We start from the raw sequence: 72089 nt of genomic DNA, 5'->3' as shown, positions 1-72089 counted from the left end.
ACAATAGTCACTTTCAATATTTTCCCTCTTTTTCTTTGTGATATATTTCTCCATATATCTAAGTGACATACATTTCTATTATTTAACTTTTCTATTTTAGACCTTATCTATTAATCTTCTATATGAAATATTAGAATTAATTTTGTTTATACCACACATCCTTTCATTTCTCACTCCACATTTCTTCTGATATATAATTCCAATGTAATTGTGTTTCAAATTTTGTCAAAATAGCACTTGGTGCTTAACTTAATGTGTTTTCTTCTTTTCTGCTGCACAGAATATACTATGGTTATATTGCTTTTGTTGCACAACTTTTTCTGCTTTTATTTGAATTATCAGTTACTTTTTTGTCCATATGTTTTATTTTCTATATACCATTTTGTCAAGGTTTAAAAAAATTTAGTCCTATATTTTTCCATTTTTTGTTCTTTGTGATTTCCCACTGAAACCCTCAATTTCCCTGCTTCAACCCATACTGTCTTTTCTCTGGGATGATCCTGCATCATCCTGGGATGCATGTCTGTTTCCCTCCTACATCAGATCCTGTTTCCTTAATCCTGGCCTTCTGTCTTCTTGACTTATATAAGTTTTATTAGTGTATGTACTCTATGCAGCTTCTGAAGAAGGAGTGCATATGAGTAATATGCTGAGGTCTCAAATTTCTGAAAAGGCCTTTATTTCTTCTTCACCATTGGTTAGTACAGCTACTACAGCTGGGTATAGAATTCTTAATAAGGAAGCACTGCACTCAGACCCTCCTTATTCATGCTCATCCTCAGTCCCCAAGAATTATTTTCAATCCTTTCCTCCCATCCTGGAATATTTTAGAATTTTCTCCTTATTTCCAGTGTCCTGAAATTTTAAAACAATGTGCTGTGTCTTAAGGTGGTTTTATTTGTTTATTTTTGGTGGTGTGTGTGTGTGTATCTGTGTGTTTGTTTGTCTTTCAATCTTTCATTGTTCTGGGTGGTCAATGGAAGCTTTAACTAAGGAACCCATAAGGAACCCGATGTAATCCACAGTTTCTTTAATTTTCTTATTTCCTATCATCCATTTTCTGTTCTCTCCCGTGTTAGACAGTAAAATTCGTGAGTTGATCCTCTAATTTTCTAATTTTTCCCCATTTTTTAATCTCTGTATCTTTTGGTCTACCATACGAAAGACTTCCTCAAGTTTGTTTTCTCATTCTATCTATTTTTAAAATGTATGCATACATACATATACACACTTATATAATTTATATGCTATATATAAAATATAAACATATTTATTATATGTATAATTTATGGAAAGTTAAAAAAGTTCTGGGAAGTTATTTTATGTAATATTTGCATATAAACATATTACATAAAATGTTACATAAAATAACCTCCCCGACTTTTTCCCTACTTCTTAAACATGTACTTTTATAGCATCTGTTTCTTAGCTCACAGATGCAACGTCTTCTCTGAGTCATCTGCTCTCTGCTTTGTCACTCTTCCCTTCATGTTCCTTTCAAGTCTGTTGATTCTGGTCTCTGACTTTCTTTTAGTATCTGATGCTTTTTGGCTCTTCCTTCGTATTTGAGAAAGGAATGCGGAAAAGTCTTTCCAAGCTCTGGCCTCCACCCAGCAGGCAGATGAAGCCTGCTGACTGGTGGTTTTCCTGTGGGGTGATGGAGGGTGGATGGCTATGTCTTGCTAGTAACACCGATGTCAGGATCTGTGTATCTTTTCTCCCATTTCAATGCTTTTCCTAAGAAAAAATCTTCAGTATCTTCCAGGGAAGGAAATCTAGCCTTGGGGAACTGATGGGGAAGAGGTCGTGGATGCAAACTTCCACTTAATCACCAGTTTGGGTACAGTGTCTGCCTTCTGGTCTCCTGCTTCCTAGAGAACTATGACCAGTGCCATCCACTCAAGATCCCAGCGAGTCCCCTCCCTTACATTGCCTGGGCAGCTAAGGGTAGACCCTCATCCTTCAACCACCCATTCCCTCCCTTTTCAATTTCTAGTATTTTTTAACTTCATCTTCCCTTCTCTTTGAATTTATGCCTTTTTAGATGACAGAAGAGGACAGGAAATAAAAGTAAATGCTGTGTTCAATCGATCAAGTTAACCTTTCCTTTACTTCTACACTCTCTGAGTATATTTATAGTAATTAAGGTTAGTACACATTTGATGTGCTCAAATTTTTTTTTGCTGAAAAAAGGAAGAAGGGACAGAAGGATGGAGAAAAAAAAAATGCCGCTATGGTCATTAAATTAAAATCATCCATCATCTTAGCCTATTGTATATGAAATAATGGAAACTGTATATTCTCGTTTGTCTGTTTTAATCAATGAGTAGTTTATTGAGGTTGGGTTTCCCCAGATACAAGAGCCTGCCCGTGTTAGTAAACCCTTTTGAGAAATTTTCCAACTGTTTTCATGCCCCGGGACTTTATTATCTGATCCCAGGTGGATATTTAAAAATGGACCTCTTCCCTTTAGTCCATTCCCCAAAGTTCTCATCTACCCCCGCAAAGACGGCAGACAGGGACCAGCTCAAACCCTGAGCAAACATGGGCTCCCCTGCCGCCTCCATGACTGATGAGGGCCGCTTTCTGATGGACGTGGCTGCAGCCATCTATATTAATTGGGAAGACTGACAGCAGGGACAATATGGACTGTGTTTGCTGTACCGTGATTTGTTTTACAGTGTACACAGACATGACCTTACACCCAGGTATTAACTTACATGCTGGGAGAACACGGCTGCTGTTAAATTATGTCAAGTGTTTGATTCAAGTAACACATTACAAGGGATTAAACCCTCTCCCCAAATGCATGCCAAAGCAGAGTCTTCTCGTTATACCATAAAGTTTCATTTCAATACTGTAAGAGAAGTTGAAAGAAAGAACGCAGGATCTCATCAATATCATATATAAATGATGATACTAAATAGGATAAGCCCACATGTACAAATCAGACAGCTACATTTAAAAAAGGAATTCCATGTATTTGGCATTTTAACTAAATAAGACTTGATCTATGTGTAAACTATACAGGTCATCTTTTTAATGAAGTGCATACTGCTAGCTTTGTGGTTTATTTTTTTCAATTACCTGGACTTTATTAATAAAGATTTTATGTTTAAGGTAACTTTTACACTTCTTAATTGCAAAACAAATTTGAACTGGATAATGAAGAATGTTGTCTTTCTATTTGTGAAAAATGATGCATTTTCTGAATAATCATGCTGAAAATGTCCTTTTCTTTCTTTGTTTTTTCATTTCTTTTTTTGTTTGCTTGTTTTTTTTAGAAGAGAGGAGAGGTTTCTAAGAAAGCTATTGAATACTCAACATATTTTCTAAGATGAACCCCTCTTCTCCACCCAAAGCCCACAAAATAAAGTGTTTAAAAATTGAAACTCAAAGGAATCCCTTTTGTATTAAAAGGGATTATAAGTTTGGCTCTAATAATTTGCCAGGGAAATTTCACAGGTACATTCCAGCTTAACAATGTTTTACTTAATACTTTTGCTTCCTGGAGGCCCTCATTAACCCACTTGAAATACACTTCAAGACATAAAATATTGGGTGATTCATGAATTGATCTCTTTCCAGTTTCAGAGACACTGGTGGTGTAGTTCTGTCAAAGAGGTAGGCAGGCAGTGGGGGGACCCAAGCAAAGACCCTTTCATTCCATCCACCCAGCGAGCTCGGCCACCTCCTATACTTTAGGAATTACATGAAAGTTTGAAGATAGCACCCCCCACCAGCCATCTCTCCCTTCCCTCCATATCAAGGGAGTTTCAATTATACTGGAAATCTCTGGACAGCTCAGTGGTGGAGATGCAAACCTTCCTAACATTAGAAAGGAAAATACCTGCCAGCCTAGAAGAGAGAACATAATACGGCTTGAAATGAAGCTTTTAAGTCTGACAATTTATGTACAGCCCTAAATCTCCCCTGACCACTTGTTCAACCCATGATGTGGTGTTTAATTTAAGTTGAGTCACAGCTGAATACACAACGTGAAAGCAGCCCGGAGCCCTGCTAGAAAGAAAGCCCTCCCGTGTGCCTGGGCGACTTCCTAGGCAGTTTGTGAATGTGGAGCTCCCTGCACTCTACACAGAAAAGCAGCCAGAGCGAGGGTGGGAAGCGGGGAAAAGTTGAGGAATCCAGTCACTGTCTTATCCTGTGGCAGGACACATGGAAGCCACACAGAGCAGACGCTTCCCCGGGCGGCGGTGGTGTGTGGTTGGGAAATTTAGTAGTCCAAGAAATGTTGTAGTTTAATGAAAGGACAAAATGAATACAATTCTCTGTTTCCTTCTCCCTTTCTGCTGGAATGGAACACTCGGGCCATCTGCCTTCCCCAGTGACAACATGCTGCTTATTCAAATGAGGCCCCCGAGCACAAAGGTGGCTTCAGTGTCCAGTGCAGCTTGCGTCCCCGGCAGGAGCCCACACTTGATTGAAGCTTCGAGACTCTGCATCAGGGGCAGGGGAGAGCTGATGCGCAGAGCACAAAAGCCATACAGTACAGTCTAATGTATGCGTCTTTCCTGCAGAATCCTAATGGTGCTGCACTGAGGGGAATTTACACAAACCTTATAGGAATTAAAAAGAGACATTTATTTCATTCAGAGAATGCAGTGACTTCCAGTGCTTGTGCGGCTCGGAAAGCTCCGCTTTCAAAGGGCCTTTTATTGTGCAGGAAGAAAGCGCAGCTCCAGCGCCGAGGGGACACTTTGGAGGCCGGCTCCGCGTGCCTAGCAACTCCTGGGAGCGCGCTGCTTTTCCCAGTGCCCTGGGCCGGGCCTTTCCGTCCATCCTTAATTGATTGGGTTAATATAAACCCCGGCACCGCCGGCGTTTGTGCGGCCCCCATAATAAGACTGTTGTGGGCTTCTCTCTGCCCTTGTGTCCCCCATTTAGGAATGTGTCACTCCGCACAGTTCAAAAGTGTGAGCAAGTGAAAAGGACCACAATCACTTCATTAATGATTTGTAAACAGAAGATCTAGAGCTCCCACCACCTGTGTGGCTCGAGGGGCGGGGAGGGGGGCCTGCGGAGGCTCTGCCTCAAGTCACAGTGGAATTCTTACTGCAGGGGAAATGAAGGCCCCAGTGAACAGGCTTACACCATCCCAAGGGCTTTATGTCGAGGAAGCAGTGTCTTTTCATTTTTGAGAGGGCATTTCCAAAGAGACATGAGATTAGGATTTTTTAAAAATGAAAATAAAAGTAGACCTTATACTCATTCCAGCCAGCAGAGGTTAACATTTTAAAAGACAGATGGCAGAAAGCAGAGAAAAGGGTCCGTACAGAGCAGGGAGCATGATCGGGGTGTCTGAACAGCAGCAAATGTGCGCACGAGTCTCATTTGCTGGGTGCAATCCTCATTCAGGGCTTCACTCCACCCGGGTCCTCTGAGTCAGGACACCCAAGCTGCCCACTGCAGGCTGCCAGCCTGGCCTGCCCGACCGAGGCCATCACTCTCCAGGGTGAACATGGGGGGTGAAAGGAAACGACTACATTTGTCTGACCATGTGGCTGCTGTGCCTTCTTTTTTTGCCTTTTAGCAATGTTTTTTCAATGCTGTTCCTGTAGGCACAGCTACTCCCATGGAACGGCAGAGGGTAGTGGAGCTTTTCATTTTTGTTAGTTGCACACATGTAGTCTTACGTGTTTACTAAACACATAAAGCTTATTTCAGTGACCCAGATATCAAAGGAAACCACTCACTTCCTCCTGGCCTCCTGCCCACCATGGGAAGGCCCTGCTCTCCTAAAGTGCCCCTAGGCCTGCTCACACAAGCATGGAGTAGGGGCTCCACAAGGGACTAGATGCTACCCACTTCCCAGAGCGGGCTCTAAGGGACAGAGAAAGTGGGGAGGTCAGAGCAGAAGGAGGTGGGGGAACAGAGGAAGGGCAGGGTGGGCAGGGCATGCGAGGAAGCAGTGGAAACCTCCCAAGTGGAAAAGTGGGATCACATTGTCACCTCCCCTGAGGAATGCAGATGAGTCTGCCCTCTAGCAAGGCACTTTCACCAACAGAGGGGCCTGAGTGTGTCCAGGGACAGGCCAGTGGAGAGCACTTCCTTCTGTGTCCTGTGCGCTCTGTACCAGGAGCCACTGAGCAGAAGGTGCCAACGGTTGATTTTCTCCTCTTTGGCCCCTACTTACCCACCACAGTCACACGGGCTCCCAGGTTCCTGTTCCTGATGACAGCATCCAGAGAGAAGAGACCTGGGAATTATAGCCTTGAGAAAAGACAAGAGGCTGCTGCTGTGACCATGGCTGGTCCTGGTGTGTGGCCACCCTTCCCCTTTCACGGTCTTGTTCAGTCAAGGAACCCAGGTTCCCCACTACCTATGGCTGGCCTTGCGCCTAGAGCTTTTCTGATGACCCTGCGCAGCCTGCTTCTTCCTGTCCCAGGGCACCGCTGATTCCAGGGGGCACACATCCTGGGTGACAGTGTTTCTAGTTTTCCTGACTCTGTCCTGCTCCCTTCTGTTACAACAAGTATTGCAGATTCGCACTTCATGTCCACTCGCTTCGCCTCACAAGTGGCTTTTCACCAGGACTAACTAGGTCATGTGAGAATGCAGTAACAGCCCACTTCTTCTGATGGTGCACTTAATGCCAGTTGTTCTGTTCTGCGCAGTTTGACCACAGCAGAACCACTCCATTTAACTCATTTCCAAGGGACACCAAACTTAGGCACATATATTTGGCTTAGGAGGCCAGGTGATTTAGACTTCTGGTAATGTTGGTACCATACTTTTAATTCTTTGTTTGGAAGTGACATCAAAATGCTTCGCCTACCATTAATTTGAGTTTAATGTGTATCTTATCTTAATATTTTAGATGCTTAAAGTATGCTCCACGTTGGTACTCTCTCAATGAATTTTCTTTAAGTGTGGTGGCTGCAGAGAGAGTCTTCAGCACACATGTGCCATCATGATCTTGTTAGTGGTGAGGAATAGTGTCTGACATGTGCTGACTTCTCACCACTTGCTGGACACCCTGCTCAGTGCCCTCTGTCATGAACTTATCCTCCCCGAACCATGGAAGGTCAAGAGTTACCTGCTGCTTGGAGCATTAGAGTGCGTTCTGAGGTCAGGAGCATGGAACTCCAGACTGGGGAACTCCTGCTTAGGTTCTGCCCCTGTCTCTGTGGAAAGGGATGCAGGTGGCCGTTATTCACCTGGCTTCCAGGAAAACTGGAAACCACAGAGAGCCCATGGGTTCATATACAACCAGGCATCCAGGATGGTTCTCACTCATTCATTTGTTATTTCTAGGACACAAGCCCCTGAGCCAGGCACTATAGTCATAAAGACTTTTTAGTCAAATATCTCACCCGAGGGGGCCATGCACTTTAGCTGTGCATCAGAGATCAGCTTCTCTATAAAGTGGGGTAACCTGGGGTTGAGGGCTGGAGTTTCAAGCTAGGACTTCTGAGCTGTATGCTCTTCAGCAAATGACTTTACTTCTTGATATAGTTTGGATGTCCCTCCAAATCTCATGTTGAGATGTAATCCCCAGTGTTGGAAGTGGGGCCTGGCTGGAGACCTTTGGGTCATGGGGGCAGATCCCTCATGACTTGGTGAAATAGGAACGTGAAAGACAAATAGGCATAGTTGCTGGTGAGAAATACATTCATTGTATTCTTCAGTTTTTACTGAGTTCTGCTAGGTTTCTGTCTAAGCTCAGAGACTGAGTCTGCCTGTAGAAATGTACATAACCTGGGACCAATGGCTGGTTGTCCTTGTGCCAAGACAGATGATGAAATGCATTTTCTGCTCAAATTTTATAAGTGTCTGGGTTCTTAAAGGCTATAATCTGCATGGGGAGAAGGTCCTATTACCACTGTTTCTCCCTCTTCCTAGAGTAGGAGACAGTGATGTTCAGAGAAAGACGCTGAGCTGGAGGTTACTGAAATCAGGACTCAGAGGCAGGCAGGTCTCAGCTGGGGGCAAGACTGAAAGCTTTAGCCATGTCTCCAATATGCATTTGATTAAATGTCATTTCATTAATCATCTGACATTTGATATAAAAATACAGCACAGAATACAAAAGTAAAGTGTATTTCTGGAGGTTGTTTGTGATCTCAAAGTCCTTTGATGCAGTAAAGTTCTGATTCTTTACAGTTTTCTGCATATCAACTCTGCACAACCTCTAGACCTTCATCCCTGGCAGGCGAAGGGTTTCTATAGAATGAGCAGTGGGCTCCAGCACTGAGAGCCGCCACCTCTGACCGCCTCCCCCCACTGGGCGGAAGTCCACGAATGTACCTAGGGTGCTTTGTTTACCTGGACTGTCTTTCTTAGGAAGATGACTCTTTCCTATCCCCTGAGGTTGAGCAAGTATGTCCATTAGGGTGCCCCGTCTCCTACTCATCACTTCCCGGGCAGGAATGGGTGACATGGCCAAGGCTTGGGCCATCACAGGACCGCTCCCGTGGGCACTGGGACTGAGCCAAGCACATTGCATGTGACCCAGCAGGGGCAATCTGTGGTCCTCACTAGCACTGGCAGAGTGAGGCCCAGAGAAAGTGCTTCCCTGTCCATGTGGGTTTATGAGCAGGGCAGGTGCGCATTTCTGGCTACACTAAAACAAGTGAGTGGAATAAAATGATGAGGCAATGCACATAGGTGGGAAATGAAGAAAGAAATGAGAATAGGAGAGAAGTCTAGGCAGGTGCCATTTGAGCCCCTGGAAACAGTCCTGAGATAGCTTCTATTCCTGGCTATGAGTCAATACTTATTTTTTCCTTTTTAACATTTGTATTTATTTTTTTGTAACTATGAAACTGTACAAGGCCTTGTACAGCTTACTTGATGTCTCTAAGCATGAATCACCATTAACGTAATTGTTTGAGAATGCACTAGCATATGTAAAAATTTATTTTCCAAATCTATAATTTTGTAAAATAAACTTGTGGAGTGGAAAACAGAAGAAAGATAAGATTAAGAAAAAGAAAAACAAATATCTTAAATCGCCTATCTAAATGTAGTAAGGACTGAGAAAGTGTGAGATGAAAGTATCATATACACTAATAAGCATGCTATTTATGTTTGCATTTATTAAATGTCTCTTCTTTGAGAAAATACTTCACATCTACAGTACTTTATTTACATATTACTTTTGGCAGTTTACATAGTCTCTCTTGCATTATAGTCATTTATTCAAGTATATAACTTTCCCTCTTAGTAATTTCTTTGAGGACAGGAACCATATTTTAATCACCTTGGTATGACCCAGCTCTTAGCCTTGAGCAGTGCAGTTCAACAAGCATACCTTGAGCCATGCTAGCAAGTGCTAGGGACACAGAGAGAACACGGGGTCCCGCCATTGAGAAGTCTACTCTCCCTGCACTCCTTTGTCAATTCCAATTGCAGAATCTATCTCAGTGTGGATATTATTGAATGAGAAGGAAACTGCTCATCAAGGACTCCCAAAACATCTAATATGAGACCATTTTCCTCTGAATTGTTCTTCTTCTCAAGGCAGCCCATGAATTGTTTTAATTGAGTGTGCCATTTCCTTTATATTTCTATGTTTGTTGTCTTGGATATTTCAGGTTTAAATTAAATAGTTCAGTGATAGTGAGGGTCCTAGGCATCTGCACAACGAATTCTGAAGCTCACCTCAAACATGAGACGGTGAATTCCTGTGAGTCTGCATTTAAATTTCATCACAAGAATTGTCTTCTAAGTTAGCCCTTTAATGATTTGCAAATAGTAGTGGTGCCCTTACTTTTAACTCATGTTTTAAATCAGACCTTATGTTATACTCAATTATATCTTAAGGACTTATTTGCCAAAAGTATTTAGAGCTGCAGGGCTTTCATTTCTTGAATATAAAGGATTTGATGTCTATAGTACTTAATAAAGTGGGTACCAATTATTAATATAGTAATACTTTATTAGTTTAACCGAAACCAGAGATATAAACGTCTCAAGATTTAGACTTATAACATTAAAGCCAAATTAAAATAAGTCCAAGAAAAAGTCTGTGAAATTCATTTAGTTGAATTCTACATTTTTAAAGTAGAAAAAGTGATTATCGTTACTCCTGGTGGTTAAAAATAAAAGAAGTGTGCTTAAATTTGAATTTCTGGACTTATTAGACTTTCATTAAATCAAAAAGCCAAAGCCAGCAAAAACTGTTTTGAGTACAAAATGGAGCATTGTACCCGTGTTATTATATCCCTCCACTTGGCCAATGCCGTTGTGCCCTGGGCTTGGAGCTTGCCCAAGCCTTCAGTTCCCTAGTGGATGGAGAGAAACCGTCATTGGAGGATTTCAAATTACAGTGAAAGGAAATTGCACGCTCAACCTTCCTTACGTGCAGGCAATTAGCAAACCATATAAATTTAAGTTGGAAGTAAAGGGCTCCAACTCTTTGAAAAACAAAATGGTTGGTTGTGCAGCCGCACAGCGCGGCAGCTTCTCCTCACTCCAGTAGCCCTGGTGACAGTGGTAGGGGAGGGAAAACAATTAATCAAAACTCTCTTGATGTAATCATTCGATCATCAATTTCACACATGGACCGAGGCTGACATGCCACAGAAAGGAGCAACAAGAATTCCTGCAAAAATAAAAAAATACAGAAATAAACCCAATATTCAATATCTTAATTTTTTAACATCCTTCCAAGAGGCAAATTAAAATTCTCTGCGGAGAGATTATTTCCTAATACATTATTTGAGGCAAATGGAAAATTACAGATTTTTCCATCCAAAATGGGCACTGTGGGGTTGTTTCTGGTGGTTATACAAAATCTCCACCAGGTTCTCTACCCAGTCAGCACCTACTTAAGGGCCTTTTAAAGTCACAGACAGGTTAAAAGGCATACCTGGAGAGGTGAAGAGGTGAGCACATTTTTTCCCTAGTTGTTTTCTAGCCTTCAACAGGGCAATTTTTGTAGAACGTATTTATCCACTTTTTGGTACCGTAACCTTTGTAGAATGTATTTATCCACTTTTTGGTACCGTAAAATCTTCGTGAGATGTCTCTTCTCTAAGCCAGGTCATCCCATTCCTCCATTCCGCCCCAACCACGAGGGAGGCCAGCACCATCTCCTGGAGCAGCTCAGACATGGGGCATCACAATGCCTTCAAGGTTAGGAGAGAAAAATGCAGCTTTGGGTGACCAAAATAAGATTTTAACAAATAAATATATGTTTTGGCTTTTCAAAATGTGTATATTATAAATATTTTCTTATTTTTTAATTTAGATAACAAGCATGCACCATTTCTTACATTCAGAAGCAAAAGTATAACGTGTGTGTGTGTGTGTGTGTGTGTGTGTGTGTGTGTGTGTGTGTGTGTCTGCAGGAATTAAAGTGCATTGCTTTGATGCAGGGAGCACAGGGAAGCCTGCCCCGGCCCCCTCGCCTGCTTTGAGGAAAGGAGAGGTGCTCCCTGTGAGCCTCCAGAATCATCCAAATGGCTTGGAGTTGGGAGGAACTCCTCTGCCCGGGGAGAGCAGTTCATGGAGGGGAAGGCTGAGGCTGAGAGTTGGGAGCACCCAAATGGATGGCTCACACTCGACAGAATGAGGTTGCACTTGGGGAAAAATCTCTTGGAGTCCCCAGAAACTCCCCCTCGGGGTGCTGCAAAGTGCCCGGTCTCTTAGGTGAAATTAGGAGCAGCTCCCTCTGGACCGATGCTGCCTCCACGTGCCCCCTGCCAGCCTAAAGAGGAAGTGAGGGCTTGGTGAGGCCAACAGAGGGTGAAGCATTAAGATGTTTTCAGATGAGGCCGAGGGATTTGAGGCCTCCACACGTTTTCCTGCTACTAGCCCACTTGTAAAATGCAGTCTCTGATCACCACTCTACACAAAGGCATCTTAAAGCCGCCAGACTGCACCTGCAGCAGCAGTGAGGGCTGTAGAATCATTTCCCCCAGGCACAGAGGCCCAGACACGACCCAGGAACAGTTCCTTCCTCAACTCACCACGCCTCCAGGTGGCCTCTTCGCTGTCCACATTCTTTTTGTCATGCTTTCCTCATTTGAATTCTCTAATGGGAGATGTTGCAGGGCACTGTTCTGATGACTCATCTGTTTGTACTTTGCATATCAGCAACACTTCTTTGGAGAAGGTACCCTGTGAACTAACACTGTGTGAGGAGCCACCGGGATGGCTGCAGTCCAGGTGGATGTGAAGATGTCACTCAGCCTTTCTCAAGTCCAGCCCGGCTTGGAGCAGATTGGCAGCAGGAATGACATCTCTCAAAGTCTCTGAATGGCCCAGGATGTTCCCAAACTGGTTGCCAAGACCCAAGGGGCAGGAGTTAGGCTGGAACCACGTGGAAACGTGCCCTGGAGAGCAGGTTTCTCCTTCTTAGGATGAATCCTCTTCCCCCCCTCCCCCCGCATTGTCCTTGCATTCCTGTGGACTCCCCCACCCTGAGTGAAATGGACTCACACTGGTGCTTATTGTCTCTGATCTCCATGCAGGTGATCAGACAGTTGGGAACATCATATAGAATCATTTTCGTTCCAAAACAAAACATTAAACATGCTACAGCTTCTAGAGGTGTGCGGAGGGGTCTTCACTGGAGGCGTAGCAGAACCATGGAAATTAGGCTAAGGGCTACTTCTGTTTTGAAACCAAATATCTTCTCTCATGAAAATTTATGGTAAATTTTCCACCCCTGCAAATGAGTACTCTTAAAAACCCTTCCAGACAGACTAATAAAATAGAAGCTCATTCAGAAAAAAAAAAAAAGGTCTCTGCTTTCATGAAAAATGATCTACCATTAAGACTCCTGAGATCCTATGAAAAAGATGAAGAAAAGAGGCTAATAAATTCCGGGGGAAGACCTAGGTGTCAAGAGATGTCAAAGCTGAATAAAATGGACAGCTGAGCATGTGAGTAAAGGGAGTCTGCCGGAAGAAAGGGAGGGTGGGCACACCAGGCGGGCAGCACCGAGTCCTGAACAAGTGGAGAACTCAGAGTGATCATGGAGTGTGCAGCCGCTGGGCACTGCCACTGTGCCAGGGAAAAAGTGCTGCTTAATCCATATGAACACAGCCTGAATGAGAACGGCAGCGTACTGTTTTAAGGTGAACAAAATCAACCTAAATACTCCTATCCTGTTTAATTACTAACGAACACATCTTCTTTCTTCACTCGTGAAAAGGATAGGACAGACACAATTTTTTCTTTATTTTTTTGAGATGGAGTCTCACTCTGTTACCCAGGTTGGAGTGCAGTGGTGGAATCTCAGCTCACTGCAACATTTGCCTCCTGGGTTCAAGAGATTCTCTGCCTCAGGCTCCTGAGTAGCTGGGATTATAGGTGCCCAACAGCACGGCTGGCTAAGTTTTGTATTTTTTTTTTTTTTTTCTTTTTTGAGACAGAGTCTCGCTCTGTCTCCCAGGCTGGAGTGCGGTGACACGATCTTGGCTCACTGCAAAAAAGCTCCGCCTCCCAGGTTCACACCATTCTCCTGCCTCAGCCTCCTGAGTAGCTGGGACTACAAGCGCCCGCCACCTCACCCGGCTAGTTTTTTTGTATTTTTAGTAGAGATGGGGTTTTGCCATGTTAGCCAGGCTGGTCTTGAACTCCTGACTTCAAGTGATCTGCCTGCTTAGGCTTCCCAAAGTGCTGAGATTACAGACGTGAGACACCGTGCCTGGCTCAGGCACAAAATATTTTTAAATGTCCCTGTGCAAGCGAAATCACAGGCACCCATGGTATGTGAATATCTAATTAAGCACATAAAATATGTTTTTATAAATATTTATAATATACAGTAAATTATATGCACTACCTTATAACCATATACTCGTGGGAAGTACATCACTTTTTGTCAAGATTCAAAAAGTATTAGTCATTAGGTGTTACAATACAAGGAATAACAGTACAACAGATACCAATGCAAAACAAATGCAATAGTAATACTTGGTATTTAGGGATAGATGGACAGTCACAATACAGGTCACTGTGCCAAATTGTTAAACAGTTTACTTTAATTAAACTTAAGATAAGGAATTTCCCTTTGAAGCCTCGCCAACAAGAAATGATTTACAGATGAGAAGCGGATATAAAGGAGTAATAATGAGGCCATTATGCCTGATGCTTTGGAGGCGAAGAAACTTATGCTGAACGTATTCTAGCAAGGTGGGGCCACAGCTGGTGCACAGGCTGACTATGAACTGTCAGCTAATTATGGACAATCAATAAGTGTAGACGTGTTTTTGTCTGTACCATGTTGATGTCATATTTCCAGTCGATACTAGTGATACCAGGTGACATTCATGCCAGTCGTTGGTATTTAACTCTCTGCTTAACTTTCTTGGGATAAGGGACCCTCCCACTTCGGGCATCACCTCTTATGCACAATTGTCAGATAAATCCTGGGGCCTAGAGGTCTCTGCAGCTGTGTAGAAATGGGGTATTTTTACTGAATGCTCAACATACTTGCTTTTGTCATTGGTGAATCCAGCTTCACTTGAGTGGGATTACAAAAGTCTTATAAAATGCAGTGCCCTTCTCCCCAGCATCCCGATCATTACTGGACCCCTGACATCACCCATGTCCCTGCACCCCCTCGGTTCTCAGAAGTTCACGCCCCCACGTGCTTTCTTACTGGTGTCCAGGATCAGGTCAGCCTGTGTCCCGTGCATGGTCTCACCACACTGCAGCCCACCTTGGCTCGGCCCTATACCTGGATGCCTGAAGCCCCAGGAGGAAGAAGCTCCTCACACTGAGACCACTAGCCCCACACATTAAAAGAGATGGGGTGGGGCTTCCTTTCTTTCCAACCAACTTGCAAACACAGGTCAGACGTTTCCCTAATTCCACACGAAACCACTGCCCCCTGCCTATGCCTCTAGAAAGGCTTTTCTGTCAATGTATTTCCCACATAAAACTAAGAAAGTTGAGGAAACAGGTACCAGATTCTGGTGAAAGTTGTGGCTGCTGTGTGCTCTCAGACAAGTCACACAATCTCTCCAAGCTCACCTGAGGAAAATGGTACCTCCCAGTGGAGACTAATGTGTGCATCATGGAACTGCTAGCTTGATGTTTAATAGAAGTTCAATACACACAATTTCCCTTTTCTTTTCCATTGCCATTAAAAAATAAAAAATCATTGGTTTGGCCGGGCTTGGTGGCTCACGCCTATAATCCCAGCACTTTGGGAGGCCAAGGTGGGTGGATCACCAGGTCAGGAGATCGAGATCATCCTGGCTAACACAGGGTAACCCCGTCTCTACTAAAAATACAAAAAAAATTAGCTGAGCGTGGTGGCAGGTACCTGTAGTCCCAGCTACTCAGGAGGCTGAGGCAGGAGAATGGCATGAACCTGGGAGGTGGAGCTTGCAGTGAGCCGAGATGCTGCCACTACACTCCAGCCTGGGCAACAGAGCGAGACTCCCTCAAAAAAAAAAAAAAAAAAAAAAAAAATCATTGGTTTGCAGAATGATTAAAATTAAAAGACTGAGATTAGCAAGTATGCAAACCAGGGAGCTCTCTGCACTCTCATACCATGCTGCAAGAGTGGGAGCTGCAGTAACCACCTCAGTAACACCAGTCGGCCCCGCTAAAAAGGATCATGCAAAGATGTTAGGAAGCAGAAATCCCACTCCAAGTAATGTACATGTGGTGGTTTGAAAACACGTCATAGATCATTTGGCACTTCTCGTTCAAGAGGTGGAGGTTAATTTCCACCCCCTTGAGTGTGAACCAGAATCATTATCTCACTCCTAATACAAGGAATGCCACAGAAGTAGTGGGATGTGCTGTGGTCTAAGTGTCTGTGTCCCCCCAAATTCCTACACTGAAATCCTCACCCCCAAAGTGGTAGTATTAGGCGGTGAAACTCTTGGGAAGTGATTAGGTCATGAGGACAGGGCCCTCATGTCTGGGACTGATACCCTTCAAAGGAGTCCCCAGAGAGCTCTCTGTCCCAACCACCATGTGAGGACTCAGCAAGAAGATGCCATTTACCAACAGGAAACAGGTCTCACCTAACACCAGATATTCCAGTGCTATGACTCTGGAATTCCTAGCATCCAGAATGGAGAGATAACCTTCTATTGTTTAAAAGTCACCTAGCCTATGATGTTTGGATGTGGAAGTCCAAATGGACTAAGACATGGTGTCACTTCTGAGATCAATGTAAGAAGACTGAGGCTTCCATCTTAAGTCTCTCTCTCTCTCTCTCTCTGACCACGCCCTCTTGAGGACACCACTTAGCATGTCTCCAGGGCCTTCAGGCAGCCTGTACAGAGGCCCACGTCGTGAGGACCCGGGATTGCCAAGAGCCACATGCCTGAGCTAGAAAGGGATTGCCCCTCGGTAGAGCCTTCAGATGAGATGCAGCCCTGGCTGAAAACTGGAGGTTGACTGTCACCTCCTGAGAGGCCTTGAGTCAGAAGCATTCCAGCCAAGACTTTCACAGATTCCTGACCCACAAACGGTGGGGAAAAAATACTTCTTAATTTTAGCTGCAACATGTTGGGATATTTTGTTTTGCAGCAATAGCTAACTAACACCATACCCTATAGACATGTGTGCCCGTGTACACCACAAAGCCTGTATGAGAACTTTCATGGTGGTCTCATTTGTAATGTCCCAAACTGCAAATTATGCAGTGTTCATAAACCATAGAATGAATAAATAAGCTATGGTGCATCCACTTATTCAATACCATAAGCTGGTAAAGATGAACAAACCACAACTATGTACACTATTATGAATTAATCTACAAATATAATATTGAGTAAGAGAAATCATAAATGAAAGGGTTTATGCCACTCATTTAATTTATATAAAGCTCAACAATACAGAAAATTTCCCTGTGCTATTAGAAGTTGAGAAAGAAGTTAGTTAACAACTTTAGATCTAAAGTGCCTAATTTGTAAAATAAGTAGGTTAGATTTGCTCTAGTCAGAAGCAGGGGCCAGCAAGCCCTACACATCCCCACATTGTATGGTCAGGTAGTCGGGATGGCAAGGGCAGTTTTGAAAATAAGCTTGATCCTCTGTTGTTCTGAATATCTGCCAATGGCCAAAAGAGTTTCAAAATTATCTTTAGGCTGTGAAAGCAAGTGACACTTTTACGTCCACAGGGGTTTAGATACTGACGAATAATCAGGATTACTTTGTAATGGATGTTTGTGTAACTCCAAAGTGGGTCTCTGTCTGCACCATGAGGAAGTTGTAGTTACTCTCTGAATGCACCCACTCACGCCTCAGCTTGGCCCCTATGTACAATGGCTCTTGAGACTAGGTCTTGCAGTCCACCTCCCCTAGAACACAGATGACAGATTCCAGTTCAGAGATACCTGCACAAGCTTGGCCAAATGTATTTTACTTCTCAAGAATTTGAAAAAAGGAACAGAGTCACCAGGTTATAGGAGGAATGAAGTTGGAGCTGAGACAGCTAATGATGGTACCCCAGGGAGAAGGGAGGGATGTGGCATGGCTTCTGCTGTTCTGAAAGCTTCTGTCTTCACACCTTCATCCAGTATGCTTTCATTTAATTGCAATGAGAGGGGGCAGAATTGAGGGGACTTCTGTGAGGTGGCTAGTTTTGTGCAACACAAGGAGATTTAGGCAGTCCTCTCTGCCAGCACCTGGCCTCAACAGTGACCCCAGACTATGTGACTCATTGTTGTTCTCGAAATACAAGAGTTCATCAATACCGAATTTTTTGAGAGTTTTTATCATGAAGGGCTGTTGAATTTTGTCAAAAGTCTTTTCTGCATCTATTGAGATAATCATGTGGTTTTTGTCTTTGGTTCTGTTTATATGCTGGATTACATTTATTGATTTGAGTATGTTGAACCAGATTGCATCCCAGGGATGAAGCCCACTTGATCATGGTGGATAAGCTTTTTGATGTGCTGCTGGGTTCAGTTTGCCAGTATTTTATTGAGGATTTTTGCATCAATGTTCATCAGGGATATTGGTCTAAAATTCTCTTTTTTAAAGAGCTATTTATGACAAACCCACAGCCATTATCATACTGAATGAACAAAAACTGGAAGCATTCCCCTTGAAAATTGGCACAGGACAGGGATGCCCTTTCTCACCACTCCTACTCAACATAGTGTTGGAAGTTCTGGCCAGGCCAATCAGGTAAGAGAAAGACATAAAGGGTATTCAATTAGGAAAAAAGGAAGTCAAATTGTCCCTGTTTGCAGATTACATGATTGTATATTTAGAAAGCCCAATCGTCTCAGCCCAAAATCTCCTTAAGCTGATAAGAAACCTCAGCAAAGTCTCAGGATACAAAATCAACGTGCAAAAGTCACTAGCATTCTTATACACCAATAACAAACAGAGAGCCAAATCATGAGTGAACTCCCATTCACAATTGCTTCAAAGAGAATAAAATACCTAGGAATCCAACTTACAAAGGATGTGAAGGACCTCTTCGAGGAGAACTACAAACCACTGCTCAATGAAATAAAAGAGGACACAAACAAATGGAAGAACATTCCATGCTCATGGATAGGAAGAATCAATATTGTGAAAATGGCCATACTGCCCAAGGTAATATATAGATTCAATGCCATCCCCATTAAGCTACCAATGACTTTCTTCACAGAATTGGATAAAACTACTTTAAAGTTCATATGGAACCAAAAAAGAGCCTGCATTGCCAAGACAGTCCTAAGCCAAAAGAACAAAGCTGGAGGCATCACACTACCTGACTTCAAACTATACTACAAGGCTACAGTAACCAAAACAGCATGGTACTGGTACCAAAACAGAGATATAGACCAATGGAACAGAACAGAGTCCTCAGAAATGTTACCACACATCTACAACCATCTGATCTTTGACAAACCTGACAAAAACAAGAAATGGGGAAAGGATTCCCAATTTAATAAATGATGCTGGGAAAACTGGCTAGCCATAAGTAGAAAGCTGAAACTGGATCCCTTCCTTACACCATATACAAAAATTAATTCAAGATTGTTTAGAGACATAAATGTTAGATCTAAAGCCATAAAAACCCTAGAAGAAAATCTAGGCAATGGCATTCAGGACGTAGACATGGGCAAGGACTTCATGTCTAAAACAACAAAAGCAATGGCAACAAAAGCCAAAATTGACAAATGGAGTCTAATTAAACTAAAGAGCTTCTGCACAGCAAAAGAAACTACAATCAGAGTGAACAGGCAACCTACAGAACTGGAGAAAATTTTTGCAATCTACTCATCTGAAAAAGGGCTAATATCTAGAACCTACAAAGAACTCAAACAAATTTACTAGAAAAAAAACAAACAACTCCATCAAAAAGTGGGCAAAGTATATGAACAGACAATTCTCAAAAGAAGACATTTATGCAGCCAACAGACACATGAAAAAATGCTCATCATCACTAACCATCAGAGACATGAAAATCAAAACCACAATGAGATACCATTTTACACCAATTAGAATGGCAATCATTAAAAAGTCAGGAAACAACAGGTGCTGGAGAGGATGTGGAGAAATAGGAATGCTTTTACACTGTTGGTGGGATTGTAAACTAGTTAAACCATTGTGGAAAACAGTGTGGCGATTCCTCAAGGATCTAGTGTGGCGATTCCTCAAGGATCTAGAACTAGAAATACCATTTGACCCAGCCATCCCATTACTGGGTGTATACCCAAAGGATTATAAATCATGCTGCTATAAAGACACTTGCACACATATGTTTATTGTGGCACTATTCACAATAGCAAAGACTTGGAACCAACCCAAATGTCCATTAATGACAGACTGGATTAAGAAAATGTGGCACATATACACCATGGAATGCTATGCAGCCATAAAAAAGGATGAGTTCATGTCCTTTGTAGGGACATGGATGCAGCTGGAAACCATCATTCTCAGCAAACTATCGCAAGAATAGAAAACCAAACACTGCATATTCTCACTCATAAGTGGGAATTGAACAATGAGAACACTTGGACACAGGAAGGGGAACATCACACACCAGGGCCTGTTGTGGGGTGGGAGAAGTGGGGAGGGATAGCATTAGGAGATATACCTAATGTAAATGACAAGGTAATGGGTGCAGCACACCAACATGGCACATGTACACATATGTAACAAACCTGCACATTGTGCACACGTGCCCTAGAACTTAAAGTATTATAAAAAAGAAAAAAAATACAAGACTGTCCTCATACAATTATGTCCCAAAGAATTGGAACAGACCTTCTCCCCTACAACAAGGAAAATGTGGCAGGTGCATGCCTCCTCCCACTTGCCGACCCTCTGCTGCTTGTGCACAAGGACGACACACATGAGGTTTTACCACAGGGCTCAAACAATTTCTGAAAGAAATTCCAATAGGAAAGAAACAAAACTTGATGTTCCCAGTCACTTAGCCTTTGTTAACAGTGATACATCATTTACCGACTGTGCCCACTGATTTTTACCTAACTAAACAGATCCAAGCCAGGAGTACCCTTCTCACAGAAATGTCCGTCTACCTCCAGGACCAGGCTGTATCAGATGGAAACCCTGGGTTAGCCTGCTCCTTGCACCCCACAGCCACCATCATGGCCTTCCTCCACCCTTTACTATGTTATTGATCCTCAAGGGTAGACATGGTGCCTTCTGTCTCTGGGACTTACTTCCTGATTAGGTCATGAGAGTTCTCTATATTGTTGAATAGATCTTAGCTGGAATTAATTATTTTAAAAAATTAATTAAATCTAGCCTTTAAACCTCAGATTATTAAATGACAAGGAGAACCACAGGCACCCTGACTAGTCAGCACCATAGGCACCCTGACCTGGCAAGCACAGATAAAGGGGATGATGAAAGGTGGATTCCAACATGAGAAAAATGTAGAGAAAGCATCCAGAGAGTGGTAATGGTGAATCCATGATGCCAGTGTTACCTGTGTGATGGTGCAACTCACCACCAAAGGCATTGCCACCCACATGGCCTTGGCCTCATTCTGGTTAAATTCATTTAAGTAAAATTGATACAGTAATCTGTGGTTAAGATTCAAGCTGATGGGTAAAAATGAAGTGGGTAAAGTAGTAAATTAATAAAATAAAATAAATTAATAATGGAAAAAGGAAGGAAAGAAAAAAGAGAAAGAGAAAAAGAAGAAAGAAAGAAAGAAAGAAGAAAAGAAAGGAAGAAGGAGGAGGAGAAGGAAGCAAGGAAGGAGAGAGAGAGAGAAAGAAAGAAAGAAAGAAAGAAGAAGAGAAAGAAGAGCAAGAAGAAGAAGGAGAAGAAGAAGAGGAAGAAGCAGAAGGAAGGATGGAAGGAAGGAAGGAAGGAGAAAGAATGAAAGAAAGAAAGAGAAACAAACAAATAAACAAAGAAACAAAAAAAGAAAGAAAGAAAGAAAGAAAGAAAGAAGAGAAGGGAAGGGAAGAAGAAGAGAAAAGAAAAGAAAAGGAAAGAAAAGAAAGAAAAGAAAAGAAAAGAAAAATAGATAACAGAAGGTTGAAAAAAACACAATGGCCATTTTGACCCACTGTTTGGCAAATGACCTTGGACTGTATTGGAGAAAGCCACGGAAGGAGGAAGGTTGGGGTGGGTTTGGAGAGTACATCTCATGAGAAGCAGGGTTCCTTTTTGTTTCTTGAGGAACATCTTCTAGAAGCAGCGGAACTTCTTTTTGTAGGTCATTTCTATGGAAATTGAGATTGTTACTCTTCTGTGAACTTCTCAAAATTTCATGTTTCAATAGACATAATTCATACATCAAAACACATGAAACAGCAGTACCACAAAGATCAGTTATTGCTGCCACCAGGCAATATTTAATAGCATCGGTTCCTCAAGAAAAATCAAATCAGACTGTGTAAGTGACACAGATGTTATATGGGGATCTCTCAGTAAAAATTGTACTTGGGGAACCAAACCTCCTGCATCTGAAAAGACCATATGGACCATATGTGTGCTCAAGGATTTCATGTACATATAGTACACATGTGGACATAATGTTTGTCAAGATGTTGGGGAGGACATTTGACTTTGTGCAAACCACCCATTGTGTGGTAAGGCCATGTGTCACATTTGTTAAAAAAAAAAAAAAAAAAAAACTGCTCAAGCATCATATATCAGTATTGCACATGTGAATTTGATGATGGCATTCACTCCAGGAGAGGGGTCAGCAGCTGTCAATATAAATTTTGGGAACGACGTTTAACTAAACAGTCGTTAACATAACAGACACAACCTCTACACTTGAGATAGTGCTTTGTTCCTGAATTTATGTCCACAATCTGGGGGCGGTGTTTTTCATGGGCAACCCTGGACTGGTGCCCTATCCTTTACTCCCATGTGGCATCATGGGTAGCCTCTGAACCGGATCCACCATTAGTGGCAAAAGTACTAAGCAAAGTGCATTGGATGAACAGGGTGTCAATCTGAACTTAAGCTGGACTTGAGAGAAGCCTTCATGCTTTCATCTTGGCATTTGTGTTTGTAGAAAATGCACCTGTCATGTGAATTTGCTACAGGAGAGATACAGTGGGGCTGACCCACAGGGTCCCAAGGCCCTTAAGGCTACTGCCTGAGCAGTGGGAGGCATCTTTTCAATAGTCATTTGCATAATGTGTGACATAAGGTCACCTCCCTTTCCAAGATATTAAGGCATTCATTAATAAATATTTAAATGCTAGTCATTGTGATCCTGTTAAGATATAGGAACTTTCAAACTCAGTATGCTTTATTGACATTTTAGCGTTTTCATTCCCATAATGTAACCATTTCTTTAAAAATACAGCATTTCCTTTTCCTTCTCCCCGCCCTCTTCTTTCTCCTCCTCCTCTGTCTTCTTCATGATAGATGATAGATGTTCTCCTTCCAAAGATGAGGACTCAGAGAATTGGATGTGCTGTCTCAGAGACAAGCAGGGAAGTATCTCTTTGTGCAAGAGCAATGTGCCAGCCTCTATGGGAAACAAGGCGAAGTCCATGGGGGGAAGACAAAAACACCCCGCCATCTCCCCATTTAGCAAAGACAAAACGTTTGTCTAAGATGGGCAACATCAAAAGGCATCCAATAACAAATCAGGCTAATGATCTGATAGGAAAAGCCCTAAATCCGAAGTCACCATTGTGCTCTCCCTGCATGCCCCCATCTGGCCCCTTACTTAAGTCATTTTGACCTCCAGCTGTTGAAGCCTTGCACAGGGTGCCTCGGAGAAAGGCATTTGTCATTCTATTTGTTCAAAGATTCTTTACGAAAAGCTTCTGTTCCTTGGTTTTTCCTTTTCCAGAAGAAGAAGAAGAAGGAGGAGAAGTAGGAGGAGAAGAGGGAGGAAAAGGAGAAGAAGGAGGAGGAGGAGGAGGAAGAAGAAAAGGAAAGGAAGGAAAAGCAAAAAAAAAAAAAAAAAAAGGCTAGGCAGAGTTAAATAGATTAATCACCTTTGCAGTGTAGAGACTGGAGAGAAGAAAGTTGGAATTTGGTCTTTATCCCACTTCTGAGTGACTGAGCTGAAGCCTTTCAAATGTATATTTCCCTTTAATGACTTAATCACCTCATTAGCTGACTGGCAGCAGCAGTGGGTAAAGGCATGCTGGGCTCCCCTCTAATTCCACGTACCTTTAAGTGATTACTGGAGGATTCCAGTGAGAAGAGCAGCTCCTTGGACTTTAAGATTCCTGAGATAAAACACAGGAGGAAGAAAAACCAAAATAAACCCATTCAGCAGGAAATGTGAAGTGACTTTTGTTTTAAATCCCCTCTTTGAAACCTAATGCTGACTGGGGGTCACACACATTCACAGTCTATCGCGGGCTCTTCAGGTTTCCTCCCTACTGCATTCGTTTGTATTTCTTTGATAGCTCGTTGTTATTTTTAGAGATTTTATCATTGCTTTCCTTAGCGTTTCCCAAATAAACCGCTCCCTACGAGTGTTACAAAAAGCGAGATTTTGTAGGATAAGAAATGAGAATTCGCAAGCAGATCATTTCACCTGTGAACTCTTCCATGTGGGGGAGTAGGAAAAGAAAAGAGGTTTCTTCTGTAGAAGGCGAACTTGGGGGAACAACATAATGTGAAGCTTCAAAGACTGTCTGCAAGTAGGAAACAGCCCACAGAATGAATGTCAAGGCCTCCCAGGATGTGTTTGGTGAGCACACACTTCTCATGTCCCTTGGTGTCTCCATGTCCCAGCAAGTCTCCAGCAGAGACAGGCACTCACACTCACAAAATGTCTTCAAGCAAGTGTGGTGGATGAGCCCTGATTCTGTCTCACTCCCTCCTGACCACCGTGGAGAGGCAGGCACCTAGAGAGGAAGCTGGTGGTAGGGCTGCGTTGGGGCTTAGCGAGTGGCCATGGGATAGAGGAAGAGGGCAACAGATGGATCCAGCTTCCTCCTCAACTTCCTGAGGTTGTGGGCATCACCCCAGTGAATACCAATGAGTGTTTGCTCTATGGGAGATTAAGGGTGTTTTTTGCTCACTTTTGGGATAAGCACGGTATCTCAAGCTCTCCAGACTATACTCTGCTGTTTCCACACCTTGCATTTCAAAGGAGCTTCCCTGAAGAAGAGTGGCCTCTGCCTCCTCCATAGAGTTGTTCCAAGAAAGCCCCAGTGTGGAGTGGAGAGAGGCCCTCATGGGCAGCTGTCCCCACAACACTCTCTTCCAGCTGTGAAGAGGAGAAACACATGTACAGGGGTGTCCAGGCTCAGGGGGGTAGTGCCCAGAATGAGTCTGAGGGCTGAACATCCTAAGAGTAAATTTGATGAAGACACTCAGCCCGGAAGAGGGGCTGGCAGGTGTCTATAAACATGTGGAAAATGCTGACCTGGACAATAGTTAACATAAGAGAAAAGTGCTTCACATGTGAAAAGGAGATCTAGTTCTCTTTCTGCTTTGCAGGGTGTTGGGCAGATACTTTAACGACTCAAGGACCAAGACACTCAAGGAACAAGACTTACTGGTCAAGAAAGTCAGTCCTCCATGGACAAAGCCATTCCTAACAGGATCACCATGCAATGTGTAAACTAAGAATTTTCATTATCACTAAAAAATGTCATTGATGCCTTTACTCAAGTGAGCATTGAAAAGAAAGCCAAAATCATCAACTTTTAAGCAAAAAACTCAGATGGAACCAATCTGTAAAATAATAAAATAAAATAACTGTTCTGTTTTCTAAAAGGTCAATGGCCACCACTAACGCAAACACAGCTAAAGTGAACTTTTGTGACTCTATGAATGTATTCTAGTTGCACCTATAAATATGCAATTTATAGAACAGAATATGAAACATTTGACTAAATTCTCTTTGATGTTTCAAATATCAGGCAAGGGAAGAACCCATGTTTTTTAAAAATTGCAAAATTATAGTGATTTTCACTCAGTTTTATGCTAGAAAAGCTCTAGCTTTCTAATAAATAGCTATGGAAGATTAGATGTCTATCTCATGTTTCGGAGAGAACTATGGGAATGACTTATTTTGTTAAACACACACACACGCATCACAACTCTTCATAGTTCTGAAATTAACTTGGATCCATGGGACAAGAGTGAAACCTTGGTGTCACTTAGCAAAACTCAGAGAAGTTAGCCTCACCTCTAGCTGACAGCACTGCAGGTTTCCTGTCCTCTCCAGCCTCCAAATCCTTCCCTGACATCACAGCTGCCCTTGTCCCCACTGATGAGTTTGCCTTGAACTAAAAGGAGCCTACTTGATAAGATGTCACTCAAATTGCTTTCTTTACTCCTTAAAATATCTCCCATCAAGAATAGAAATGTCTCCTGGGTAGAAGAATTTCAAATAATTTGTGTAGGTACCTTAGCCTGGAGGGGTTGGATCCTAACTCCCCACTTCATGGTGGACTATGCATGGTATTTCCTTCCACAGAGTACAACGTGAACAGGGGTTACAGTGAGAAGGAGTAGTATTTTTTTTTTTTTTTTTTGAAGCAGACTCTTACTCAGTCACCCAGGCTGGAGTGCAGTGGTGCGATCTCGGCTCAATGCAAGCTCTGCCTCCAGGTTCATGCCATTCTCCTGCTTCAACCTCCCAAGTAGCTGGGACTACAGGCACCCGCCACCATGCCCAGCTAATTTTTTTGTATTTTTAGTAGAGATGGGGTTTCTATTAAAGAGATCGAGCCAGGGTGGTCTCGATTTCCTGACCTCATGATCTGCCCGCCTCGGTCTCCCAAAGTGCTGGAATTACAGGTGTGAGCCACCGCGCCTGGCCATAGAAGGAGTAACTTGATAGTGACAAGCACTACCTCAGCCAGATGATCAAGGTCAACATCAATGGTAGTGAGTCATGCTAATTGTATGTAGTCTTAATGTGGTAAGATGAAACTAGCATTTTACTTCTGAGATCTTTCTTCCAGGAACCCTTAGCCCCAGCCAAACCATGAGTAAAATATCAGACAAGTCCCAACTGAGAGACAATTTACAAAATACTTGACAAGGAGTCCTCAAAACAACCAAGGCCATCAAAAAACAAGTCTGAGAAACTGGCATAGCCAAGACAAGCCTAAGGAGACATGATGGTTAAATGTAATATACTATTCTGAATGGGACTCTAAAAAAGAGAAAGGACTTTGGGAAAAAACTAAGGAAGTCCAAATGAAGTGTGGACTTTGGATAGTAATAATGCACCCATGCTGGGTCATTTAATTATAACAAATGCACACAGGTCATGTCAACCATATGGAAAACCAAGAGAGGGGCTTACTGAGGGTTCTTCCTTCTGCCAGCTCCCATGTTCACTTCTTGCACCAGTTGTTGCCAACCAATGGAAACGTTGCAAAAATCTTTGTTTCTATCTGTCCCTACTTTCCCTTCTCTCTGTTCTCTCCTGTAAGTCTCAAAACCTCAACAAAGATGAGTCAAACTCTTTTGCAGATTCCAGCCTTAAAATGCAACCATCTCCTTGGCAACCAATACTCAGATAACAAACTTATCCCTTCAACTCAAATATATCCCCAACACCACTCAATAGGTGACCTTCCCACAATGCTTCTCCTGACTCTGTTTCTGGTCCTGCAAAGCTCACAGGCCCAGCACAATCTTGGCCTCCCCTTCTTCCTCATCCACATGGGCGTCAGTGGAGCCCTGAAGACACCACCGGCCTTCCTGTCTGGTCTGCACCTTCCTCCCATCCCCCTACACCATCAGTTCTCAGGACTTTCTCCGTTGTAGGACTGTAAGGTACTAATTCAGCTCACTCTTGGCCATTTGGAACGCTACTGCCAAATCACCTCCCTAACACTGAACTGTAGCAGGGTTTCTTCCTGTTCCGTAAATATCTCCATTCCTTTACATTTCCTACACCACTAAATGCCCACTCACAGATGATGTGAAGACTAACTGGCCCGCAGCCATCATCCTTCTCCCCAGACCCTGCCTTCTCACCTCTCCATTGGGGTACAGTGACTGGCCCGCAGCCATTATCCCTCTCCCCAGACCCTGCCTTCTCACCTCTCCATTGGGGTACAGTGACTGGCCCGCAGCCATTATCCCTCTCCCCAGACCCTGCCTTCTCACCTCTCCATTGGGGTACAGTGACTGGCCCACAGCCATTATCCCTCTCCCCAGACCCTGCCTTCTCACCTCTCCACTGGGGTACAGTGACTGGCCCACAGCCATTATCCCTCTCCCCAGACCCTGCCTTCTCACCTCTCCATTGGGGTACAGTGACTGGCCTGGCCCACAGCCATTATCCTTCTCCCCAGACCCTGCCTTCTCACTTCTCCACTGGGGTACAGTGGGATACTCACCATCTATACATGAATCTGTCGTCTATCTCAAGAGGTCCCTCCTTCCCCTCAGCTGGGAGAGCCCTGTGCTCCTCCAAGGCAGAGTAAACTTCTTGTGTTTCCGGAGACTGTGATCCCTCAGCCCTTAAGACTCCAATAATGCACTGTGTGTCTCTCAGAACCCTCAGTCCCCTTTTTTTGTAGAGTATCATATTGTTCATGCTTTATCTTTCCTATAAATGGTCTTAAAATCAGGAGTCATATATGTCTCACCTTCCTTGATCCATGAGGGCCTCTGGGCAGGTGTTTGATGCATCTGTACTCGTATCTATATTAACGTGTATCCAGTCAAGCACAGGAGCTACTCGCTGTCCATATCAGTATCTGATGGCAAAAGGGTCACAAAAATGCATCTCTGCGCATGCGCGTGTGTGTGCCTGTGTTTGTGTGTGTGGTATGTTTGTGTGTGGGTGTTTGTGTGTATGTCTGTGTGTTTGCGTGTGTGCATATGTGTTTGTGTGTGTATCTCTGTGTTTGTGTGTGTGCATGTGTATTTGTGTCTATGTGTTTGTATGTTCCTTGGCATACTCCACTGTAGCAATAAAAATGTCATGTGATGGAAGATACTGTTTTATTATAATCTGCTAATCATTTAGAAATTGAACATTGTCTGAATCTATGATGCAAGAGAGGTTTTGAAACAGGGTCTTCATAGGTGACTACACATGCTGTTGAGGTCATCTTAACACCAGGCCAGGGCTAAGATGAGGACTCCTGGGGTTGCCACATAATTCAAACCGAGAGAGAAGTTGTCATTAATCAGCCCAATGGAATCACATGGCACCACATGGAATTTATCTGCAGATGTGGGTATAGTGTCATCGCTTTTGTCTCTATGTGGAGCAATCACTGTGTCCTTTTGGCTTCCATTCACTTTGGCCAGGACATTTTCATTCCTGAGTTCTATATGATATCATGAATTGGTTGAAAAGAGTGTGCAGCTGTGCGTGCTTTAAGATGAAAATGTATCTGAATGGATTAAGGTAACATATGGTGGTTCTTGGGAAGTGAGAGCATCACAGATTTAAATGAAATCTCTGTATTTATAGCTAGAAGGAAATACCTTTAAAAGTTCTTCTCATTTCCCCAAAACTTGGAGGAGGCTTGGATAGCCCAGGGAGGGCTAAATAAAGTTTTTCTCTCGGTGAGGTGCTAGGGGTGACACCACTAAAACCTGCTGCCTTTGTTTCCTATTGAAGATCTTTGGAGCTGGAATAACCAAATTTGTTTGGAGGGTCTAATATCCCATGTGAAACAAGGGGCACATCCTATTGTGCTTGTCACCAGTGGATCTATTAGACACATTCAATGCTTTTCCAGAGCTGCATGGTGCGTGATGTAATGCCATTTTCTCCAGGACCGCAGGAAAGGGAAATCAGGTAATTAAATGTGAGAAATCAGAGGCCGGGCTGGGGAGCTGCTCTCTACCTAGCCGGCTTTCCCAATGCAGTTGCTCAGCTGTGGCAGCCCCAGCGGAGGGGACGCACTGCACAAAGGCCGGACGCGCCGCCGAGCACACAGGGTGCTGTGTCAGGATCCAACCACGTCCTGCTCAAGTGCCACCGCTTCCCATCAACTTGAAAGCTCCGGCGGGTGGGGCCTCTGTCACGGGACATGCTTCATGCTTGGGGCTCCATTGTCTGGGGGCAGTTGTAGTAGGCCGAGAGGCGGGACTGAGCGCCCAAAAGTATACAAGAAAGAGGGCAGGAAGGAGGTGGGGGAGACAGAGGGAGGGCAAAGAAACGCTCCTTGAGCAAGTGAGTCATTTCAGACAAGGAGTTGGCTCTGTGCTTTGGGGTAATCGTTTTAATGACGTTTTGCATCTGTCAATGGTCTTTGGTGTATTGGCTCTGTATTTCCAGATGAAAATAATCTGGAAACTGCTGAAAGTGTTAAAAGCACTGGCCCCGGGGATTTAGACCTTCAAACTTGATGTATAAAAATAAATCATACACTGAACTTCAAGAATTCTGAAAAACTGGGGAAACTGGACCTGTCCAGAGAGGAACCCACAGGGAGGCCAAGAAGACAGGAGTTGTCCAGAGAGCAAAATGAATCTTCTTGTTGCAACAAGCAATTTATGAATGGTCTGTCACCTGTTTTGTTGGGCTGTGTTGGGTTTTAATATAAATAACTATGTTTGACATTTCAATTTAGTTCTTACAGCTTTTAATACATTTTTATACTGTACTTTTCTGCAGATAATTTACTTCCCAGTGTTTCTAATAAGAACTATAATGGGAAAGAATGTTCACATTTACGTGTAAATTTTGTTACCACTATAATTTGCATAATCATATTCTGCCAATGCTGTTGTTTGTAAGCTGGCATTTTTAAGTTGTAAAAGTGACCAACTATATCTCCTTAAAAAGGCCATTACATCAGAACAGACACGTCTTAGTCATTTTTATTTTCAGATCAATTGGTCTACAGAGATAGTTCAAAATGGTGAAAGATAAATGGAGTCATAGGATATTGAATTGGTTAAGTTTGAAAATATTTGCATTTAAGGGATTACAGTAAAATTTTACGTGAATTTGGTTTCACCGTCATGGAATCACACTCTGCCTTGTTCTCCTTAAGGAGCTACTGAGTAAGGAAAGATCTGTAATTATTTGGTGTGGAGCCACGGCCCCTGTGGCGCTAGATTCCACTTTCCCAGCAACAACAGATTTAAGGAGGCTCCAGGCCTATTCTTTCCTCTGCTCTCAATATGTTCTTAAACCTTTACATAACAGGTCCCCGGGGTGCTTCCCCAGGGGCCCTGGGCTAGCCTTGCCTTGGTATTCCTGTGCTCTGCGCTTACCCAGGTACCTGATCACAATCCTGTCCTGTGTCTACACAACTGCATCCCCTTCTAGCCAGTGTGATCCTTAAGGTTAGAGATATAGATCTTCTGCCCCAGGGCCCAGCTCACCAAGTCTACAAAATGTTTGTGGACAAAGGTGATTGCTGCTTTACCATTGCTCATGACTACAGAAGGATATCCTCTTTCTAAACCCTGAGAATAGACAGGAAGAGTCAATAGACAGCATAATTATTTGGGGGACTCCCAGTTTCAGAGGTCACATTTTAAACCTGGACTGTCCCTCATACATTAACTTTTAATTGACTGCATTGGAGAAAGTAAAGAGAAGTTGTTTAGCATAATTCCTTCAAAGCCATCTTTGTTTTCTTTTGGTGTAACAACTTACAGGGTGGAGGTTTCGAGGCTGTGGCTCCCCCGAGCAGGGTCAGTATGGCCCCAGAGTCTGGTTTCAGCTGCCTCTCTACCACCTGTCCACAGGCACACAACTTTGAGTGGAATGCCACTGTGGAATGTTTGAATTCAAAGCTACCAAGTAGTGACTATTTTTAAAAGACAAACAGACCTGCTTTCTGATATTGTTAATACAAGATGTCAGTTGGGAGCTCCATTTTAAGGGTTGAATACAATTACTTGTTCCTGTTTGACTTGACACATCACAGCTGGGAGCCGAATTTGGTGGAGAAAACCAAATTTCACGTAGTCCTGCCTGACATGAAGTCAGAACAGTTTGTTTATGAAATCTGTTTGAAATGTGCCGTTCTTGTTTTCACTTGTTGTATATCGGAAGCCGAGGTTCACATGGCTTAGCTCAGAAAACCAAACAACAGAGAAAGTGGAGCAGAAAGCAGGTATTGTGAGTTCTCCAGAGGAATTCTGAATATGTATAATCTCCCAAAGTCTTTTGCAAAACTGCCAGAAAATGATGCAATTTTATGCTCTTCCATGGAAACATGAAGCATTATGGGTTGCAAACCCATAGGTTTATATTTAGAATGGCAGCCAAAAATGATATCTTTAATCATGCTGTAATTGTTTACTTCCATTTTTATTAAAATGCTGTTTCAAATGTAGGAACGCTAAGAGAAGCATCCACTACATGCTATATAGGGCACTGGTTTTTTTTTTTTTTTTTTTTTTTTTTTGAGGTGGGAATGAATTTAGTTGTTCTCAATATAGAATAATAAAATCACAATTGTGCCTACGGTGATGAGAGGAAGACAGGGCTTTTATTCTACACAGCTTTAGCCATGAAATATTTCTTAAAAACAGGTTTTCTGTCTCACTACCTATTTGGAAAGAGATTGAAGCTGAAAACATTATGAAACCCACTGTAGTCTCAGAGCAGTTGAACTAGCACTTGGTGAAAATCAGCCTGGAAAAGATCCAATCACCTGCTGTGTAATAAAAGGGCACAGGACCACAAGGGCACTTCTGGCCTTGGCTGAAGGTGCTTTCCACTCACACATCATTCTCCCCTGAACTTGTGTCCCATGCAGCCATTAGGACAGAAACAAAAGCATTGCTGGTAATGGCTGAAAAGAGTGCAGGCCACCTGCATGATGCAGGGGAACGTGGAGTCAACAGCAGGAATTAAAACCAAGGAGAGGGGTGGCATGGAACTTGTAAGTGAAGCCTTGTGTTTAGTGTCTATGCCAATAACGTCGTGTTTTCTTACTTGGAACATAGCAAAACAAATGGGCAAAAGAACAAGAGACCAGATCTCCCTCAGTCTGAAGAAACATCGTGAGAAACATGGAAATCGTAAAATGGTGGGCAGGTGTCTGTACTAAGAACAAAGGTAAACTTGTTCAGCGTATCCCGGACTGTGATTTTCCTTCGCAAGCTTGCCAACCCTCCCACATCTGCACATGTCCAGCACGGTGTACTGGGATTAGCACAGCTAGACAAGTGCTGGAGGACTGTGAATGGGGTGCACATGGTAGGGAATATTGTTGGTCGGCAGTGCGTGGGGAAAGCTGCAGTGATGGCAAACGGCTTGATTTATTCATCCAGGACATGCCTGTTTTATAGGCCTATTAAAGAAAGACAAAAACAAGAAGCTTAGATGTTGACTCAACTTATTCAGATGTAGGGAAAATGGAATACTTTAGGAATAATTTATAGTTATAAAATCCAAAATCAAATATCTGTTACTAATCTGCATGCTACGAGATATCTTAGTAGCGAATGGCAATTTAGATATCTCATATATTCACTTTTTATTTTAATAACTTTATTGTTTTATAATGAGGTTAGATACGGCCTGAACAAGCAATGCAATGTGTGAATATAATAAATGATTGAGGGAAAATAAATACATGGGACCTAATAAGGAATTTTGATATTATCAAAAAAATATTCTTTGGATGACAATCTCCATCACTTGCAAGATAAAATTTAAACTTAAAATGCACATTTTTCAATGCTCAACTTGACTGAGGATATTTGAAAGAAAATTTACTGAACATGCTCACTGCTGGAATAAGAAAGAAAGAGTTCTATTTAAACAACTAGCAAAATAAAACTTCTTATTCTCCACTCCTCTGCAAGGTCTCTTCCCAAACATTTCAAATATAACTTCTTATTTCCAGTGGATACAAACAACCTAAAAATCAAGTATTATTTAAAAAAGAAAACCATAATGTCACAATGTTGAAGGATTTACACTGGGAACAAGGCGTCAATGATGTAATGTGCCTGAAAGTCACTGTCAAGGTTGAACATCAGAGGAAGACCACCCCACCTCCCACGTCCTTTACCTCTCATCCAGGCAGGTTGTTCTCTGGGAGTCATTTCTGCAGGTGCCTCTTTGATCGTCCCCTTTTCACTTTACCCACATGGCTGCTGCTTCAGGTTGAAGCTTCCATTCTGTTGCCTCTCCCTTAAAGTGATCACCCATTCACACTGTCACAGGACCGAGTGCTGCTTCCAGAGGCAAGGCGTTGAAGACTGCCGTGAGGAGATTCCCAAGCAGACAGGGGCAACTGGGCACCCTGTGAGTCTGCCTTTGGTCTACCTTCCTTCCATCTGCCCTCTTCATTTTGGCCTTTATAGAGTGCCCTGTGCAAATCTGATTTCACCACCTTCTGCTGGATGGAGAAGCTCCAGGTGGACAGCTGGCATGAGATCAGGTAGGGCTGGAATGTGGCTGGGGCCCCGCGCTTGTTTCTGGGAGAGTTTTCCAGTGTCCTGAACCTCCAGGTCAACTTCGTGTAGTGCAATCTTTGTGTTCTGTATGTCTATTCTAAAGATCCCATTGGCCTCTCACCACCCCCACCCAGACTGGAAACTCCCTCAGGGCACAGTGCAGGGGGTTTTTAGGTGTCTCATGCTTTAGCTCCTTTCCGGACATAGAAGACACTCCACACTTGTTCAGTACTTTGATGTCCGCACGATTCAGTTTGCACTGCCAGGCAGGGATGCTCCAAAGTCCCCAGAGGACTTGCGATGCAGTTGAGGGACAGGCTGGACCAACTGAGAGCTCCCAAAGGCCCTGCCCTGGAGCTGTGAAATGCAAAGGGGGTTTCCATCAAGAAAGACTTGCCAGAAAGCTAAGGGGCTTCTGAAACTTCTACTTGCACTACTCCTTTCCAGGCACTGGAAAGGTGACTCAGAAATGCCTACTTTAGCGTAGACTTTTATGAAGTTAGGAAATGCAATTATTGTTGCCCTGTTTATCTTTACATAGATTCCAGCCCACAATATCCAAGCTTCAGGGCACTCAAAGTCTGGTCTCCTCACCAGTTGGGGTAGGGTTTTTTCTCACAGGAAATCCAGGAATTTCTTATGATCGGTCGAATTTAAAAACAACTGCAGAAGCAACCCCTATGTGTACTTTTCCTAGGTGTGGGGGTGTGTGGAGTTTGTCCATGTTCAGGTACACAAGGTACAAAGTGGAGAGGAGCCCTACACAGTCCCTGACCGAATTTTTCTTCCCTTGAATGATGAGCCGAGCTAAACAGTAAAGCTAAATAGCTTGTTTTCTGTGTGTAAGGCCCACCTCATCTTCCTTTCTCTGAGTCTGTGAAAGTGCATTCACATTTTGGTCTTCTGCAGAGGCAGGACACCTGTCTCTCTTACTCCAAACAGAAACAGGCAACACCATGTGGAATACACACACCAAAGCTCACCTCTCCACCTGGCAGCTGCCACAGACACTGCCCCACATCACTGCTTCTCCCATTGATCAGCACTCTCACTGCTGGATCAGCTCCCTCTAGATGTTGAATTGGTTATAAGTGTAAATATCAGTTCCAAAATTCAGACAAAACCAAATCAAAACAATTTGTGTGTGTGTGTGTGTAGCTCCCAAAAGAAAAGCCTCAGGCACATACAATGATCATTTTACCCATCAGCGCTCAGAGAACATGCTGTGGTGAGCTTGTAAACCTGTTCTCCTGGGTGTGCAGGCTGTGGGTCTAAAGTTCAGTGTCCACCAATTTCTCTGGTGTAAACTCCCCTTTCATGGCTGATTTCAAGCTGCCAGTGGTTTAACAACAGTCTTGCGAATTCCCAAACATTTACCAATCAGCTCTCATCATCAAAAACATGATCAGCTCTCAGCTGGAATGGTGTGGCACCCTCCTGAATTTACCACCCAAATATTAATGGAGGAAAGCACTCTTCTTGCCTCTGTCCATCTCTTCTCTTTATAGAGGACCACAAGCTGGCTTTTACACAGCCTTTCTTCAGCCCCAGGAAGGGTGACTGCTATCTTGTATCTGTATTTTTCATGTTTACTCATTTACTATAAAAGACATTGCAAAGGATACAGATAAACAGCCAGATGAAAGAGATGCACAGGGAAAGGTATGAGGAAGGGGGCATGGAGCTTCCATGCTTTCTCTGGGCACAGACCCCAACAGAGACCTTCATGTGTTCAGCAATCCAGAAGCTCCCTGAACCCCTGTCCTTGAGTTTTAAGGAGGCTTCCTTTCATAGGTATGGTTGATGATGTCATTGGCCATTCATGTTTAACTCAACTTTCCTCTCCTCTCCCAGGAGGTGGGGAGGGATGGGTTGAAACTTTCAACCCACTCACATGCCTTGGTCTTTTTGGTGATTTGCCCTACCCTGAAGCACTCTAGGTTACTTTAGCCACCAGTCATCTTGTTAGTATACAAAAGACACTCTTATCACTGGAAGGATTCCAAGGGTTTCAGGAGCTGTGTGTCAGGAACCAGAGACAGAGACCAAATATACATTTCTTATTATATCACAATGTCACTATCACCTTCTTCAATTTCGGTGTCTAAGTGACCATTGGGCCATTTTCTAGCTTCATGACATCTTTTCACCCTCTTGAGGTAGATTAAGTGAGGGGTTTCAGTTCTCTGCCCCTTCCTTGCCATGACCTCTTGCATCTATTTGCATCTGCATCTTCATCTTCGTTTCTAGCACTCTTGACTACCGGTTTTTCATCTGCTCAAAGCCACTATATTTCTTTTAGAATAAATACTCGCACTGCAAATTTTTCATGCTTGCTACCCATGCATCTAAATGATTACAATTATGTCTGGAGTCTACAATTTTTAAAATAAGGTTCAGAAAATATTGATAAGCCAGAGTCTTTTGAATTCTTCAAATTCAAATTTGTTAGCAGTAAAATAATTCTAATTTAAAATTACGCATGGATGGCATTAGGATTCAGAAACTATGCACGTCTTAAGTGGGGAGAATGTTTAGGATGCTTCTACTGATAACCTGTTCACTTTCATTAGATTCTATGATGTAAATTTAACTAAAAGAAGAAATGGGACCAGTCTTCTGGCTCGTTTGTATGTTTGTTTGTTTGTTTTTATAAGTAGAGCATGACAGGCTGCTTTCCTTTGGAACTGGTATATACTTGGTGTCTAATATATGAATCTAACTTTAATAGTGAGTTTCAGTTATCCATATGAATCTACAGCACACACACACACACACACACACACACACACACACACACATATATATATACACACACGTAAGAAAATAAGTTCCTCTCTCATTCCTCACTTGTTACTATCATTCTGCTTCTTCTCTCCACCACGCTTCTGACTCATCACTGAAATCAACCCAGATAAACAATAAACATCTTAAAATATTCATTAGAGCTACTTGTCGCTGACCCAGAAGTTTGGAGAAGAATTAAAAAATAAATTGAAATTATCTTTTGAAGGTTGTACTGTTTGAAAAATCATTCTTCGAAACTGCAGCAATGTTGTGTTCAAAGACCCCGTGCCCGCCACCGAGGCCCTGGGGAGACCGCACATCCGCACGGCCACACGCATCTACTGGCTCCACTTGGTTCATGGTCCAGATCCATCCTCAGCTGTCGTCGGGCTACTTTGGAATCACCGTTCACATGTTTTGAATCAGTTGCAAAGAACCTAATGGATAGTCAAAAATGATTCTTGGGCCCACATTTTCTTCACTATGGGGGCTGTCTAATTAGCATTGAAAGAGACCTTGTGAGCCCCGGCCTGGGAAGCCAGTGCGGGTGTATTGCCCACTTGTTTTTATAGCACACGTGTGAGAGATGCTGTCCTTGATGTGCTAATGGGAAAAAAGTGTGATGATCTTTGTATTTGTCTTTTTAATATTTATGAAATGAATTCGTGTGACTCAATGCTTGTGTCCGAAAACCCAGAACATGCGCCCTCCCTCTCCTCCCGCAGTGCCCCTTGCATCTGGTAGGAGCGAGCATGAGGAAAGAAGAGATGCCACACTCATTTTCTCTCTATACCAAGTGCATGCTGCCCAGCAGACCCAGGGAGAGGAGTCAGGGTGAGCGCATGTGGCTTCTGAAGGCAAGGAGTAGGACCACCCCCACCCCAGCATTGTGAGCTTGGAACAAACAGCCCTCAAAGGGCCTTCTAGGGAGAGCATTGTGTTTTATCCAGAAACACACACTCAGAGTGAAACTCACTATCAGCTGTTGGGAAACTTGCTCTTCTGGTATGGAAGCTTCCTAAAAAATAAGAAACACCCATCAACTTGTCATTTACATCAGGTATAACTCCCAATGCCATCCCTCCCCACTCCCCCAGCACACCAACATGGCACAAGTATACATATATAACAAACCTGCACGTTGTGCACATGTATCCCTAGAACTTAAAGTATAATAAAAAAAATAAAATAAAATAATTAAAAAAAAGAAACACCATTTTATTCAAAAATGCAAATGGTCATCATCACAGTGTGACTTTTTTTCTGGAAGAAGGAGTGATAAACATTTGCATGTGGCCACATTTACCTTCTTATTTTGTAACTCAATTAATTTACAGATGTCAATAAAGTCTGATCTTGGAGTGCAGAATCCCCTCATCCGAGGGGTAGATCCTGGCCCTGAAAGCAGGGAAACCTGTCTGTCAGCCACACTGTGGTCAGGATACACCTTGCTCTGTTTTCAGGCCTCAGATTCGTCCATGCAGGCATCTGAAGTGGAAGAGTTTACACAGGCTTTGCTGTGGAGTGAGGTCTCCGGGCCAGAAGCCCACTTAATTGTTAAACTGTCACCTACACGCAGCATCTGTTGACACTGGTAATGTAATTGCAGTGATAATCAGCTCACTGACTTAGTATCTAAGGAATAATCAGTCAGGATATCACATTTGTCTTGCTTTATTCGACAGCCTGTCTTCTACCCTGTAGACAATGTCAGTACAGACCATTGTTTCAGAGAAATGAAGCAGCATGAACCTTGCCACCCTTTCCCTCCCTCCCCACAGCCGCATCATCCCTTTTCCTTCCAATGAGTAGAAAAAAAATAAACAAATAAATAAAACCTGTTTGCTCCATCTGACTGTTACTGGACAAAGGTAATTTTCAACAGAGCTATAGACAATGCATCTGCAGAACCTGCATCCTCTCTGTCTCAAGTAGGGCCTTCCATCTGCGCCCACTGACAGGTCCAACTCCCCCTATGATGAAAGAAAGGGCAGAAGCAGCAGAGGCTCAAGGTAAATTTTAGTTTTAAGAAGGACGGGGCTGAAACTGACAGTAGAGGAATTTTGTTGCTCTGGGTCAGCTGCCAGATGCCTTCTATTTTCCCTGAAGAACTCAGCTGCAGAAAAATATAATGAAAACTCTCTTTGCAGGGGTGAAGAGTCATATTTATGGCAGGCGGCCCCATTTACAGTTGAGCATCTTTCCTATGATAAACAAGAGTTGGACAAGAGAAAGCAAAGTTCAGTCAAATCATGTAAAAAACAGTATTTGGCATTTCTTATTTTTCTCTTCCCTCTCGCCAACTTCATCTGTACTGATTTCTCATCGTTGATGTGGATATTCAATTCCCCCCAACACCCAGGTGCCTCATGTCCCGTGGGGGGTTATAGCTCCTGGACAAGCCCCAGGGAACCTTTACCAGCCCACACACTTTCGTGCCTGGCATTCTTTCCTGGGTGTTTTGACCTGGTGGCTTCAAGAGTATGAAACAAAATCTAATTTTTATAACAACAGTCATTAGTTTGGAAATCAAGTTTATTTAATCAAACTCTGATTCAAACCAAGAGTTTGTCACTAATTTTTTTTGTAATTCTTTCTTTGTCCCTGTCACAGAAACACACACAAACAGAGAGAGAGAGAGAGAGAGAGAGAGAGAGAGAGAGAGAGAGAGAGAGAGAGAATGAAGATATAATATAAGCCCCTTATCCTTCAGATGATTAATTGTCCAAGTTGGCCATGTACTCACAACAAAAGAGAAACTGAACGACACATGGCTATTTGTCTGTTTCCAACCCAGTTGCGGAGTGATGGAGGTGCTGCCTCACAGCTAATCAGAATTCTGAATCCTGCCAGCCCGACAGCTGGTCCCTTTCTGCTAATTTACAAACATGGGGAACTTTTTTTTGGTGCTGTTTTCTATTTGTTCCTACGAACAAGGAGACATTTTGGCAGCATTCAAAGGTAAGCCTAAAACCATAGATACAAATATAGCTGTGGCTATAGATATGGATGTAGCTGTAGCATGGTGTGTGTGTGTGTGTGTGTGTGTGTGTGTGTGTGTGTCCATGCATTAATGGGAGGATATTATTTAAAATGACAATACATGGGCTTAAATCCCTATCACTGCTATGTCATGAACAGTGCCATAAACACTGTCACATGTCTGGAATGTTGTCATCACTGTCTTGAAGTAAAACTCTGAAAGCCCCCTTCGGAAAGCAGAATGAAGCAGGCCACCTGGGGCCTGGGAGTTGTGTGGAATGAGTGAGGCTCAGGCCCACACAGATCCCTGGAGACTGAGACCAAGAGGGGCTCCTCTGGCCCCAGAAGTGCATCCCACTGTCCTGTCCTGGGATGCATCCCACCCTTCACAGTGGGAGGCAGTCTGCCTCTTAAAGGGGCCAGTCAATCCAGGTTACCCTAAGTATTTTTGAATGTACAACCAAAGAGGCATGAAGCCTGGTTTCTCTGCCAATAGGATGACTGCTCCTCTTAGAGGAAAAACAAACACTGACAACAGAGGAAGAGATATTATTATGTTATGTTATGTTATATTATGCTATGTAATGTTATATTATGTTATGTAATGTTATATTCTCAACACATCTCCTCTTCCATGTTGTTTTCACCACAGAATACATTTGAAACATAAATTAAAGCTTGAATGATTTTCAGAAGGCTTTGAGGTTCCTAATGAACTTTGAGATTGACTTTGGGTGGAGGGGGAGGGGTGACTGAAATGAATGGCTATTTAAAATTCCTGCAATATTTATCAACTCTTGGTAGATTACGTGCATGGTTCCCCATTCAGACTATTTTGCTCTGATGAGGTAGAAACCCTCAATGTGATATTTAATAACTAAAGCAGAGTGTCTGTGAGATGTGTTAGGTCCTCTCCTTTCAACTCTCTAAACATAGGAAAATTTGCATAAGACTTTCTGCAGTCAACATTTTCCTTTCAAAATGTGGCAACCAAATGTTGATCTTTAAAAAAAGACAAAAGAGCAGATAATGTTTACTGATTTATCAGAGGTTTGCACAGTTTTCAGAGGAGGATGGCCTTAGCAATGCTCAGGGAGAATGATGCCTACCACACAGAGCCAGGAAATGCCACTCGCTGTGAGTCTTCAGAGAGACCAATGAACCCATTGCGAAACGGGCTTATTTCAAGACCTTCAGCACATAAAAAATTCCTTAAAAAAAAAAAAAGACTGGGCCCGGCACGGTGGCTCACCCCTGTAATCCCAGCACATTGGGAGGCGGAGGCCAGTGGATTGCTAGGTCAGGAGATCGAGACCATCCTGGCTAACACGGTGAAACCCCGTCTCTACTAAAAATACAAAAAACTAGCCGAGCGAGGTGACGGGCGCCTGTAGTCCCAGCTACTCCGGAGGCTGAGGCAGGAGAATGGCGGGAACCCGGGAGGTGGAACTTGCAGTGAGCTGAGATCCGGCCACTGCACTCCAGCCTGGGCGACAGAGCGAGACTCTGTCTCAAAAAAAAAAAAAAAAAAAAAAAAAAAAAAAAAAAAAAAAGACTGTATACTAGGCTTCACAAATACAGATATAAGATAAATATTAAGCAAATACTAGGAACAATGGCAAAAAATAAGCTCTTAATTCTTTGCTTAATTGCTTGTCTGTGTGTAATATATCCTTTAGCCAAAGTGCTAAATGCATGTGAAATTATTCCTAAGGCAGTACTATGGACCAGGGATATTGCTAAGGTGTCTATTAAGAAAGTTGCTTTTCCAGAGGCTGAGGCAGGAGAATGACGTGAACCTGGGAGGTGGAGCTTGCAATGAGCGGAGATCGCGCCACTGCACTCCAGCCTGGGCGACAGAGTGAGACTCCTTCTCAAAAAAAACGAAAAAACAAAACAAAATGAAAACAGAAACTTGCTTTTATATACACACCACACACAAATACTTTAAGAGTAATAAGATCAAAAGTCTTTTAGCTATAAAAGCAATTACAATACATTACAAAATGGAGAGGCAGGCAGTTACAACGTAATTAGAACCATTAGTAGCATTGGATCACTACTGCTATTATTATAGCAAAAAGAATTTTCTAAAGTCCTTAAGTTTCTAAACCAATGTTTTGATTTTAAGTTGGCAATTAAGCTGGCCACTTGTTCTCATTTTCATTTTTATTTTTTTGGCTTTTGTTTCTATTCCAGTGGGTACCACTGTGGCTCCTGGAAGGGTAGGGGCAGGAGGAGAATGCATTCCTTTTTCCATTTTGTCATTAAATGATTAGATGTGTCACATGGGATCAAGGCAGCGCAGGGTACAAAGAAGAGACCTTTCTGCATTTCAGAATCCTGGAGGAGCAGGTTTAAACTGCAAGGAAGAACTGGCCTTTTAAGGTCTCTGGAAGACTGGGGAGTGACTGCAATGGGGGCTTAAACAGGCAGGAGGATTCTAGGGCAGTGGCTCTGGGTCAAACCCACCATTGTAGCAGAAAGCAAAAGTCCTGCTCGCCCTTCCTCCTCCGTGCTTGCCCTTCCTCCTCCTTTCTCCTTTTTTTTCTTCTTTCTCTCCTTTCCCTTCTTTTTGTCATTTTCCTCCTCCTCTTTCCTGTTTCTTCTCCTCCCTCTTCTTTTATAATCAATTTTGGTATTGGACATCTGCATAATGTATATGTGTATATATGTATATATATCTCCACAAAAGTTTTAGGCAAAAGCTAAAGCACAAACACATGCATAAGCACCTCTGAAACCATAACTCCAGAGCAACTTTAGAGAAAACTAGGACCCTTCAAGGCTGAAAATTAATCTGATTCTCTTTACACATGGAGAACCTGTTACAAGAGCCTCAACGAGCAGTTGAGTTATGTAAGATTCTAAGGTTCTGACACTGGCTTACTGATTTCTTTCAAGCCATAAAAGATGTCAAGAAGGAGGAGTTCTGGAGTCTCAGAGCGTCACAAGCTCAGCATTCCTGTTGGAAATTACAGTGTTGGGGAGGACAAATCACGGGATGGAGGAAAGCAGTTCTGGAATACAGCTACTGACATCTACAACCATTACTAAAACATAGTTCTTTTATCCAGAACCATGTGAAGTACCTTCTTGCACAGAGAGTCTCCTAGGACATTTGCTAAATAAATGATGCAACAGAGACAGTGCAGTGTTCCCAAAGGAAATTTCAGCTTCTTCAAAACCTAAGAAAGAATAAAGGAAACAGGAAACTTCACGAGTTACTCTGGACTACGGTAGATTCATTAGATCTACCTTCGGTTGGAAGTGACTGAATTCAGGGAGGTCAGGGCAATTAGCTCCATATTATTGTCTGAATTTTTATTTCAGCATGTTTTGAAAACACTGATTAATGAGTTCAAAGACATATGACTGTGATTTAATAAACTGTGATTAAAATTGCCATTGAAAACTCAATATCATCAAAGGCATGGATTTTGTCAATGTAAATATTTCTGAAGTATACAGTATATTAAAAATTAAAGTCAGATCATCTGAGCCCAAATCCCTCATGGAACACTTACTAGTTATATGGTCTTGGTTCACTTACATCTGAGTCTGGCTCTCATCTGCAAAATAGGGAAGAAGTAGGAATATCACTTACTCCCCAGGCTCACCATGTGTCACTCACTCCTCAGCAGCATTTGCTGACAGCTTGCCATTGATTACTTCCTGTGTCACAGGCACTCTGATAGGTATGGTGTGGTTTAGTGCCATGCATTCAATTAAAGTGCATGGAGCCAGGATGGGTGCAAACAAGCAGTGGCTTGTTAATGTCCTTTTAAGATTCAGTTCTTGCCTATCTTCATTTCTACTCACCAGTGAGAAACAAAACAACTTGGATAAAACACAGAAACAATACCACCTTCCTTTTAGCAGAATTTCACTTAGTTTTCAATGTTTCCTGGCTATGATGGGATAGACAACTGGCTAACTGGTGTATCAGCCTCTATTATAAAGTTAAGACTGACATTTAATCTGAATGCAAAGTGTTCTACATAAAGTCAAATCACCTGTTAGATTTTGAGTGGAATTGTCAAACATCTGGTCAACCCCAGGTATAAAGATTAAAGACTTTTAAGGGTAAGACCATACAAGAAATCATTACTCAATGTATGAACAAAGACTTCTTCAGTGGCATTTAGACTGTAATGAGTTTGGTTATTTAATCACATTTATAAGTATAAATTTAAAACACACACACACACACACGCGCGCGCGCAAGAAAATTGCACCCTTGTTAGTCTAGATTTGTGACCAGTTTTGGGTGGGGCTGTGAGCTACTGAGGCTTTGAGGACTTGGATGAAGAGGAAAAAACAAGGATGCTGAAATCCTTGAGAGAGTCATTCTTTCCCCATATTCACAAATAACACCAAAATCCAAGAAGATTGAATTAATTAAGTTCTTTTATTTAAATCAGCGAGCAATACACGGTGTATTGCCATAGAGGAGGACTTAATTTCAGGGTCTGTAGTTCAAGATAATGGGAACAACCAGAATACATCCACTGACAATACACTTGAACAAAAGGAGAAGTTAGAGTTGAGGCCCTCATGGCTCACTGCACAAAATGCTGAGATCTTTGCTCCACAACTCTACAGACACACACTTGCCTCTGCAGGCTCGGCTAGAATGAAAGACAAATCAAACGTGCTCTCAGCAGAGGTGGCCGTGATTCAGAGCACTCTGCACTCACACCAAGTAAGGCAGATGACGCTGCAATCCAGGTCCTTCTCCTCACCCGCTATGTGGTTCTGTGCAAGGATTCACCCTCCCTGCGCTTCAGTGGAGTCCCAGGAAAAATAGACATTGGTCACTGCCTAGGTCCAGGGTGTGTTGTACATGAAATTAAATCACTTACATCCCCACCACAGTGCCTAGCTGCCAGTTTATTTCCCTTCATTTCTCTGTGTTCTGCAAGGCTCGGCCAGTCTGTTTTTCTATAGTTCTACCTTGACTATTCTCTTAAAGCAACTTAATACTATTTTCTATCATTCAATGCCTGGAATTTTATTCAAAGGGAACCTTGAGGACTACTTTGGGTGGTTAGAGAGACTAATAAAATGCTTGGCAGGTGGTTGAATGCTGTGGTGAGCTAATGTCTCAAAAGTTTTTCAAGGGGATGAAAATAATTCCCAAGAATATTCATAATGTTTAAAATAGGCATGGGCGATAATTGGGCCTATAGAAATTGTATCTGACTCACTGATCATACAATTTGATTACAAATTCTGACATCTCAATAATAAACAAGACTTGACATTATTAAAAGTATATATATTTTTCCTAAATATCTACAATTTCCTTCTCTTTTCACTTCTTGGCAATAAAATGTAGGTAATGAGAATGCTCTTGTAAAAAGGGCTGGCTGGGGCTATTGGATAGTAAAAATTGTTTAAGACTCGTTACAAAAATGAAAGGCATTTTGATTTAACATCTATTGAGGGCTTTATTTATTTATTTTTTTTACATTTTTTTGGAAGTACAACAGACTCTTTAGGCAAACAAAACAAAACAAAAAGGCAATTTTCTATTTAAAATATGTCTAAAACAATTGCACCAACAGGGCTCTGAGAGCAGAGGTTTCCTTGTGTCCGTGTGCGGAGTGGTGTTCGGTTAACGAGCTTTCATGGACGGCTCGTTCACCCGTGAGGTCTGGAGAAGGCCTTGGGCATTAGTTAGAGCGGCCTCTCATTTTCTGCATGAAGAAAGGGAGCCCACAGAAGGGAGCGACCGAACCCCAATCTTCCAGCGAAGGAGATGGCAGAGAGGATAAGCTGGCGAAGACAGGATTCACCATTCAGCGTGTTTCTGGTGGATGTGCACGGCCACCTGCAGATCAGAGAGTCGATTGTTTAAACCAACACCGAATGCACCGAATGGCTGTCTTCTGAGCCAGGTGTCGTGCTGTGGGCCACACAAATGGAAAGGTGCGCTTGCTGCCCCTTCTACAAAACCACCCTGTCTCCGACCTGTTTGTCTCGGTCTACATGGTCACCCCATCCCTAAGGCAGCTGGCAGCTGGGGTCTGCCCGTCTAGCCCCATCACCTGCTCTGGTCTTCCGCAGGCTTGCGTCTGGGAGCGCTGCTCACATCCCTTCTCTCTCCATGCTGCCCCCAGCGCCCCACCCGGGCTCCTCTGCTTCCTGCTCTGGGCTCCCTCCTCAGCAAGGCCTGGCACATGGTGGGGTCTGGATTAATTAGTTAATTTGTCAGGTATTTAAGGAAATGCTGGTTGCTAGATGATGTTACAATAGAAGCCTTTTTCACATAAGAAAATATTGTCTTCATAGAATAAAAATGACTCCATTTAGAGTATAATTGGTTTTAGAGTATGAGTAGTGGGTTATCAACACATCTAGGAGCACACGAAGAATTCAACAGAATTAGACCCTGGAGCTGCCAAGGAAACGTGTGTGTGTGTGTGTGTGTGTGTGTGTGTGTATGTTTAACTGGCTTTCGTTATGTTTCCAGACATTTTATTCTTGGGTTCAGCCAGTGATGGATACCAAATGCCAGCTAATCCAGTTTTTTTTTCTTTTCTTAAGAAAACACACTATTGGCTCAACTTTATTATGCAAATACTTTTCTTCTGAATTCTAATGGTAAGATGCTCTTCCCCTTGTAATTCCAGCTCTCAGAATGTAACAAGCATGTATAGCTCTGTATTTAGAATGAGATTAAAGAAGAGTATGATCTGCTAGCAAGAAGTGTGTGTGAAACTCCCTCTTCTGTCTTTTGTTCACACCCTTGTGACCAGTGCTGCCTCCAGGGTGCCCTGGGAGTCACGTTTCCCGCCTGCGGGTGGGGGATGGCCATGTGTTCCTGAGTCTCAGAGTCAGCCCGGCTGGACTCAGCTGTGTTCTAACTGACCCACTGAAAGCAAAAACTCCAGTTTCTTCTAATGAGTATATATATACTAAGGGCTTGAATTTATTTTAATACGGTTTTAATGGTAAGGACTTAATCGCCATCTTTGACCTGGCATTAAATTTGATAGCAATGAATCTCTTTCTACCTTAGAGGCTGTTTGGTTGTTTGTTTGTTTGTTTTGTCTTGGTTTTTGTTTTTGCTGCCTTGGAAACCCCTGCAGAGGCTCCACGGTGTAGCAGAGTCCCGAGTGGCAGTGAACACAGAAGTCCTTGGGTGACTTGGGCACTTGCTTCTCATTTCCAGTGTAGACACACATCACTTTAGTATCATGCAGACTTCCTGGATTGCAAATGTGGATCTCTGGTTGATGGGAACAGAGTCTGTTACATGCTCATGGTTTTCAAAGCTTATTCAATGTGGAAACATTTTCTTGGAGACAGAAGTAAATCAAAACTTTGACCTTGATCGGAAAATCACCTTAAACACTGAAAACCTTCTATGTCAAGGTAATATCTTTTAAGACTGTTTCCTCCCAGGTTTCCAGCCACCCCCAACAAAAACTCACAATACATCCTGCTGCTGACTCGCCTTCAGGCAGCAAGTAGGCAAATCCCTGGGATGAGAAGAGATCAAAAAGTTAAAAAATAAGATTAAAAAAAAAGTATCTTCAAACAGAGGGCCCCGGATTTGGGGAAGAGTAAGCTCCTCCATCCAGCTCCCTGACTGTCCATGAGGGCTCCCTGGTGGGGGTCAGGGGATGAGGGGCAGTTCTATCTGTCACCCACATGTTCTGCGTGCTGGGTCCTGATGGACAGCCCCACCTCCAGCACCCTGGCCTCTCCTCTGGTTCTTAGCCTGGTGAATAGTGCCAGCATTCCCTAGGCAGAGCAGCAGGAGTGCCTGAGGGGCGCAGAAGGGAGCATTTGCATGGAAAATTGACCATCCTTGCTACTTCCACTTTTTCATCCCCACTGGCTGACCTGGGCCCAACCAAGCTGTGCTCCTATCAACCTGGCTGCAAGCTTCTGTTGCCTTCCTTTTCCCGGCAGGATGAGGTCGATCTTCATTTTCCAGTCCAACATCAAACAGATTTTTCACCTTCTTACCCATCTCCCTCTCTCAGAACCTACAAGCCTCACACCCATTTGCAGACCCAGGGCCTGGAGTATCCCAGTTCTCCTCAGACAGTTTCACTGTGCTTCGGTGGAGTCCTAGGGCATGCAGACCCCGGGCCTGGGCCTTTAGCACGCAACCCTTGAAGCAGCAGCCCTCTCGTGGCTTTGCGGTTGGGTAGGCTGGTGCCCCTCTGAGCCCTGCAGATGGGTTGCCTTGGTCTCTTCTGCTCCTGGACAGGCACTCTCTTTACAGTTAGAGCATATGAGCTTAAACATGACTCTGTCCCCTAATTCGCAGCTTATTTTCTAAATGTTCCTTTCAAGCTTACATTTGTTGCCTTTAGGATTTGACTATTGTTTTGTTTTGTTTTTTTGTTTTCACTCAATTGCTTTTTTCAACCAATTGAATCACATTGAAGTTCCCTGTGCACCTAATCCCAGAGTCTGTGTTTGTCTTCTAGGCTGAGACCTGTTTTTCCAAATGCCTGCTAGGCATCTTGACTGTGGGTCCTTTTATGGCCTTTCTAAATTCATAGCCTCCTTTCCTTCATGTCTTTCCTTTTTATGTCCTTTATTTCTGATGTAACATATTAACCTTCCAGATACACGTACTCAAAACCTTGTGGGCGTCCTAGACTCCCCTTCCTCCTCCTCTGCCAAAGTCCCCTACATTGATCCAGCCCTGCATTGTTTCTGGTCTATCTCACCGCAACCCTGGGGCCTCCCTCCTTGGCCAAAGAAATCGCTTCCTAGTAATGTCCCTGACTGAGGTCTCTCCTTATTCTCCTCCATCCTGCACACATTTGGGCAATTAATTTTCCCAAATTTCTTGAAGTAAATACATGACTGTGTCATATCAGATAGAACCAACACTGGCTGCTTGTTTGTTTCCTAAGAAATTGAGATATGTTGCTTCACCCAGTATCCAAAACCCAGGGACCACCATCTTTCCCACTGCACCTCCATTGCTCCAAATCATGGTTGGTGCCCAGGAGGCTGAGCTGCTCTGGGCTCTTCATCTTCCTCAATTTGCTGCTTCTAGAGTTCTACTCATACAGTTGCTTCTACTTAATGAGGGTGCAGTGTCAGCACTTACATGGCTTGCACTCTATGCACAGAGACAAGGAAGATGGAGGAGACACCTGGAATGTGAGTAGTCACCATTCTGGTTCATCCAACCACTACATGTCAGTCAGGTGCCAAACACTCTGCCTGTATGACCCTATGTAATCCCTGCAACAGTCTTGCAAAGTAGGCATTCTTATCGTTAGTTTCCCAGTGAGAAAACCATGTTTTGGATAGATTGAATACCAAATACAAGGTCACAGAGCCATGAAAATCACTCAGAGGAAGCCATGTGAAATGACTTGACTGTGTCCTCACCCAAATCTCATGTTGAAATCCCATGTGTTATGGGAGGGACCCAGTGGGAGGTAATTGAATCATGGGGGCAAGTCTTTCCCATGCTGTGCTCATGATAGTGAATAAGTCTCACAAGATCTGATGATTGTAAAAAGAGGAGTTCCCCTGTACAGGCTTTCTCATTTTTTGCCTGCTGCCATCCATGTAAGACATGACTTGCTCCTCCTTGCCTTCCACCATGATTGTGAGGCTTCCCCAGTCATGTGGAACTGTAAATCCAATTAAACCTCTTTCTTTTGTAAATTGCCCAGTCTCAAGTATGTCTTTATCAGCAGCATGAAAACGGGCAAATACACCATGGAAATCACTTAATAGGGAAGAAATCCTATCAAATCCATATAGAATGGAAGGATCCATGGAATTTGCAATGTATATTGAGATGATATTGTTTGACTCTGGAAAAAGAAACTTTCTCATATATTCTTAGAGTAGAATTGATTGCCTAACTGAAAGTGGAAGAAGACATTGAAATAGGAGAGAGACTGAGTATACTCTTTTTTAATAAAGATAATTTTTCTCCAGTCTTTTTTTTTTTATTTCTCAGCTTATATTTTAGAATCAGAACATATATGTACAAGTTTGTTACAAAGATATATTGCATAATGCTGAGGTTTGGGGTATGATTGAACCTGTCACCCAGGTAGTGACCACAGAACCAATAGGTAGTTTTCAGCCCTCCCCTCATTCTTCTTTGCCTGCCATAGTAGTCCCCCATGTCTATTGTTTCTGTCTTTATGTTCATGTGTACCCAGTATTTAGTTCCTACTTGTGAGAACATGACATATTCAGTTTTCTGTTTCTGCATTATTTTGCTTAGGATAATGGCTTCCAGCTGCATCCATATTGCTGCAAATGACATGATTTTGTTGTTTTTCATGGCTGCATTATATTCCATGGTACATGTACCAAAATTTGTTTATCCAATTCACCATTGATGGGCACCTAGGTTGATTCCATGTCTTTGCTATTGCAAACAGTGCTACAGTGAACATATGGGTGCACGTGTCTTTTTGGTAGAACAATTTATTTTCCTTTGGTATATGTTTAGGAATGGATTGCTAACTCAAAGATCTTAGATCTTTGAGAAATCTCCAACTGTTCTCCATAGTGGCTGAACTAATATATATTTCTATCAACAGTGTGTAAGCACCCCTTTTTCTCTGTAACCTCACCAATCTCTCTACTGTTTTGACTTTTTAACAAAAGCTTTTCTAGTTTGTGCGAGATGGTATCTCATTGTGGTTCTAATTTGCATTTTTCTGATGATTAATGATGATAATTTTTTTTCATATTTTTGTGAGCCACTTGTGTGCCTTCTTTTGAGAAGTGTCAGTTCAGTACCTTGGCCCACCTTTTAATGGGGTGGTTTGGCTTTTTTGCTTGTTGATTTAAGTTTCTGATAGATTCTGGATATTAGAACTTTGTTGGATGCATAGTTTGCAAATATTTTCTCACATTCTGTAGGTTGTCTGTTCATTCCCTTGATAGTTTCTTTTGCTGTGCAGATGTCCTTTAGTTTAATTCATTCCCACTTGTCAGTTTTAGTTTTTGTTGCAATTGCTTTTGAGGATTTAGCTATAAATTCTTCACCAAGGTTAATATCAAAAGGCTATTTTCTAAATTTTCTTTGAAGATTTTTATACTTTGAAGTTTTCTATTTAAGTCTTTTATCCATCTTGTGTTAATTTTTGCTGCATATGGCTAGCCAGTTATTCCAGAACCATGTATTCAACAGCAATCAAAAAGAAAACCCCTGGACCAGATGGATTAACAACCAAATTCTATCAGACATACAAAAAAGAACTGGTACAAATTCTACTTAAACTATTCCAAAAATTTGAGGAGGAGGGATTCCTCTCTAACTTGTTCTATGAAGCCAATATCATCCTGATAGAAAAATATGGCAGAGAGACAACAAAAATGAAAACTTTATGTCAAAATCACTGATGAACATAGATGCAAAAATCCTCAACAAAATACTAGCAAACCAAATCCAGCAGCATAGAAAAAAATAATTCACCGTGATTAAGTCAGCTTATGCCTGGAATGCAAGGTTGGTTCAACAAACACAAATCAATAATTGTGATTCACAATATAAACAGAATTAAAAATACAAACAACTTGATCATCTCAATAGATGCAGAAAAAGCTTTTGATAAAATCCGATATTCCTTCATGACAAAACTCTCAACAAACTAAGGCATCAACATAACATACCTCAAAAATAATAAGAATCATGTATGACAAATGTACAGCCAACATCACACTGAATGAAAAATAAAAAAGCTGAAAGCATTCCCCTTGGTAACTGGAAGAAGACAAGGTTGTCCACTCTCACCATTCCTATTCAACATAGTATTGGAAGTCTTAGTTAGAGCAGTCAGGTAAGAGAGAGAAATAAAAGGTATTCAAATAGGAAAAGAAGAATCAAGCTATCACTCTTTATTGATGATATGATCCTACACCTAGAAAACCTTAAAGACTCCACCAAATGACTCCAGCCTTCTTAACAGACAATTTGATGAGTATGGTGCTCATTAGAATACCATGTATACATGAAGGAGTAGAAGAAATTTAAGAAACTTAATAGGAAGATGTTAGAAACAGTAGTAATAATTTCCTAGAATGATATAAGTAAAATAAATTTAAAAATTACAAGTATCCTTAACTTCAAATTATTGGAAGAAATTACAACATTTCTCCCCAAAGAACCAAACCATATTGAAGATTGAACATTTTGCATTAATTTATGTTTTTAAAATTATAAGTGAGAAAAAGTAAAGCCTTTATGTGTAAAGCACCTTTGCAAAAGTGATAGTTTAATAATTTTGTATCTGTGGATAAGGTACTTAATGCTTGTCTACTTCTCAAGCTAGGTTGTTATAAGACAGATGACCTTCAAATTTCAAAAGGGTCAGTACAGTGGGATAGCTCTAGCTCTTTATTTTATTTCAAAAAGGAGAAATTGACAAGTGGTATTACAATTTATGGTCATCACAACAGAAGCCGAATTAAGCCTAACACGGGTTAATTAATTTAAAAGTGTTGAATTAAGTCAATGAATTATGCAATGTTGAGATAAAGTATCTACAGAACTTGACTTCGTCAGTTTCATTAGGAATTCAGGGATGAATGACACAGAATAGTGAATCTGTTGGGACAAGAATATGTGCATGGTTCAGAGAACCTATTTATCATAGAAGAGACCACACTCAACATATAAAAGTTACATAGTTTTATATATTTTATTGCCATTGTTAAATTACTACAAAATTTTAAAATACATTTGGTATAAAGGATAAGGAAGTCACCTTTGTACACAAAAAATAAACAGTGAACATATAATTTATACACAGGTGTGGCTGCAGTCTCCCCTTTATACTGAGGAATTTTTGAGAGGGTAAAAGGAGAACCTCAGAGTCTTCCTCCTGTCAGGCAAGTAATGACCAACCCCGTGACTAAAGCAGAAGGTCCAGTGCTCAAAGGGATCACTACCTCTGCAATCACCTCTTCAGGAAGTATTTACTGAATAGTGATTAAGCATCCAACATTAAATTAGGTACCATGGGTGGACAAATAAAATAATTCATCTCTATCCTAAGGCTCTGGTGAGAAATGAATGAAAGAATCATAAAGAAATAACACCTTCAGAATTATCATGTGGAAAGCTTAAAATTGGGAATCAGACAAATTTGGAATCTCACCCAACTGGCATTGAACTGCAGTCCCTGAAACCTGCTTACTGTTTTTCCCGTGGCAGGTACCCTGTGGCAGGCATGAGGTGTCTGCACTACAGTGGTTCAAAGTGGCTCGGTGCTGTCACGTAGCCACTGTGCCATCTGGGTCAGAGACACCACCACCTGTGTGAGGTCCCAGGAAGGATGTGGTTGAGTTATAGGAAAGCTCAGGCAACCCAAGTGCAGCTCCCGGGGCTCATTCTTAGCCAATATTTATGACCCTGGGGAAGGTACACTTGATCACTGAGACTCAGTGCTTAGATATGTAAAATGGGAAGAGAATCTCACATCTGACACGTGTGGAAACAGAGACCACAGCTCCATCCCAGCATGTTTCGCCTGTGCTCAGAAATGTGAGATTCTTCCTATGCCCCACACTCCTGAACAAATTTTATAATGTGAGAAAGTAAAAAAAGTACTGAAGACCCACTAGTACGTCATACAATAAAATATGATATACAGGTTAACGGTACAACTGTACGGTCTGATTGCCAGAAGAAAGAAGACCCAGTATTTGATTGATCAGTAGGTGACAAGTTTGCAACAATCTATTGTGAATTTCAAAATAGCTAGAGGAAAATAATTTGAATGTTTCTATCATAAAGACAGGCAGTTTTTAATGTATTTGTAATGGATGTGAAATAGATATCTCAATTCCACTTATTTGATCCTTGCAAATTGTGTGAATGTATTGTTATCACATGTACCTTGAAACTATGTGTATCTATTGTTTATCAATAAAAACAAAATTAAAAGCATATATAATACGCAATATGCAACACATAATACAAACAGTTTGTTATAAATAGTTGAAGACTGGCTTATTTCATTCAACATAACGTCCTCAAGTTCATCATGCTGTAGCATGTGCCAGAGTTCCTTCTGTTTTAAAGCTGGAAACACTAAACTGTGTTTAGTGTATCTACCACATTTTGTTTATCCCTTTGTCCACGGATGGACACTGGGCCACTTCACCATTTGACTTGTGAATAACGCCACTGTGGACATGTATGCCCAAATAGCTGAGTCCTGATGAATTCATTTTAATTTTGTTTCATTTTAGTTACTTTAAATGTAACCAGTCACACGTGGCTAGTGACTGCTGTATCGGACAGCACTCTCACAGGTTTGGCTGGACATGGCTCCTTGAGCTCTTAGTTTGGCAACTCCTATCTCAAAGAAGACAGTGGAGAAGGGAAGGGCAAGGACAGCCTAGCATCTTTATACTGGTCTCTTCTCCCGTTAATTTGGTAGATTACATTTTGAGCTGTACTGAAATACTGAGAAAAAATAAAAATTGTGGTCATTGTGGGAGTATACAGTGTTGCCACTAGTGTGGGGAAATGCACTTTTGTTTTTAACCCGTCATTCTAACTGAATCCTCAGAAATCTTGGCTCTCGGTCCTGTACTGTTTCTATTGAATGAAATGCCTGCAACTGCTGTACCATTAGGATCAATATCCCGGCCATTATGCTGGCAAAAGAGGCAGCAAATCACATTTACGTGGATTGTCAGACTCATTATTATAAGCAGATGGCAGCTCATGCAATACAATGCAGTCCCGAAAAGACTGACATTATTTCAAATTAAAATCTATAATGCTAATACACATCTCAGAGTCTTTGTGCAGGCTCGAGTGCATTAATCTTCTGAATGATTTGCTGATGTGCATGCTGCTCTAGCTGTTTTCACATGAGTGGATCTAAAAGGAGGGCTTTTAACTGAGAATGGTTAACATTTATTCATACAGATTGATAAAAGCTAACGTGCAATTTTCTTTACTAGTAGCTCCCTAATAGGAATTAATGGGACATTTAAAAGAGAAATTCCAAGTTCAGAAGAACCAGAAAGAAGTGCTGCAAAAGGAGAGAAGGAATGTCATGGTCCTCTGGCTGGTACAACTTCATCAAATCTTTATATTTATTTAAAGCACTGAGGCTGGTCTTTCCTCAGTCAGATGTGAATGGAAAGTGCATGGAAAGTGCTACTCTTAGAAGCAGAGCCATGGTTTAAGAAAGGCTTTTCATAAATGATTCTGGAATATATGCTTTCAAATTGAAAAAAAAAAGGTGAATAAAAGTATTTATGAAAAGATTGTTTGTAGTCTTGTAACTTTTCTATGAAAAGCAATGTTTTATGCTTTCAAACATCACATGTATTGAACAATATCAACTAGTTGTTTCCCTTTTTTCTTAGAATGTGCTATGTAAATTTTAGTCACAAGGTATCTGAACAGAGGAAAGTTTAATGATTGATTTTTTTGTATCATTGCTTGGATTTCCCAGTTGTTTCTTCAATGTGTTTTAGGATTTATAATACATTTAAAGTATATGTAGAAAGATCATGGTAAATAGAATTGTCCTGTAGAAAAACTTTTATATAAATATATACAGAGATATGTATATCTATATATAGGTATAGATAGAGAGATATAGATATTTAAGGAAATGGCTTAGTTGGCATAAAAAACCTTCAATTTTAATTCATTTATAAGTAAAAATGGTTTTTCCTCCAAGTAGACTAAAAACTATATTATAGACACATTAAGAATTTTTTTTTAATACAGAAAAGGGTCCTGAAAAATGAAAATAGAGATCAGTGTAAGATATACTTCCTCAGTTGGAATAGTAAGAAGATGGTGGAGTTATGGGCTTGAAGCAGTACTTGCTTCAGAAAGATTCAATTTTTGATTTTTTCTTACCAGACCGGTCAGAACCAAAACTTCAATCCACTGGAAGTTTGTTCCCTGATGCTCATAAGATAAACTAGCTTGTCTACATTCCCATTAACAGGGTTAATTATACTTATACAGTCATTCAACAAGACCAAGTGAGATAATGTCTTGTTTACCCAATAATCCAAATTTTGGCAAGCCAGTTACCTACAGCACAGGTACAAAACATCAAAGAAGTAACACTGGCCTTAGAGCTATAGGATAACAGCTTTAACCCAGTTCCTTCACGTAGTTTTGCAAAAATAACAATTGTGGAATTCCACAAAATGAAGAACTTTAGGGATCATTTAACTAAACCCTCTAATTTCACAAATGAAGAAGCTGAACCTCTGAAATGCTACACATAGTACTGGGCAACGTATACTGTAATGGTGTATTAGCCTGTTCTCATGCTGCTAATAAAGACATGCCTGAGACTGGGTAATTTATAAAAGAAAGAGGTTTAGTTTGCTCATGGTTTTTCAGGGCTAGGGAGACATCAGGAAACTTACAATAATGGTGAAGGGGAAGCAAACACGTCCTTCTTCACATAGCAGCAGTAAGGAGAAGTGCAGAGTAAAAGGAGGAAAACCCCTTATAAATCATCACATCTTGTGAGCACTCACTCATTATCAAGAGAACAGCATTATCAAGAGAACACTCCCTTGATTCAATTATCTCCCACCTGGCCCCTCCCATTACATGTGAGGATTATGGGAACTACACTTCAAAATGAAATTTAGGTGGGGACACAGCCAAACCACATCAAATGGTTTGGATTCGTGAAACAGCTCCATTGGGCATCTCAGAAGCTTCTAAGGGCATCTCTATGCATCCCTGCAGGTATGGGAGCTTGGTGCTGAGATAAGAAGAGAACACGGCTATGGGATTTTGGAGAATGTGCTGAGCAGAATTCTAACCCCAAGATTTCCTCCCCCTGGTATTCATACTCTGTATATTCCCTTCTCTTCGAGTGTAGGCAGGACTGTGAATATGACAGGATACCACTGTCATTGTCCTAGCTTCTTGGGGATGCCATAACAAAGTACCTTAAACTGGAGTGGGGGAAGAGGGGTGGGTAAACAACAGAATTCTTTTCTCACAGTTTTGGAGGTCAGAAGTCTGAGGTTAAAGTGTCAGCAGGATTGATTCCTTCCTGGCTGAGGAGAAGAATCTGCCCTAGGCCTTTCTCCCAGCTTCTGGTGGTTGTTGGCAAACTTTGGTGTTCTTTGGCTTGTAGAAGCATCATTTTCAGCCCTGCCTTCCTCTTCCCATGGTGTGCTCCCTGTGTGTGTGCCTCTAAGTTCACATTTCCCCTTTTATGAAAACACTAGCATATTGGTTTAGAGCCCACACAAATGACGTCATCTTAACCCAGCTGCCTCTGTAAAGGCCCTATTACCAAACAAAGTCTCAATAACAAGTACTGGAAATTGAGGTTCAACATATCATTTTTGGGAAACACAGCTCAACTCGTCACACTTATTATTAGGTTGCATTTTATGGCAAAGGCAATAAGATTTTACAGATGTAATCAAAGTCTCAGATCTGTTGAATTTTAGTTTTCCAAAAGGTAAATTATCCTGGCAGGCCGACCATCATGTGAGCCCTTAGAAAGAAGGTCAGGAGGTGAGAGACTCCAAGCAGTAGAAATGCTCTCCTTTTGACCTTAGAGCAGGCTACCATGTTGTGCAGAGGTTGAGTGGCCAGGAAGGGTGTGTAGCTTCTGCAAGCTGAGGGACTCAGTCCTGAAGCTGCAAGGAAATGATTCTGCAATCACCAACAAACTTGGAAGAAGACCGCACACCTCAGATGAGATAACAGCCCTGGCCAGCACCTGAGTTGCAGGCTTTCAGATCCTGGCAGAGGACCCAGCTAAGCTGTGTGCAGATACCCGAGCACAGAAATGAGATAATACATGTGCGCAGTTGTAAGCCATCCATGTGTGGTAATTTGTTATGCAGCCATAGAACACAAATACTGAGAACATCTGCTCTGAATTGCGTTTTTGTATCTCCCCTCCCCACTTTCAGTGCTGAAGCTCTAACCCTCAATATGCTAGTATTAAGAAGTGGGGACTTTGGGAGGTGATCAGGTTATGAGGGTAGAGTCATTATGATGGGATTTGTGTCCTTGTCAAAAAGATGCCATAGACCTTGCTTCTCTTTCTCTATTCTTTGCCATGTGAAGATACTGCAAGAAAATGGCCATCTGCAAACCAGGAAGCAGACCCTCACAAGACACTGGGTCTACTGGGGCCTGGTTCCTCAATTCCCAGCCTCCAGAATGGTGAGACAAAAATGTTGTTATTTAAGCCACTCAGTGTATGATGTTTTTGTCATAGCAGTCCAAGTTGATTAATACAGAAATTGGTACCAGGAAGAGGGGTGCTATTGTAAAACAAATAGTTAAAAATGTGGAAGTTGCTTTGGAACTGGATAATGGATAGAGGCTGAAACAGTTTGCAAGTATATGCAAGAAAAGGCCCAGATTACTGTATGTGGAAGTTGCTTTGGAACTGGATAATGGATAGAGGCTGAAACAGTTTGCAAGTATATGCAAGAAAAGGCCCAGATTACTGTAAAGGGGTTTTTAGATGTGACTCTGCTAAGGACTCAGAAAGAAAGAAAAAAAAAGTTGTAGAGAAAGCTTCTGTGTTTCTAGAGAATGCATAAGGAATCATCAACAGAATATTGAGAGACATGTAGATGCCAAAGACCATTCTGATGAGGCCTCAGACAGAAATAAGGAAACTGAAGGAAAGGCCATCCTTAATATACAGTGACACAGCACTCAACTAAATTAGTGTTCATCTTCTAATGTTTTGTGGAAGGTAGAACTTGAGTGCAATTAAATTCAATATTTAGCTGAGGTGATTTCTAAGCAAAGTGTTGAAGGAGTGGCTTGATTCTTTCTGAATGTGAGAAGAGAGAAAAAAACTGAAGATAGAATTGTTAAGCAAAAGGGAACCAGAGCTTAAAGATTTGCAAAATACTCAGCCAGGTCATTCTATAAAAAATGAGGAAGAAAGCTAGCTCAGAAGCAGTCTTTAAAGGTGGGGTGTTCCAACCATGACAAGGACTTCAGTATTGGTGTGAACCATGGACATAAAAGTCATCTCAACAGATGCCAGGAATAGAGACGGGATTATCCCAGCAGAAACATGGACAACTGGGAGTGAGGAAACAGAAAACACTGCATGAAATGAAGGAAGGCTGAAAATGTGCATATCCCTCAAGAAAAAGGAAGAAGGACTCCAGTGTTGAATCAGAGATCATCAGGGCCACTGCCTATGTTGTAACAGGGTAGTCAGGCCCTTTTCTCCAACAGAAGCTGTGGGATTGGGGTCATCCAAGTCCTGGGTTCAGGGCAAAGGATGGAAAGGGCAACCCTGCCTGGCAGAGCTCCAGCATGGACAAGGCCCAGGCACAGAGCCAGAAGGCCTTGGGGTGGAGAGTACCCTGATGAGCTTTGGGAGAGATGCTACCACCCCACTGGGCTTAGGAAGCAGAAAAAATTGAGCCATGGAGGATTTTTCTTGAAAATTAATATCTAATGAAATTTGCTTTTCTAGGTTTTGGACTTGCTTGATATCTGCCACTCCTTCTTGTTCTCCCTTTTGAAATGGGAATGTATATCCCATGCCTGGCCCTTCATCGTATTATGAAAGACCTCTGATTTCACAGGTTTACAGCTGAAGAGAATTTTGCATTAGGAAGCAATTCCCATGTCAGGTTTAGAGGACTTTCAGACGAGACTGTGGAGCTTAGACTTTGGTGTTAATGTTGAAATGAGTTCAGACTTTCGGGGCTATTGACATGGAAGGAATATATTTTGCCTGTGAAAAGGACATAAGTTTTGAGGAAGGCCATGAGCAGAATGCTGTGAACTGAATGTTGTGAACTGAATTTCAACACTATATGAAAAAAAAAAAATGATGTGCGTGAAAAGTATTTGTGTTCTAAGGTGTTGTGAGTTGTAGATTTGTCATTTGATTCCCACCTGTGCATAAAGTCTGCTTGTACATGATGAGTATTAAATAAACATCTTTAAAATAAAATCTTTTCTATTAAAGGACATAGAAACAATCCAATTACTTGATATATTTGGACTATATAAACACATGAAACGGGGTCAAAATAGAAGACACGAGGCACTGCTCATGAGAAGCTTCTGTTCAATACTCAACTGGGCCATTTTGCCCTACAAAGTTAAGGCTTCTCCTTTTATCTTTTTTTACTCCACTTTCTCATCAAACTACATTATTTCTGACTTTACAGAGCCTCTAGCTTACTCCAGAGACATGCATGGCACTGTTTTAGCTTTGTTTTGTTTTGTTTGTTTGTTTTTGAGACATAGTCTCACTCTGTTACCCAAGTGATTCTCCTGCCTCAGCCTCCTGAGTAGCTGGGACTTACAGGTATCTGCCACTACATGTGGATAATTTTTGTATTTTTAGCAGAGACCATTTTTGGCCAGGCTGGTCTCGAACTCCTGACCTCAAGTGATCCACCTGCCTTGGCCTTCCAAATTGCTGGGATAATAGGCTGCACCACTGTGCCCAGCCATGCATGGTACTTTTTTCTGGCCTGTATTTGTGTTTGAACCACTGTAATCTTGCTAGTCCAGTTGTTTAGACTGATGCTCAGGGAACTCTGCGGAGACTGTTAGAACAGGAATGGGGATGGGATGGGCATTCCCACACACAGAGAGAAAGGCCTACATGAACCTCATGTTGATGATTCAGGTCTTCCAGGGCCTCAGGCCTACCATAACATGCTGTTATTGTTCTCATCTTGAACTCTCTTCTGTGAAGCTTTGCCGCCATCTTTCCCTTGGAAGTGTTTTTGTTAAGGTCAAAAATGATCTTCGCATTGTGAAATCCAATGGTCAAGTCTCAGATCTCATATTCTTTGACCAATGAGCACCATTTAACGTGGCTAGTCAGCTGCCTGTTCTTCAGAAACTCTGAATTTATGAGGTCCTGGAACCCATACTGTCCTTGTTTCCTTTCTAACTTACTGGCTCCTCCTTCTCAGGGGGAGAAACAACTTATTTTCTGTTTCCTTCTTATACGCCCAACCACTTAAAGTCAGTGAGCCTCAGAACTCATTCTTTCAACCCTTCTCTGTCTACATCTTTCCCTGTTATGTTATTCAGTCTCATGACTTCCAATACCATCTCTACCCCAACAACTCCAAGTTTCTCTCCCTAGCCCTGTCTTTCCTCTGAGGCTTTTAATTCATGGAGCATTTTATGTGGACCAAGTTCTTGAATCCTGATGCAACTCTTAAGCTAGGTAATGTTATCACCTTATTTTGCAGATGAGAAAGCTGAGGTACAGGGAAAAAGAAAGCTAAATTTGGGGTAAAATCTCAATTGCAAGATTGGTCTTCTTAACTGCTGTGCTAGTCAATCCCAAATGGCCAGTGAATGTCTTAGGAGAGACAAAGACCCATGCTTTCAAATCCTTCACTAGTGGTTTTCCTCTTTTCTTACACTACCCCTCACACATTGATCTTGTTTATTCAACAAATAATTATCAACCTCTTCACATATGTTATACATGGGCTTGCATTTAAACTAAACTTTGTAGTGTGAGGATGATTTCAGTACACTTTTTCATATGGTTTTCCCAACAAATCTATAGGTAGCTGGGACAGGAATTTGTGTTACTATCTCCATTATTGCAGATAATGCCTCTATCCACTGAATACTCTTAGAGATTTTCTCCCACAAATTGGAAGCACCCAAGGATCCCTTTCTAAGCCACCGTCTGTTTCCCTCAGGATGCCTCATATCTCTCTCCAGTTCCTCATCATGGCCCACCCCACTATCTTCCCAGCCTCGTCAAAGACCCCTTAGTTCTCCCCTTGCTTTGCACACTCTACACAGTGCCCAAAAGTGGAGGTCCACTTTTTGGACAACCACCCTCAAGTTTGTTGAGCACATTTCCATCAGAGATGCTGCCTTCATCAACTTCTCACACAGCAAGGTGTCAACTCTGTCTCAGCATCTCAGGCACACACCCAATCCGCAGCTTTCTCAGGAACACGCAGAGAAAGAAAACCAAACTGCAAGTGACACCTGCAATTGGCAGGCAGAGTCAGGTTAGAATCTGAGCCGTCTGAGCACCCATGGGGGGTTTCCTGGTCCTTTCTGCATGCACAGCCCCTCAGCCACGCTGATGTCAGATGTTGCCCTGCTATGCAAGTCATTCTTTTCAGCCTTTTAATGTAGGTAGCCAAATTATTATTCCGTTTTTATTTTTAGAGCCAGAGCAGGCACAATCAATTTAATTTCAATGCTCTGATCATAAACCTCCATGTTAATATTGCCCCTTTAAATCAAGTGTTTATGAGGCCTATAAGCACCACCTGGAAATTCGACCTTAAGGTCCTAAAGTCATTTAGCTACAAATTAGTGAACATTCTCTTGCCCATACTTCCTTAGTATGGATTTGATTATTTCTAATTATCATAAATACCTCTCTACATTCCAGACATGCACTGTTACAGTCCCTCCATCAGCCGAATGGTTTATGTTCACGTTCGGAATCAAAGAGCAGAGTTTTAAGTCACCCACGTGTTCCCAGCCCAGGGGTGAGGCATTTAACCACCTTCAAACCTCTTATTGTGCAGGAGAAAAAGACCACAAGCATTTCCTCCTTTTTCCAGTTGTGAACGGTAAGATTCTGTCAGAAGTTGTCTTTTCTGTCTGGAGTGAAGTGCCAACCTCATATAATACAAAATGAGACTTCTTTGTGATTATTTTGGGAAGCGGCTCTTTATATGCGCATGTATTTGAAAATCGTACGAACTGTGTTCCCAAGTGCAATTGTGTGTTCTTCCCACCTTAGGAGATCACGAGAGTCGATTCCTGCTGGATTCTGAGGATTCCAAGTGGCCCCAGGAGCCAGGTCCCGCACCAGACACTGCTCCGGTGGCTGAAGGGGACACGGCTGGCTGCTGCTTCAACCCCCAACATGACTCCTGACGCTTCCCTACCTCCCTGGCTGTCCTGGTCTTCACTGCAGCTCATCTTGCAGGCTGAGCACTTGAAGATATTGCTAATCAGGGCTGTCAAAAGGTGCAGACTGTGAAGTCTAGTTAGGCAGGAGCTAGCGGCAGGCCCACCCCTCTGACTTGGCCCTGACCTTCATGCCACGAAGGTCGTTGCGTCCTTCCAGAGTGAAGAGAACCTGACAGAGGCAAGGCCTGGGCTACAGGCTCCCAGACACGCTTTCCTCTCCGTATTTTCACAAACTAGAGACACTTTCCCTCTGCTCCTCATTTCCTTCAAAAATACTGATGTATTTCCTGGTTTAATGTGACAAACATTTCTGCTGGAATTGCTTGTTTTAGGTTAAGGAATACAGGGCCGTTGAAAGAGGACGCACTTCCTGACCCCCATCTCATTCCTTCCAGACACCTCTCAGCGCATGTTGTCCAGACAAACTTTCAACTCCAGCAATACAAGGATAGATTTCTCACTTTGCGTTTCTCTTCTTCATTTTAAAAATTCAGGTTAAATCATATAACTATAATTAAATGAACATCATCCATAATAAGAAACCAAACGAGAATGAAACAAAGTCATTCAAGGAGGTGGGCTCTGACGATTTGAACTTACCATATAGATTTCGATGCTTTCACTGTTCAGTTCTCTTAAGCTCAAAAGTGACAAACTAGGAAAAAACATTATATTGTAGAAATAATCGGAAACTAGGCTTTCAGTAAATTAATTATTTATTAATTTATAATAAACTAATTATAAATATGACTAATAGTCATAAATTAGTAAAAGATTAAACTTTTTATTTAATCCTTAATCATTAGTGTGATGTTTAATATTAATATCAATCTGATTATTAATGACCTTTAAGTGGCTTGCTGTAGATCAAGAAAATTAAATATTATTTTCTAAGGATTTTAGCTGTAGATTTAATGGATCATCACTTTTCATTCAAAAACAAGTGAAAAACAAAAGTGGGACAGATGTTCGTGGGACTACAATAAACATTTTGGATACTTTAAGACAGGGATGGGGTGGGGTGGGGCCCCAAATGGCCCCGAGGCACCTAACTCTGGAGAGTCGGGGATCCTGCAGCAACAGCTGCAGTGGTCCTGCTCCCCAACAGCCATGAAATAAAGAGCTCCAAGAATAGGCAGCCAGGATTTCTGAACACAGCACAGAAGCCTTCTGATATGCAATGCAAATAGCACCTACACTTTTTCCCTGACTCCTGTCCCAAGACCCAAGTCTCCAGCCACTTTAACAACTCACACATCTTTTCCTGCAGCCAACACACTTCTAAGAACAATTTTCATGCAGGCACAGGTGACCTATCAGAAGGCCAGGCAGTCCTCTCCCATCCCCACTTCTCACTGATTGCAGCCTCCCTAAGCACCAGGTCAGAAGCCAGAATTCCGGCTCCTCCTAGACCGGCCTTTGTCTTCCTCTCAGCCTCTGAACTCACTGGTCAGCAGGTTTAGTTCCATCATTTCATGTCTCAGATATGTCACCTTTTCTCCACTGCCACGGAGAAGAGCTACCTCCAACCTGCTCCTTGACCTCTGAGTTCTCCTCTTTACCATCCATCCTGTTGTGTCCCTAGAGCACTCTTTCTACAAAGAAAATCAACTCAAGTTCTCCACTTGCTGAAAACCAACTTTAAGCAAGTGTCCACCCACCTTCAGAATAAAATGCACCTTCTCTCCTGGGGAATCGCAACAGCTGCTCCTTAGAATCACTTGGAAGTTCTGAGACTATTTTGATGCCTAGGCTACATCTGAGATCAATTAAACATGAATAACTGGGGATGAGATCCAGGCACTGGAATTTTCTCCTACCCTGGTGATTCCAGAAGGCAACAAGATCTTGCAAATGATCCTGCTTCCGCCACCTGGCAGACACCGTGGCGAGATGAGCTTTGCTGCAGGGAAGTGCACCTCCCTTGGCCTGTGTGTCTTCCCTGGCTCCTCTCCTGCCTCAATTCATGGGCACCAGAAAATCATTGATCTTACTGACTCATTGATCGATTCACTTATATTTGAAAGGATCTCAGATGTATAAGATTGTATCATATGCAACCCGTATTTAAGGCAAGCTATCATTGGTTTATACTGTCTTGCTCCTATTAAGTAATTAATTACTTTTAATGTTGTACAGTCAGCCGGGCACGGCGGCTCACGCCTGTAATCCCAGCACTTGGGAGGCTGAGGTGGCTGGATCAAGAGGTTGGGAGTTCGAGACCAACCTGGATAACATGGTGAATCCCCTCTCTACCAAAAATACAAAACTTAGCTGAGCATGGTGGCAGGTGCCTGTAATCCCAGCTACTTGGGAGGCTGAGGCAGGAGAATCGTTTGAACCCAGGAGGCAGAGGTTGTAGTGAGCTGAGATTGTACCACGGCACTCCAGTCTAGGTGAAAGAGTGAGACTCTGTCTCTAAAATAAAATAAAATAAAATAAAATAATAAAACAAAATAATGTACAGTCAGCCTTCCCTATCTTCAGGTTCCATGTCAGCAGATTCAACCAACCACAGATCAAAATATATTAAAAAACAATAATAAATAATTTGGCAACAAAAAGTTACAAATAAAAATACAGTACAGTATAACAACTCTTTGTATAGCATTACATTGTACTAAGCATTACATTGTACTAAGCATTACAAATAATCTAGAGATAATTTAAAATATACAGGAGGATGTGTGTGGGTTTATATGCAAATACTATGCCACTTTATATTTAAAAAACTTGAGCATCTGGGGATTTTGTTATCCGTGGGTTGTGCTCCTGTAGTCAATCTCCTGCAGCTACTGAGGGAGGGTTATAACTAGTTCTCATGAACCCACCCTCAAAAAACAAGTGTGACCTTATTAATAACAAGCATGTAACCACATGTTCTGCTCCATCCCTTCCTTCTGTCTCCTCTCACCCCTAATAAAAATCACCTTTTATTCTGTGTTCTTTATTCTCTTGCTTTTCTTTACTTATGATTTTATTGCATCCATATGTATATCTAAAATTATATACATATATAATTTTAGCCATTTAAATTATCAAAAATAAGTTGTTGAATGAATCTTTATGGCCACGTTAGTCAGGGATGAGAGAGAGAGAAAGAGGGATTTCAATGAATTGGCTCATGGGGTTGTGGGGGCTGGCAAGTCTAAAATCTGTGGGGCAGGTGAGCAGGCTAAAAAGTCAGGGAAAAGTTGATGTTGCAGTCTTGAGTCAATTTCACAGAGGTGCAGCCTGGGAAGTCACGTGGGATTCTATACTGCATCTGGAGAAGAATTCTTTCTGCTTCACAACCTCAATCTTTGCTCTCAAGGCTGTCAACTGATTAGACAAGGCCCACCCATGTGATGGGGGTAATCTGCTTTACTCAAAGTGTACTAATTTAAATGGTACTCACTTCTAAAAAGTATCCTCATAACAACATCCAGACTCATATTTGACCAAATGACTAGGCACTATAACCTTGTTAATTTGACACATAAAATGAACTGTCAAAGAATGTGTTAGGCTTTAAATTTATCCACCTTGGGCCGGGCGCAGTGGCTCACGCCTGTAATCCCAGCACTTTGGGAGGCTGAGGCGGGCGGATCACGAGGTCAGGAGATCAAGACCATCCTGGCTAACACGGCGAAACCCCATCTCTACTAAAAATACAAAAAATTGGCCAGGCGTGGTGGCCGGCGCCTGTGGTCCCAGCTACTCGGGAGGCTGAGGCAGGAGAATGGCGTAAACATGGGAAGCAGAGCTTGCAGTGAGCCGAGATCGTGCCACTGCACTCCAGCCTGGGTGACAGAGCGAGACTCCGTCTGAAAAAAAAAAATATTACCCATCTTGTGCCACTGTGTTCCCTGGTTTGTCTGCTGTCACATATTTCATTATGTGAATGTGCCCCAGTTTACTTGCTCGCTCTCAAGTTGACGGGCATACGAGGTGGGCTCTGGGTTTCTGCCACTTAAAAAGTGTTGGCACGAACATTACTGCACACTCCTCCCTTAGCAAGTGTTCCTTGGATCTGCTCCTAGAGAGGGGCATGTGACCATTCAACCTGAAGAAATTACGCCAAACTCTTTTCCAAGAAGTAGCACTCGTTGCCACAAATATTGGTTACATTCAAGAGCTTCTCTTCATCTACATCTTCTTGGAGACTTCCAAAAGACTTCTTGGAGGCTTTTTAATTTATCAATAATATGTTTAAGATGGTATTTCATCAAAATCTTGGTTTATACTTTTCTGTCACTAATAATGTTAAACTTGCTTTCCGCTTCTGTGAAATGTCTGTTTATATATTTTGTGCCTTTTTAATTGGATGGCTTGTATTTTTCTTCTGAATTTGTAGGCTGTTGTTATATATTCTTAATTCCAAAATCTATTGTTTGTCTATATTGTGAATAACTTCTTAAAGTTTGTAATTTTTTACACTGTACTTAAGGCATCTTTTGATATACAAAAGTTTTTAAATTTAAATATGGTCAAGTTTACTAATATTTTCTTTCATAGTTAATATTATTTGTGTATTATTCAAGAAATATTTTGTGGCATCAAGTTTGAAAACATATTAATATTTATTTTCTACTGAGTCTTAGTTTCTATTTTTGTTATTTAAATTATTAATCTGGAGATAATGTTTGCATATGGTATGATGTAGGTATTAAAATATGTGTATATATATATATACATGCTTTATAGAAAATTATTTTTTCTGCTTTATTTATTGAATAATTGTCTCTGTTTTCGACTCATCTGTCACTCATATTTTACTGGTGAGGACCTTTCATAAAAATTTGAATATAAGTAGTGATATTGAGTGTAAATTATTCTAATTTTAAAGTAAATGCTGTTAAAGTTCCCCAATTTTTGTTAGCTTTCTCCATATTTTATTAGATACATTATTTAAGATAAAATAAGTTTGCTTTACTTCCTGAATTATTGAGTGTTGTTGTTATCTTAACGTAAATGTGTATTGCTTATGCTATTTCTGTAACTATTGAGGTGTTCATATAATTTCCTCTTTTATTCTGTCAATTATAACTTATTTTACAAATTGCAATTATTGATTATTATATTAAGCAATCCTTACAACTTAGAATAAATCTTTCTTTCTTTCTTTTCTTCTTTTTCTTTCTTTCTTTCTTTTCTTTTTCTTTCTTCTTTAAAAAATCTGGGCAGGTAAAGAAACACTTGTCAATCACAATATTAAATTATTTTTATTACATGCATATAGTATATTTTTCAGTTTAAATTAACTCACAGTTTCTTATTGTTCTGTTCTTTTCATAATGGAGCCCCCAAGAGATAGAACTTACACCAGATCATGCTTTATAATGCCCTAGGTAAATTCAAACGCTGTTAATCTCTGTTATACCCAAAGAGTTATGATTGTTTCTGCAGTGGGATTTTGTGATGATTGTGAGATAGTGCAGTCAGGCAGGTTTAATATACAATACATGTTATGTTATTACAACACACAGATTAAAAAATCTATTTATTTTATTGCAGAAGTTATTTTAGCCACTAATTTTTTTTTTATTTGTGAATCCAGGGAACCTGGGTGTTTTTGTGTTTTATATAATTTAACTCTGAATTTCTTAAGATTTACTATAAAGAATATGGCAGCAACTTCATGATATTATCAAATATTTAGGTACTGTAAGAAATTTATCAAAGATACTTTATTATTTAGAAATTCGACTTAAAATACTACCTATATGTTCACAGGTAGCTGAGAAATTTTCCTTTAAAAATAACAAAATGTTTGCCTGGTACGGTAGCTCACGCCTGTAATCCCAGCACTTTGGGAGGCCGAGGCGGGCAGATCACCTGAGGTCAAGGGTTAGAAATCAGGCTGACCAGCATGGTGAAACCCCATCTCTACTAAAAATACAAAAATTAGCCCGACGCAGTGGTGATGGCCTGTAATCCCAGCTACTCGGGAGGCTGAGATTGGAGAATAGCTTGAACCTGGAAGGCAGAGGTTGCAGTGAGCAGAGATTGCACCACTGCACTCCAGACTGGGTGACGGAGGGAGACTCCGTCTCAAAAAAAAAAAAAAAAAAAGTTTTCTATGCCTAAAATTGTCCTTAAAAAGTATTCTTTCCAGAATGGTATTGTGACATTATCTCTTAATAGTAAACTAATTGCAGAGTTGTCCAATATCTCTAGATTTTCTTTACATGTAATTGCAGTGATACAGGATTTTCCCTCTTAATTAGAAAAATATCAATGTTGTTACAGTTGTTACATGTGATGAAGAAACTTATTTCTTAAATCCCTGATTTCCCCCATCTCTCACATGTGTTTGCCAATCAGCATAACTCTAAATCAGATTTGTGAAGTGGGGAACAGCCAGTGATGTGCTGGGAGGTGTTTTACAGGCTGATCTCTTGAAACAAGAAAACGAAACCAATTCTTCGTGTTTGCTAATTTATCTGGCATACGTAGTCCTACTATGACCATGCCCAAGCCACCAATGTGCCAACACTAGCAAAGAGTTGGCAAGATGTGTACAGTAATTTTTTAGAAGATGATTGCATCCAGATCCAGGAGATTTTTTTTTTTTCTCAAGAAAGGGAAAAGGAAACTATAGTTGCTTCCTTGTCTCAATAACTTGCCCATGCTCTTGAGTGAGAAGACAAACTCTGGACATTTTTTAATACATCTTGTAGCATGTTTCATTACACAAAATTCTGCAACAAGTTATTTCTACCCAATACTTATTCACCAATATCTAAGGTGGTTGCCAAATGCATTTAAGTTCTCTAAATTAAATCAGTGCAGCTCTAGCCTCTCGCTGTGCTTCAAGATGTATGTGCATCTTTTTAAAAATTTTCTTCAAAGCATGACACTATGAAGTCTTCTTGCAGTCATTGGAGCATACATGGCTGACTTGAGAAATCACACTTTAGAAAGCAAAGTTACTTGGAATCACTGCATCAGTATCCTTCAGAAGGGACAGTTTAGTGTCTAACAGCAGCTCCCAGGGCAACTTCCTACACAGGCATGGGCCAGTAACACATTGTTAAGAAGAAAGAGTGCAATGCTCTATCTTGTGCTTTGAGGATCTAAAAAAATTAGAGGTGCTTGAGAACTCCAAGACACAAATTTCTATGGTGGCAAAGAAAATGACTGTCTGAGGTCCAGAAGTGGATGGTTTTGGGATTCCATCTTTACTCAGGGCTCTTGGGCTGCCTGTGGGTGGGTGGGAGGATGGAAATTAATGAACTGAGAGCTAAGATGCAGCCGCCAGAGCCCAAGCATGGGCCAGTTGTGTGTCTACTTTAACCAAGAGGGAGAATTATTGATCCTACTCCATCAGTAACCATGACAATGTACATGAGCCTTGCATCCCAGAGCTCTCAGAATGGCTGTGCACTAGGTTGCTCAGAGCCCACTTTAAAGAGAAATACAAGAAGACATAAAGAGTAAAAATCGCAGTGAGTTAATGGCACCTCAGTGCTCTATCTCTGGGTGTAAGTACCCAATTCTCTTTGATTTTTGCCTAAACCCACAGAGTTCTCAGACATTTGGGACGACAGAAAGCCAGAAGAGAGAGGTACTGGACCCACTGTAAAAATGTAGAGGGAGCCCCACTGATTAATGAGAAACAATGTAACCCTTATTATACTTTATGAAGCAGTTCATGGTAATTACGCATGACAATTTTGTAGTGCTTAAAATGGGCAAATACTACTAAACATGCCTTAATGAACAAGAACATGTTACATAGATCGTGACTTTCTTAGACTTGTGCTTTAGAATAATGTATTTTTCTATCCACAATTAATGCTGAAAAATCCGTGATACTCAAGCTCCAATCGTGACCAACGCTGCAAATGAGCCGTGAGGCAGAGCTGGCAAAGACAGGTATTCCGCATGAAGGCCTTTGAGTTTCTTCCTCCTCAACGTTGAGTTTGGTTGGTGCATGGATGGAAAGCACTCTTTTCATTAGGATTGTTTGTAACACAACATTCGTCCAATGTTGCCTAAGAATAGACCCAAACGATGATATAAAAGATGGCTGTGGCTCCGATTAATCAATTAATTACAAACGATTCAGAAAGCACAAAGGGAGAATTAAATTAAGAGTGTGAAGGAGTGATAGACCCAGAGCATTAATTATATTGTCACTGAGTTTTTCAAAGAGCAAAATTTTAGAATAGACTTTGTTTGGAGCATAGAGTTATCTTACGCAGAATGCTTTTGCTTAATACAAATTATTTTTTAAATAATTCATTTAATATGTTGTCTCCTTCACATGCTTCTCCACTTTAAAAAAGATTAAAAGTCAATATTAACCCCCCAAAACAGACTTATCCATTTTCTTTCCCATATTGTCCTGACCACATGAAGGCCAACATTAAGCCAGGCCTTGGCTCACTGTCACCTTCAGCAGAGTCAGGTCTAGCCAAAAGAGCCGACAGGAAGAAAAGCAGAGAAATGGACTGTCCAAGTGGACAGTGACTGGACAACTATGACAACAAACAGTCCAGACTTTCACCTTTAATTTCTGTCTCTGTAGGCATGCATATGTCACACTTCTTTGGTTATTCTGACAAAGGTCTTCCACTCTGAATAAATTCCATAGATTTTAAAAATATAAATCCCAATTTTGAGGAAAAGTACAGTATAAACTCAACATACCAATAAATACTTATAATCCTTTGAAATGAATACTAAAATAGATTTTTCCCTCTCTGGTTCCTGGTCCTTTCCCCACAAAACATGGCCTGGAAGGTTTTTGTTGATATCTGCACCTAGTAGAATCTTTATCTTTTAATTACAGTAACTTCTCACCCACTCCCCTAACCATGTGGAGGAGTGAGACATGGCTCTTATCTACAGTGTTAAATCGTTGTGTTGCATGAGTTCATAGTACACCTTATAATGAATGAGATTTATGTCACACTATTGTACATTAAGGTAGGCTTCTAGTTTGAATTTTGTATGTTGCTTTGCCTCAAGCAGGGAACTTTGAGGGGATGAAGGTTTCATTTCCAGTAGCTTTGAGTTCATAACCCTTTACCATAATGCAGGAAAAAGTCAAAATCTTGGATCCCTGAGGACAAGAAAGAAGATTCCATTTTCCTCTGTGACTGTGTGACACTGCTCTGGCCACTTCCTGTGATGCGACGGCAGCCACTGCTGGCAGGTTTTTGGTTGGTTGTTTGTTTTCCAGAAGGCAGGTCACTTGTACCACCACGTAATTCAAACTTTTAAAAGTATGTACTCTCTCTGGTGAAGACAGCCTTAGCTGAAACGTGTTCAGCATTTGCTTCCAGCTCCTGAGAAGGGGGGAATGTGCCTTCATAGCATTCCTGCATGCACAGTTTGTTTTCCTTGACCTTCTTTACTTCTTCTCCTTTCCAAGGTGAGCACTAACCAATCAGACAAAAGAATACATGGAGATGACAAGTTCTACAAAATTCTCACGTTATACTGGATTCCCTACTCTCTCTGTGCATGGGGATACTGGGGTGAGACATGCTCTGTGTAAGGGAAGATCAACTGGATGGTGTTTGGAGACAGCTGCCAGCCTTCCTGGATTATGCCATGGAGGCCGTGTTGCTCTGCGGGACAAGCTCAGGAGGGGTCAAAAGCTCCAGGGTTAGTGTTTATGCCAATGTCACTTGAACAAGAGGGCATTCCCTCAGGGGAGACCAGTTGTTCCGCCCTAGGACTAGTTGGGAGATGCATTTGCCTTTTAGGGAACGAGTGAAGCCATAAGTGACTAGTATCCCTGGTTTGGGGAGGAGCTAACGTGGACACACATC

Source organism: Rhinopithecus roxellana, chromosome 3 (genome assembly GCF_007565055.1).
Source record: "Rhinopithecus roxellana isolate Shanxi Qingling chromosome 3, ASM756505v1, whole genome shotgun sequence".
Lineage (NCBI taxonomy): Eukaryota > Metazoa > Chordata > Mammalia > Primates > Cercopithecidae > Rhinopithecus > Rhinopithecus roxellana.
Note: the sequence above shows the minus strand (reverse complement) of the source record.